The 71,697-nt window shown below is 45.5% G+C and overlaps 3 protein-coding genes, 1 long non-coding RNA gene and 1 pseudogene across 7 annotated transcripts; 1 reads left to right on the top strand and 4 right to left on the bottom strand.

The window, feature by feature from the left end:
* The first annotated feature begins 26,133 nt into the window (after positions 1–26,133).
* LOC123088009 (wall-associated receptor kinase 3) lies at positions 26,134–32,196 on the top strand. Of its 4 annotated transcripts, none has more exons than XM_044510139.1 (4): positions 26,134–26,331; positions 29,361–30,263; positions 30,352–30,522; positions 30,674–32,196. In XM_044510139.1, the coding sequence occupies exons 1-4, from the start codon at positions 26,310–26,312 to the stop codon at positions 31,864–31,866; spliced, it is 2,289 nt and encodes a 762-aa protein (XP_044366074.1). In that variant the 5' UTR covers positions 26,134–26,309; the 3' UTR covers positions 31,867–32,196. The 4 variants fall into 4 exon arrangements, with proteins under 4 accessions (XP_044366074.1, XP_044366072.1, XP_044366073.1 ...); XM_044510137.1 differs by lacking the exon at positions 26,134–26,331 and adding an exon at positions 27,306–28,114 and having other exon boundaries at positions 29,366–30,263; XM_044510138.1 differs by lacking the exon at positions 26,134–26,331 and adding an exon at positions 27,307–28,114 and having other exon boundaries at positions 29,405–30,263.
* Positions 32,197–32,960: 764 nt separating this feature from the next.
* Positions 32,961–35,154, bottom strand: LOC123088007 (probable receptor-like protein kinase At5g20050). The gene has a single exon (XM_044510135.1). The coding sequence runs from the start codon at positions 34,708–34,710 to the stop codon at positions 33,337–33,339; it is 1,374 nt and encodes a 457-aa protein (XP_044366070.1). The 5' UTR covers positions 34,711–35,154; the 3' UTR covers positions 32,961–33,336.
* Positions 35,155–35,296: 142 nt separating this feature from the next.
* LOC123088008 (putative cytochrome c oxidase subunit 5b-like) lies at positions 35,297–37,993 on the bottom strand. Its single transcript, XM_044510136.1, has 6 exons — positions 37,742–37,993; positions 37,563–37,648; positions 37,386–37,436; positions 36,030–36,096; positions 35,801–35,880; positions 35,297–35,675 (listed from the first exon to the last, which is right to left on the bottom strand). The coding sequence occupies exons 1-6, from the start codon at positions 37,866–37,868 to the stop codon at positions 35,607–35,609; spliced, it is 480 nt and encodes a 159-aa protein (XP_044366071.1). The 5' UTR covers positions 37,869–37,993; the 3' UTR covers positions 35,297–35,606.
* A 742-nt stretch (positions 37,994–38,735) lies between these two features.
* On the bottom strand, positions 38,736–48,741 carry LOC123084235 (sucrose transport protein SUT5-like; annotated as a pseudogene).
* A 13,845-nt stretch (positions 48,742–62,586) lies between these two features.
* Positions 62,587–64,315, bottom strand: LOC123083003 (uncharacterized). Its single transcript, XR_006439184.1, has 4 exons — positions 64,108–64,315; positions 63,916–64,002; positions 63,805–63,837; positions 62,587–63,567 (listed from the first exon to the last, which is right to left on the bottom strand). It is a non-coding gene; the product is annotated as an uncharacterized lncRNA (long non-coding RNA).
* Between the last annotated feature and the right edge of the window lie 7,382 nt (positions 64,316–71,697).

The raw sequence follows: 71,697 nt of genomic DNA, 5'->3' as shown, positions 1-71,697 counted from the left end.
CATGATTGCTTTGATTAGTATGCTTGAAGTGTTACTATTTCTTTTGTCAATATGAACTTTTATTTTGAATCATTTGGATCTGAACATTCATGCCACAATAAAGAGAAATACATTGAGAATTATGCTAGGTAGCATTCCACATCAGAAATTCTGTCTTTATCATTTACCTACGCGAGGACAAGCAGGAATTAAGCTTGGGGATGCTTGATACGTCTCCAACGTATCTATAATTTTTGATTGTTCCATGCTATTATATTACCTGTTTTGGATGTTTATGGGATTTATTTTACACATTTATATCATTTTTGGGACTAACCTACTAATCGGAGGCCCAGCCCGTATTGTTGTTTTTTGCTTATTTCAGTATTTTGAAGAAAAGGAATATCAAACGGAGTCCAAACGGAATGAAACCTTCAGGAGCGTGATTTTTGGAACAAACGTGATCCGGAGAACTTGGAGTGCAAGTCAAGAAGCAATCGAGGTCGCCAGGAGATAGGAGGGCGCGCCCACCCCTCCTGGGCGCGCCCCCTGTCTCCTGGGCCCCTCGAGCAGCCACCGATGTACTTCTTCCTCCTATATATACCTACGTACCCCGAAAACATCTAGGGAGCCACCGAAGAAATATTTCCGCCACCGTAACCTTCTATATCCGTGAGATCCCATCTTGGAGCCTTCGCCGGCGCACCGCCGGAGGGGGAATCAACCACGGAGGGCTTCTACATCAACACCATAGCCCTTCCGATGAGCTGTGAGTAGTTTACCACAGACCTTCGGGTCCATAGTTATTAGCTAGATGGCTTCTTCTCTCTTTTTGGATCTCAATACGATGTTCTCCCCCTCTCTTGTGGAGATCTATTCGATGTAAACTCTTTTTGCGGTGTGTTTGTCGAGATCCGATGAATTGTGGTTTATGATCAAGTTTATCTATATGAAATATTTGAATCTTCTCTGAATTCTTTTATGTATGATTGAGTTACCTTTGCAAGTCTCTTTGAATTATCAGTTTGGTTTGGCCTACTAGATTGATCTTTCTTGCCATGGGAGAAGTGCTTAGCTTTGGGTTCAATCTTTCGGTGTCCTTACCCAGTGACAGAAAGGGTTGCAAGGCACATATTGTATTGTTGCCATCGAGGATAAAAAGATGGGGTTTATATCATATTGCTTGATTTTATCCCTCTACATCATGTCATCTTTCTTAATGCGTTACTCTGTTCTTATGAACTTAATACTCTAGATGCATGCTGGATAGCGGTCGATGTGTGGAGTAATAGTAGTAGATGCAGGTAGGAGTCGGTCTACTTGTCACGGACGTGATGCCTATATACATGATCATGCCTAGATAATCTCATAAATTATTCGTTTTTCTATCAATTGCTCAACAGTAATTTGTTCACCCACCGTAATACTTATGCTATCTTGAGAGAAGCCTCTAGTGAAACCTATGGCCCCCGGGTCTATCTTTTATCATATAAGCTTTCAACCTACTTTTATTTGCATCTTTACTTTTTGCGTCTATATTATAAAATACCAAAAATATATTTATCTTATCATACTATCTCTATCAGATCTCACTTTCGCAAGTGGCCGTGAAGGGATTGACAACCCCTTTATTGTGTTGGTTGCGAGTTCTTTGTTTGTTTGTGTAGGTGCGTGGGACTTGTGAGGAGCTGTTGGGGAACGTTGCAGAAAATTAAAAATTTTCCTACGGTTTCACCAAGATCCATCTATGAGTTCATCTAAGCAACGAGTCAAGGGAGAGAGTTTGCATCTACATACCACATGTAGATCGCGTGCGGAAGCTTGCAAGGTGATGATGTAGTCGTACTCGACGTGATTCGAATCACCGATGACCAAGTGCTGAACGGACAGCACCTCCGCGTTCAACACACGTACGGGACGGGAGACGTCTCCTCCTTCTTGATCCAGCAAGGGGAAGGAGAGGTTGAGGAAGACAGCTCCACCGGCAGCACGACGGCGTGGTGATGATGGAGAGGCAGTACTCCGACAGGGCTTCGCCAAGCACACAACGGAGGAGGAGAGGTGTTGGGGAGGGGAGGGCTGCGCCTTGGAGGGTGGTGCGGCTGCCCTCCCCTCACCCCTCTATTTATAGGGGGAAGGGAGAAGGGGGCCGGCCCCCTAGAACCCATCTAGGGGGGGTGCGGCGGCCTAGGGGAGAGGGGAGAGGGTGGATTGCCCCCCAAGCCAAGGGGGGCGCCCCCTCTAGGGTTCCCCCTCAACCCTAGGCGCATGGGCCCAAGGGAGGGGGGTGCGGCCAGCCCACCAGGGGCTGGCTCCCTGCCCCACGCAACCCATGTGGCCCCCCGGGAGGGGTGGCCCCTCCCGGTGGACCCCCGAAACCCTTCCGGTGGCCCCGGTACAATACCGGTATGACCCCGAAACTTCCCGGTGTCCGTTTGACAACTTCCCATATATAAATCTTTACCTCTGGATCCTTCCGGATCTCCTCGTGACTTCCAGGATCCCATCCGGGACTCCGAACAACATTCGGTAGTCACATACTAGTCTTCCTAATAACCCTAGCGTCACCGAACCTTAAGTGTGTAGACCCTACGGGTTCGGGAGACATGCAGACATGACCGAGACGCTCTCAGTCAATAACCAACAGCGGGATCTGGATACCCATGATGGCTCCCACATGCTCCTCGATGTTGTCATCGGATGAACCACGATGTCGAGGATTCGATCAAACCCTGTATGCAATTCCCTTTGTCAATCGGTACGTTACTTGCCCGAGACTCGATCGTCGGTATCCCAATACCTTGTTCAGTCTCGTTACCGGCAAGTCACTTTACTCGTACCGTAATGCATGATCCCGTGTCCAACACCTTGGTCACATTGAGCTCATTATGATGATGCATTACCGAGTGGGCCCAGAGATACCTCTCCGTCATACGGAGTGACAAATCCCAGTCTCGATCCGTGTCAACCCAACAGATACTTTCGGAGATACCTGTAATGCACCTTTATAGTCACCCAGTTACGTTGTGACGTTTGATACACCCAAGGCACTCTTACGGTATCCGGGAGTTACACGATCTCATGGTCGAAGGAAGAGATACTTGACACTTGGCAAAGCTCTAGCAAAACGAACTACACGATCTTTTATGCTATGCTTAGGATTGGGTCTTGTCCATCACATCATTCTCCTAATGATGTGATCCCGTTATCAACGACATCCAATGTCCATAGTCAGGAAACCATGACTATCTGTTGATCACAACGAGCTGGTCAACTAGAGGCTTACCAGGGACATAGTGTGGTCTAAGTATTCACACGTGTATTACGATTTCCGGATAATACAGTTATAGCATGAATAAAAGACAATTATCATGAACAATGAAATATAATAATACTTTTATTATTGCCTCTAGGGCATATTTCCAACAGTCTCCCACTTGCACTAGAGTCACTAATCTAGTTACATTGTGATGAATCGAACACCCATAGAGTTCTGGTGTTGATCATGTTTTGCACGCGAGAGAGGTTTAGTCAGCGGATCTGCGACATTCAGATCCGTGTGCACTTTGCAAATCTCTATGTCTCCATCTTGAACATTTTCACGGATGGAGTTGAAACGACGCTTGATGTGCCTGGTCTTCTTGTGAAACCTGGGCTCCTTTGCGAGGGCAATAGCTCCAGTGTTGTCACAGAAGAGTTTGATCGGCCCCGACGCATTGGGTATGACTCCTAGGTCGGTGATGAACTCCTTCACCCAAATCGCTTCATGTGCTGCCTCCGAGGCTGCCATGTACTCCGCTTCACACGTAGATCCCGCCACGACGCTCTGCTTGCAGCTGCACCAGCTTACTGCTCCACCATTCAACATATACACGTATCCGGTTTGTGACTTAGAGTCATCCAGATCTGAGTCGAAGCTAGCGTCGACGTAACCCTTTACGACGAGCTCTTCGTCTCCTCCATAAACGAGAAACATGTCCTTTGTCCTTTTCAGGTACTTCAGGATATTCTTGACCGCTGTCCAGTGTTCCTTGCCGGGATTACTTTGGTATCTTGCTACCAAACTTACGGCAAGGTTTACATCGGGTCTGGTACACAGCATGGCATACATAATAGATCCTATGGCTGAAGCATAGGGGATGACACTCATCTCTTCTTTATCTTTTGCCGTGGTCGGTGACTGAGCCGAGCTCAATCTCACACCTTGTAACATAGGCAAGAACCCCTTCTTGGACTGATCCATTTTGAATCTCTTCAAAATCTTATCAAGGTATGTGCTTTGTGAAAGACCTATGAGGCGTCTCGATCTATCTCTATAGATCTTGATGCCTAATATATAAGCAGCTTCTCCAAGGTCCTTCATTGAAAAACACTTATTCAAGTAGGCCTTAATGCTGTCCAGAAATTCTATATTATTTCCCATCAAGAGTATGTCATCTACATATAATATGAGAAATGCTACAGAGCTCCCACTCACTTTCTTGTAAACGCAGGCTTCTCCATAAGTCTGCATAAACCCAAACGCTTTGATCATCTCATCAAAGCGAATGTTCCAACTCCGAGATGCTTGCACCAGTCCATAAATGGATCGCTGGAGCTTGCATACTTTGTTAGCGTTCCGAGGATCGACAAAACCTTCCGGCTGCATCATATACAGTTCTTCCTTAAGATGCCCGTTAAGGAATGCTGTTTTGACGTCCATCTGCCATATCTCATAATCATAGTATGCGGCAATTGCTAACATGATTCGGACGGACTTTAGCTTCGCTACGGGAGAGAATGTCTCGTCGTAGTCAATCCCTTGAACCTGTCGATAACCCTTAGCGACAAGTCGAGCTTTATAGATGGTAACATTACCATCCGCGTCCGTCTTCTTCTTAAAGATCCATTTGTTTTCTATCGCTCGCCGATCATCGGGCAAGTCTGTCAAAGTCCATACTTTGTTTTCATACATGGATTCTATCTCGGATTTCATGGCTTCAAGCCATTTGTTGGAATCCGGGCCCGCCATCGCTTCTTCATAGTTCGAAGGTTCATTGTTGTCTAACAACATGATTTCCAGGACAGGGTTGCCGTACCACTCTGGTGCGGAACGTGTCCTTGTGGACCTACGAAGTTCAGCAGTAACTTGATCCGAAGTACCTTGATCATTATCATGGTTTTCCTCTTCAGTTGGTGTGGGCATCACAGGAACGGTTTCCTGTGCTGCGCCACTTTCCCGCTCAAGAGGTAGTACTTCATCGAGTTCTACTTTCCTCCCACTTACTTCTTTCGAGAGAAACTCTTTTTCCAGAAAGCATCCGTTCTTGGCAACAAAGATCTTGCCTTCGGATCTTAAGTAGAAGGTATACCCTACAGTTTCCTTAGGGTATCCTATGAATACGCATTTTTCCGACTTGGGTTCGAGCTTTTCAGGTTGAAGTTTCTTGACATAAGCATCGCATCCCCAAACTTTTAGAAACGACAGCTTAGGTTTCTTTCCAAACCATAATTCATACGGTGTCGTCTCAACGGATTTAGACGGTGCCCTATTTAAAGTGAATGTAGCTGTCTCTAGAGCGTATCCCCAAAATGATAGCGGTAAATCGGTAAGAGACATCATAGACCGCACCATATCCAATAGAGTGCGATTACGACGTTCGGACACACCGTTTCGCTGAGGTGTTCCAGGCGGCGTGAGCTGTGAAACGATTCCACATTTCCTTAAGTGTGTACCAAATTCGTGACTTAAGTATTCTCCTCCACGATCTGATCGTAAGAATTTTATCTTTCGGTCACGTTGATTCTCTACCTCATTCTGAAATTCCTTGAACTTTTCAAAGGTCTCAGACTTGTGTTTCATTAAGTAGACATACCCATATCTACTCAAGTCATCTGTGAGAGTGAGAACATAACGATATCCTCCGCGAGCCTCAACGCTCATTGGACCGCACACATCGGTATGTATGATTTCCAACAAGTTGGTTGCTCGCTCCATTGTTCCGGAGAACGGAGTCTTGGTCATTTTGCCCAAGAGGCATGGTTCGCACGTGTCAAACGATTCATAATCAAGAGACTCTAAAAGTCCATCGGCATGGAGCTTCTTCATGCGCTTGACACCAATGTGACCAAGGCGGCAGTGCCACAAGTATGTGGGACTATCGTTATCAACTTTAAATCTTTTGGCATCTACACTATGAACATGTGTAATATTACGCTCGAGATTCATTAAGAATAAACCATTGACCATCGGAGCATGACCATAAAACATATCTCTCATATAAATCGAACAACCATTATTCTCAGACTTAAATGAGTAGCCATCTCGTATTAAACGAGATCCAGATACAATGTTCATGCTCAAACTTGGCACTAAATAACAATTATTAAGGTTCAAAACTAATCCCGTAGGTAAATGTAGAGGCAGCGTGCCGACGGCGATCACATCGACTCTGGAACCATTCCCGACGCGCATCGTCACCTCGTCCTTCGCCAGTCTCCGTTTATTCCGCAGCTCCTGCTGTGAGTTACAAATATGAGCAACGGCACCGGTATCAAATACCCAGGAGTTACTACGAGTACTGGTAAGGTACACATCAATCACATGTATATCAAATATACCTTTGGTGTTGCCGGCCTTCTTATCCGCTAAGTATTTGGGGCAGTTCCGCTTCCAGTGACCCTTCCCCTTGCAATAAAAGCACTCAGTCTCAGGCTTGGGTCCATTCTTTGACTTCTTCCCGGTAACTGGCTTACCAGGCGCGGCAACATCTTTGCCGTCCTTCTTGAAGTTCTTCTTACCCTTGCCCTTCTTGAACTTAGTGGTCTTATTGACCATCAACACTTGATGTTCTTTCTTGATTTCAGCCTCTGCTGACTTCAGCATCGAGAACACTTCAGGAATGGTCTTTTCCATCCCCTGCATGTTGTAGTTCATCACAAAGCTCTTGTAGCTTGGTGGGAGCGACTGGAGGATTCTGTCAATGACCGCCTCATCTGGGAGGTTAATGTTCAGCTGGGTCATACGGTTGTGCAACCCAGACATCTTCAGGATGTGCTCACTGACAGAACTGTTTTCCTCCATCTTACAACTGTAGAACTTGTCGGAGACATCATATCTCTCGACCCGGGCATGAGCTTGAAAAACTAGTTTCAGCTCTTCGAACATCTCATATGCTCCGTGATGCTCAAAACGCTTTTGGAGCCCCGGTTCTAAGCTGTAAAGCATGCCGCACTGAACGAGGGAGTAATCATCAGCACGAGACTGCCAAGCATTCATAATGTCTTGGTTCTCTGGGACGGGAGCGTCACCTAGCGGTCCTTCTAGGACATATTGTTTCCTGGCAGCTATGAGGATGATCCTCAGGTTCCGGACCCAGTCCGTATAGTTGCTGCCATCATCTTTCAGCTTGGTTTTCTCTAGGAACGCGTTGAAGTTCATGTTGACATTAGCGTTGGCCATTGATCTACAAGACATATTTGCAAAGGTTTTAGACTAAGTTCATGATAATAAAGTTCTAATCAAATTATGAACTCCCACTTAGATTAGACATCCCTTTAGTCATCTAAGTGTTACACGATCCGAGTCGACTAGCCCGTGTCCGATCATCACGTGAGACGGACTAGTCATCGTCGGTGAACATTCTCATGTTGATCGTATCTTCCATACGACTCGTGTTCGACCTTTCGGTCTCCGTGTTCCGAGGCCATGTCTGCACATGCTAGGCTCGTCAAGTTAACCCTAAGTGTTTTCGCTGTGTAAAACTGTCTTACACCCGTTGTATGTGAACGTAAGAATCCATCACACCCGATCATCACGTGGTGCTTAGAAGCGACGAACTGTAGCAACGGTGCACAGTTAGGGGAGAACACTTCTTGAAATTTTGTAAGGGATCATCTTATTTACTACCGTCGTCCTAAGTAAACAAGATGCATAAACATAATAAACATCACATGCAATTATATAGTTGTGACATGATATGGCCAATATCATATAGCTCCATTGATCTTCATCTTCGGGGCTCCATGATCATCTTGTCACCGGCTTGACACCATGATCTCCATCATGATCTCCATCGTGTCTTCATGAAGTTGTCACGCCAACGACTACTTCTACTTCTATGACTAACGTTTAGCAATAAAGTAAAGTAGTTTACATGGCGTTATTCAATGACACGCAGGTCATACAAAAAATAAAGACAACTCCTATGGCTCCTGCCGGTTGTCATACTCATCGACATGCAAGTCGTGAATCCTATTACAAAGAACATGATCTCATACATCACAATTCATCATTCATCACAACTTCTGGCCATATCACATCACATGATCAATCGCTGCAAAAACAAGTTAGACGTCCTCTAATTGTTGTTGCATCTTTTACGTGGCTGCAATTGGGTTCTAGCAAGAACGTTTTCTTACCTACGAATCACCACAACGTGATTTTGTCAACTTCTATTTACCCTTCATAAGGGCCCTGTTCATCGATTCCGCTCCAACTAAAGTGGGAGAGACAGACACCCGCCAGCCACCTTATGCAACTAGTGCATGTCAGTCGGTGGAACCGGTCTCACGTAAGCGTACGTGTAAGGTTGGTCCGGGCCGCTTCATCCCACAATACCGTTGAGCAAGAAAAGACTAGTAGAGGCAAGTAAGATGACAAAATCCACGCCCACAACAAAATTGTGTTCTACTCGTGCAAAGAGAACTACGCATAGACCTAGCTCATGATGCCACTGTTGGGGAACGTTGCAGAAAATTAAAATTTTTCCTACGGTTTCACCAAGATCCATCTATGAGTTCATCTAAGCAACGAGTCAAGGGAGAGAGTTTGCATCTACATACCACTTGTAGATCGCGTGCGGAAGCTTGCAAGGTGATGATGTAGTCGTACTCGACGTGATTCGAATCACCGATGACCAAGTGCTGAACGGACAGCACCTCCGCGTTCAACACACGTACGGGACGGGAGACGTCTCCTCCTTCTTGATCCAGCAAGGGGGAAGGAGAGGTTGAGGAAGACAGCTCCACCGGCAGCACGACGGCGTGGTGATGGTGGAGAGGCAGTACTCCGACAGGGCTTCGCCAAGCACACAACGGAGGAGGAGAGGTGTTGGGGAGGGGAGGGCTGCGCCTTGGAGGGTGGTGCGGCTGCCCTCCCCTCACCCCTCTATTTATAGGGGGAAGGGAGAAGGGGGCCGGCCCCCTAGAACCCATCTAGGGGGGGTGCGGCGGCCAAGGGGAGAGGGGAGAGGGTGGCTTGCCCCCCAAGCCAAGGGGGGCGCCCCCTCTAGGGTTCCCCCCTCAACCCTAGGCGCATGGGCCCAAGGGAGGGGGTGCGGCCAGCCCACCAGGGGCTGGCTCCCTGCCCCACGCAGCCCATGTGGCCCCCCGGGAGGGGTGGCCCCTCCCGGTGGACCCCCGGAACCCTTCCGGTGGCCCCGGTACAATACCGGTATGACCCCGAAACTTCCCGGTGTCCGTTTGACAACTTCCCATATATAAATCTTTACCTCCGGACCCTTCCGGAGCTCCTCGTGACGTCCAGGATCCCATCCGGGACTCCGAACAACATTCGGTAGTCACATACTAGTCTTCCTAATAACCCTAGCGTCACCGAACCTTAAGTGTGTAGACCCTACGGGTTCGGGAGACATGCAGACATGACCGAGACGCTCTCAGGTCAATAACCAACAGCGGGATCTGGATACCCATGATGGCTCCCACATGCTCCTCGATGTTGTCATCGGATGAACCACGATGTCGAGGATTCGATCAAACCCTGTATGCAATTCCCTTTGTCAATCGGTACGTTACTTGCCCGAGACTCGATCGTCGGTATCCCAATACCTTGTTCAGTCTCGTTACCGGCAAGTCACTTTACTCGTACCGTAATGCATGATCCCGTGTCCAACACCTTGGTCACATTGAGCTCATTATGATGATGCATTACCGAGTGGGCCCAGAGATACCTCTCCGTCATACGGAGTGACAAATCCCAGTCTCGATCCGTGTCAACCCAACAGATACTTTCGGAGATACCTGTAATGCACCTTTATAGTCACCCAGTTACGTTGTGACGTTTGATACACCCAAGGCACTCTTACGGTATCCGGGAGTTACACGATCTCATGGTCGAAGGAAGAGATACTTGACATTGGCAAAGCTCTAGCAAAACGAACTACACGATCTTTTATGCTATGCTTAGGATTGGGTCTTGTCCATCACATCATTCTCCTAATGATGTGATCCCGTTATCAACGACATCCAATGTCCATAGTCAGGAAACCATGACTATCTGTTGATCACAACGAGCTAGTCAACTAGAGGCTCACCAGGGACATATTGTGGTCTAAGTATTCACACGTGTATTACGATTTCCGGATAATACAGTTATAGCATGAATAAAAGACATTTATCATGAACATTGAAATATAATAATACTTTTATTATTGCCTCTAGGGCATATTTCCAACAGTCTCCCACTTGCACTAGAGTCACCAATCTAGTTACATTGTGATGAATCGAACACCCATAGAGTTCTGGTGTTGATCATGTTTTGCACGCGAGAGAGGTTTAGTCAGCGGATCTGCGACATTCAGATCCGTGTGCACTTTGCAAATCTCTATGTCTCCATCTTGAACATTTTCACGGATGGAGTTGAAACGACGCTTGATGTGCCTGGTCTTCTTGTGAAACCTGGGCTCCTTGGCGAGGGCAATAGCTCCAGTGTTGTCACAGAAGAGTTTGATCGGCCCCGACGCATTGGGTATGACTCCTAGGTCGGTGATGAACTCCTTCACCCAAATCGCTTCATGCGCTGCCTCCGAGGCTGCCATGTACTCCGCTTCACACGTAGATCCCGCCACGACGCTCTGCTTGCAGCTGCACCAGCTTACTGCTCCACCATTCAACATATACACGTATCCGGTTTGTGACTTAGAGTCATCCAGATCTGAGTCGAAGCTAGCGTCGACGTAACCCTTTACGACGAGCTCTTCGTCTCCTCCATAAACGAGAAACATGTCCTTCGTCCTTTTCAGGTACTTCAGGATATTCTTGACCGCTGTCCAGTGTTCCTTGCCGGGATTACTTTGGTATCTTGCTACCAAACTTACGGCAAGGTTTACATCGGGTCTGGTACACAGCATGGCATACATAATAGATCCTATGGCTGAAGCATAGGGGATGACACTCATCTCTTCTTTATCTTTTGCCGTGGTCGGTGACTGAGCCGAGCTCAGTCTCACACCTTGTAACATAGGCAAGAACCCCTTCTTGGACTGATCCATTTTGAACCTCTTCAAAATCTTATCAAGGTATGTGCTTTGTGAAAGACCTATGAGGCGTCTCGATCTATCTCTATAGATCTTGATGCCTAATATATAAGCAGCTTCTCCAAGGTCCTTCATTGAAAAACACTTATTCAAGTAGGCCTTAATGCTGTCCAGAAATTCTATATTATTTCCCATCAAGAGTATGTCATCTACATATAATATGAGAAATGCTACAGAGCTCCCACTCACTTTCTTGTAAACGCAGGCTTCTCCATAAGTCTGCATAAACCCAAACGCTTTGATCATCTCATCAAAGCGAATGTTCCAACTCCGAGATGCTTGCACCAGTCCATAAATGGATCGCTGGAGCTTGCATACTTTGTTAGCGTTCCGAGGATCGACAAAACCTTCCGGCTGCATCATATACAGTTCTTCCTTAAGATGCCCGTTAAGGAATGCCGTTTTGACGTCCATCTGCCATATCTCATAATCATAGTATGCGGCAATTGCTAACATGATTCGGACGGACTTCAGCTTCGCTACGGGAGAGAAAGTCTCGTCGTAGTCAATCCCTTGAACTTGTCGATAACCCTTAGCGACAAGTCGAGCCTTATAGATGGTAACATTACCATCCGCGTCCGTCTTCTTCTTAAAATCCATTTGTTTTCTATCGCTCGCCGATCATCGGGCAAGTCTGTCAAAGTCCATACTTTGTTTTCATACATGGATTCTATCTCGGATTTCATGGCTTCAAGCCATTTGTTGGAATCCGGGCCCGCCATCGCTTCTTCATAGTTCGAAGGTTCATTGTTGTCTAACAACATGATTTCCAGGACAGGGTTGCCGTACCACTCTGGTGCGGAACGTGTCCTTGTGGACCTACGAAGTTCAGCAGTAACTTGATCCGAAGTACCTTGATCATCATCATTGTTTTCCTCTTCAGTTGGTGTGGGCATCACAGGAACGGTTTCCTGCGCTGCGCCACTTTCCCGCTCAAGAGGTAGTACTTCATCGAGTTCTACTTTCCTCCCACTTACTTCTTTCGAGAGAAACTCTTTTTCCAGAAAGCATCCGTTCTTGGCAACAAAGATCTTGCCTTCGGATCTTAAGTAGAAGGTATACCCGACAGTTTCCTTAGGGTATCCTATGAATACGCATTTTTCCGACTTGGGTTCGAGCTTTTCAGGTTGAAGTTTCTTGACATAAGCATCGCATCCCCAAACTTTTAGAAACGACAGCTTAGGTTTCTTTCCAAACCATAATTCATACGGTGTCGTCTCAACGGATTTAGACGGTGCCCTATTTAAAGTGAATGTAGCTGTCTCTAGAGCGTATCCCCAAAATGATAGCGGTAAATCGGTAAGAGACATCATAGACCGCACCATATCCAATAGAGTGCGATTACGACGTTCGGACACACCGTTTCGCTGAGGTGTTCCAGGCGGCGTGAGTTGTGAAACGATTCCACATTTCCTTAAGTGTGTACCAAATTCGTGACTTAAGTATTCTCCTCCACGATCTGATCGTAAGAATTTTATCTTTCGGTCACGTTGATTCTCTACCTCATTCTGAAATTCCTTGAACTTTTCAAAGGTCTCAGACTTGTGTTTCATTAAGTAGACATACCCATATCTACTCAAGTCATCTGTGAGAGTGAGAACATAACGATATCCTCCGCGAGCCTCAACGCTCATTGGACCGCACACATCGGTATGTATGATTTCCAACAAGTTGGTTGCTCGCTCCATTGTTCCGGAGAACGGAGTCTTGGTCATTTTGCCCAAGAGGCATGGTTCGCACGTGTCAAACGATTCATAATCAAGAGACTCTAAAAGTCCATCGGCATGGAGCTTCTTCATGCGCTTGACACCAATGTGACCAAGGCGGCAGTGCCACAAGTATGTGGGACTATCGTTATCAACTTTAAATCTTTTGGCATCTACACTATGAACATGTGTAATATTACGCTCGAGATTCATTAAGAATAAACCATTGACCATCGGAGCATGACCATAAAACATATCTCTCATATAAATCGAACAACCATTATTCTCAGACTTAAATGAGTAGCCATCTCGTATTAAACGAGATCCAGATACAATGTTCATGCTCAAACTTGGCACTAAATAACAATTATTAAGGTTCAAAACTAATCCCGTAGGTAAATGTAGAGGCAGCGTGCCGACGGCGATCACATCGACTCTGGAACCATTCCCGACGCGCATCGTCACCTCGTCCTTCGCCAGTCTCCGTTTATTCCGCAGCTCCTGCTGTGAGTTACAAATATGAGCAACGGCACCGGTATCAAATACCCAGGAGTTACTACGAGTACTGGTAAGGTACACATCAATCACATGTATATCAAATATACCTTTGGTGTTGCCGGCCTTCTTATCCGCTAAGTATTTGGGGCAGTTCCGCTTCCAGTGACCCTTCCCCTTGCAATAAAAGCACTCAGTCTCAGGCTTGGGTCCATTCTTTGACTTCTTCCCGGTAACTGGCTTACCAGGCGCGGCAACATCTTTGCCGTCCTTCTTGAAGTTCTTCTTACCCTTGCCCTTCTTGAACTTAGTGGTCTTATTGACCATCAACACTTGATGTTCTTTCTTGATTTCAGCCTCTGCTGACTTCAGCATCGAGAACACTTCAGGAATGGTCTTTTCCATCCCCTGCATGTTGTAGTTCATCACAAAGCTCTTGTAGCTTGGTGGGAGCGACTGGAGGATTCTGTCAATGACCGCCTCATCTGGGAGGTTAATGTTCAGCTGGGTCATACGGTTGTGCAACCCAGACATCTTCAGGATGTGCTCACTGACAGAACTGTTTTCCTCCATCTTACAACTGTAGAACTTGTCGGAGACATCATATCTCTCGACCCGGGCATGAGCTTGAAAAACTAGTTTCAGCTCTTCGAACATCTCATATGCTCCGTGGTGCTCAAAACGCTTTTGGAGCCCCGGTTCTAAGCTGTAAAGCATGCCGCACTGAACGAGGGAGTAATCATCAGCACGAGACTGCCAAGCATTCATAATGTCTTGGTTCTCTGGGACGGGAGCGTCACCTAGCGGTCCTTCTAGGACATATTGTTTCCTGGCAGCTATGAGGATGATCCTCAGGTTCCGGACCCAGTCCGTATAGTTGCTGCCATCATCTTTCAGCTTGGTTTTCTCTAGGAACGCGTTGAAGTTCATGTTGACATTAGCGTTGGCCATTGATCTACAAGACATATTTGCAAAGGTTTTAGACTAAGTTCATGATAATAAAGTTCTAATCAAATTATGAACTCCCACTTAGATTAGACATCCCTCTAGTCATCTAAGTGTTACACGATCCGAGTCGACTAGCCCGTGTCCGATCATCACGTGAGACGGACTAGTCATCGTCGGTGAACATTCTCATGTTGATCGTATCTTCCATACGACTCGTGTTCGACCTTTCGGTCTCCGTGTTCCGAGGCCATGTCTGCACATGCTAGGCTCGTCAAGTTAACCCTAAGTGTTTTCGCTGTGTAAAACTGTCTTACACCCGTTGTATGTGAACGTAAGAATCCATCACACCCGATCATCACGTGGTGCTTAGAAGCGACGAACTGTAGCAACGGTGCACAGTTAGGGGAGAACACTTCTTGAAATTTTTGTAAGGGATCATCTTATTTACTACCGTCGTCCTAAGTAAACAAGATGCATAAACATAATAAACATCACATGCAATTATATAGTTGTGACATGATATGGCCAATATCATATAGCTCCATTGATCTTCATCTTCGGGGCTCCATGATCATCTTGTCACCGGCTTGACACCATGATCTCCATCATCATGATCTCCATCATCGTGTCTTCATGAAGTTGTCACGCCAACGACTACTTCTACTTCTATGACTAACGTTTAGCAATAAAGTAAAGTAGTTTACATGGCGTTATTCAATGACACGCAGGTCATACAAAAAATAAAGACAACTCCTATGGCTCCTGCCGGTTGTCATACTCATCGACATGCAAGTCGTGAATCCTATTACAAAGAACATGATCTCATACATCACAATTCATCATTCATCACAACTTCTGGCCATATCACATCACATGATCAATCGCTGCAAAAACAAGTTAGACGTCCTCTAATTGTTGTTGCATCTTTTACGTGGCTGCAATTGGGTTCTAGCAAGAACGTTTTCTTACCTACGAATCACCACAACGTGATTTTGTCAACTTCTATTTACCCTTCATAAGGGCCCTGTTCATCGATTCCGCTCCAACTAAAGTGGGAGAGACAGACACCCGCCAGCCACCTTATGCAACTAGTGCATGTCAGTCGGTGGAACCGGTCTCACGTAAGCGTACGTGTAAGGTTGGTCCGGGCCGCTTCATCCCACAATACCGTTGAGCAAGAAAAGACTAGTAGAGGCAAGTAAGATGACAAAATCCACGCCCACAACAAAATTGTGTTCTACTCGTGCAAAGAGAACTACGCATAGACCTAGCTCATGATGCCACTGTTGGGGAACGTTGCAGAAAATTAAAATTTTTCCTACGGTTTCACCAAGATCCATCTATGAGTTCATCTAAGCAACGAGTCAAGGGAGAGAGTTTGCATCTACATACCACTTGTAGATCGCGTGCGGAAGCTTGCAAGGTGATGATGTAGTCGTACTCGACGTGATTCGAATCACCGATGACCAAGTGCTGAACGGACAGCACCTCCGCGTTCAACACACGTACGGGACGGGAGACGTCTCCTCCTTCTTGATCCAGCAAGGGGGAAGGAGAGGTTGAGGAAGACAGCTCCACCGGCAGCACGACGGCGTGGTGATGGTGGAGAGGCAGTACTCCGACAGGGCTTCGCCAAGCACACAACGGAGGAGGAGAGGTGTTGGGGAGGGGAGGGCTGCGCCTTGGAGGGTGGTGCGGCTGCCCTCCCCTCACCCCTCTATTTATAGGGGGAAGGGAGAAGGGGGCCGGCCCCCTAGAACCCATCTAGGGGGGGTGCGGCGGCCAAGGGGAGAGGGGAGAGGGTGGCTTGCCCCCCAAGCCAAGGGGGCGCCCCCTCTAGGGTTCCCCCTCAACCCTAGGCGCATGGGCCCAAGGGAGGGGGTGCGGCCAGCCCACCAGGGGCTGGCTCCCTGCCCCACGCAGCCCATGTGGCCCCCCGGGAGGGGTGGCCCCTCCCGGTGGACCCCCGGAACCCTTCCGGTGGCCCCGGTACAATACCGGTATGACCCCGAAACTTCCCGGTGTCCGTTTGACAACTTCCCATATATAAATCTTTACCTCCGGACCCTTCCGGAGCTCCTCGTGACGTCCAGGATCCCATCCGGGACTCCGAACAACATTCGGTAGTCACATACTAGTCTTCCTAATAACCCTAGCGTCACCGAACCTTAAGTGTGTAGACCCTACGGGTTCGGGAGACATGCAGACATGACCGAGACGCTCTCAGGTCAATAACCAACAGCGGGATCTGGATACCCATGATGGCTCCCACATGCTCCTCGATGTTGTCATCGGATGAACCACGATGTCGAGGATTCGATCAAACCCTGTATGCAATTCCCTTTGTCAATCGGTACGTTACTTGCCCGAGACTCGATCGTCGGTATCCCAATACCTTGTTCAGTCTCGTTACCGGCAAGTCACTTTACTCGTACCGTAATGCATGATCCCGTGTCCAACACCTTGGTCACATTGAGCTCATTATGATGATGCATTACCGAGTGGGCCCAGAGATACCTCTCCGTCATACGGAGTGACAAATCCCAGTCTCGATCCGTGTCAACCCAACAGATACTTTCGGAGATACCTGTAATGCACCTTTATAGTCACCCAGTTACGTTGTGACGTTTGATACACCCAAGGCACTCTTACGGTATCCGGGAGTTACACGATCTCATGGTCGAAGGAAGAGATACTTGACATTGGCAAAGCTCTAGCAAAACGAACTACACGATCTTTTATGCTATGCTTAGGATTGGGTCTTGTCCATCACATCATTCTCCTAATGATGTGATCCCGTTATCAACGACATCCAATGTCCATAGTCAGGAAACCATGACTATCTGTTGATCACAACGAGCTAGTCAACTAGAGGCTCACCAGGGACATATTGTGGTCTAAGTATTCACACGTGTATTACGATTTCCGGATAATACAGTTATAGCATGAATAAAAGACAATTATCATGAACAATGAAATATAATAATACTTTTATTATTGCCTCTAGGGCATATTTCCAACAGGAGCCTCCTACTGGATTGATACCTTGGTTCTCAAAAACTGAGGGAAATACTTACGCTACTCTGCTGCATCACCCTTTCCTCTTCAAGGAAAACCAACGCAAGCTCAAGACATAGCACGCGCATGAAAAGAATAAAGCAGAACAATGCCATGGCTGTCAAACTTGGCATTAAGGGACTAAAATCAAGTCTGGATGCAATGCAATGCAAATGCTCTCCACCTACAGATTCATGCTCTGAATATGATCCTAATAGTGATTCTGAGCTAGAGGGAGACCTAAGACAATGTAGCTCCCTAGTGGAGGAGTCAGAGGCAGATGCCCTATCTTATTCACCCATCAAGGTGCTTGCTCTAACTTTCCAAGGTTACGTTGGTCGCACAATCTTGCAACTGATGCTTTGCATTGCTTCTACTTTGTTGAACTGCCATTAGCTTAGTTTACACATCGTGTATGTGAATATGCCCTGCCTATCCATTTTCAGTACATATTCCATCTATATCATACCATATTTATCCATTCAAATGTTGTTCTTGTGTATCAGACGTTCAAAAGGAAGAGGGTGATTGCTGATCGCAGAGGAGCACAAACAAAGTATTTGGAAAAGGTAGTGGCACCTGATAAATCAAATAGCCCATTAGGTGTAGTTGCAATATCACCTAACCCACAAAACACCCCAACTCTAGCAGACTCTAGCCCTACTACACTGGTCATTTCTGATGCCCCAACTCAGCAGACCCCAACTGCAGCAAATAGTATGATGATGCCAGTTGACATAGCACCAGCTCTACGACGCAAAACTCCGATTCCAGCAAAGAGTACACCAAATCCAGTTGCCAAATCCCTTTTCGAACCAGAGAGAGCCCCAATTGCAGCAAATAGGACCCCTGTTCCATGTCTTGCCGGTTTAGAAGATGAAGCTTATATTATTGTTAGGAACTTTGTGCGCATCTTTTCTTCATGGAAAGATTATACCGCAGACACAGAACAATTTCTAGTCTTCCTCCGTAACTTACGCGTAAGTAATGTACTAATGTTATTCATGGTCATTACTGCATATGTTTCTGCTGATAGAAGACACAAGATTTCATTCTTTTAAATAGGCAAGGACCAAACTGGATTGTGAAGATGAGCAAGGGTTGGTTGCGCTGTTCAAGCACTCGTTGATGAAGTATTGTTCCTACCTGAGGCAAGAGCACTTTGATGGCAAGCCTCTAAACAAAATTTCTGTAAAGTCTCTGGTGCTACATTTATCCGACAGTGACTGGAATAATCTTGTAACACATTGGTCTCGGCTGCAGCGGAAGGTATTGTCTATGATATCACATCACAATTTGAACTACATTTCTACATTTGCCTTAAGTCTCACTTAAAACTGTTAGCAGAAGAACATTCATTCTCAAGGGACCACAGAATCTCACAACTACACTGCACACTGGATTGCTCTTGTGAGTACCTCTTGCCCTGTATGACCATACTTACTTTCGTAGATGTTTGATTATGTATCATCACTGCACATGTTAGCCTTGTTATCGTCCATTTGGTGGACATTATAAGATCTGTATGGGCTCTTACATAAATTTAGAATCAACGCAATGCTTTGAAGAGGTTTAGCTCTGCAGTCCTCTTGTAAGGACTGAACATCTTCTATCACTGTACTTACATTAACAGCTACTTCCTCCTTCCCATAATATAAGAATGTTTTGTACAGTACACCAGTGTTCAAAACACTTGTATTATGGGAAGAGGGATTGGTTCATTGTGTAGCATTCTGCATTTTATCTCCCTCGCCCAACATTTACTAAAAAAGATCAGATCTATATTTAATCTTACCAAAAAGTAGAATACACAGACAATGCCAGTGCAGAAGTGTAGCCCATTGCTCTTGTCAATACATTTTGTCCTGTAACGCTTGTACTTCCAGGGATTGGTAGTTGATTATGTAGCATCAATCTGCATCTTATCTTCATTATCCTCTATCCCTTCCAATATTATCATATCTATAATTACTCTCTACAAAATGTAGAGTACATGCAATGCTTATGATGAAGATTATGTGCTAAAATTCTTGAGTTATCCTTTCCTGGACATGGAGAAGGGCATTATAAAGCCGGTGTTAACAGTTAATGTAAGTCAGTCCTTCTAAAGCCTTTATCCTCAACTGCTGTTTAATTTGCTCATACTCCCTATTGTTTACTACTATTTAGTTTGTTGTTTCTATCAAAATGCATGTTCGCAAGAACCGTAAGTTCTAAGTTTTACTTGTAAAACCAAATTCCTTATTCATACCATGCACATTACTCAATACTCCCTATATGTATGCTTGTTTTTGTGGATCTATAATCCAGTATGTGGTGAAGCAGCCCACGTTTGCACCTTGTCATCTCCTGTTTAATCTTACTGATGTGGCTGATGATATGAACAACATGCCATGCACATTAACCAAAATAGATACAATGATTGTCTTTTCCCTTCATCTATGCTTGTTATGTTGACATGGTAATCTAGTAGTGTGGTGAAGCTCCGTGCATTATGAACAATGCCAAATTATGTTATTGATATTTTGAACTTGCTCTTTATTTTCTAATTTGAAATTGGATGGTATTGACAGCACACTTATCATCTTTGTTTATACACGTGCAAAACATGTCATCTCTCTGCTTTGTTTCAGGGTGATATGCCTCTGATGGCATACACAAGTCTGCTGAAGGCTGTGAGACAAACCCAACATATATTGCAGCAAAGAAGGCAAAACTTCTTGAAGATAGCGAGACAACCCCAAAGTCTTGTCTTGATGCAGTGTTCAAGTTACTTGAGACTAGCAGTCAGACAAGCTCACAGAATTCGTTGTCTAAATCAGTTCGACTTCTTCAGTCCCAAGTTCTAGCAGAAAGGCATTCTGCAACTCAACTTCGACTTGAAGTCCTATCTCTAAGAAAGATTGCGGAGAACACCAACGAGAACCTCATCGCTAAACAGCTACACCTGGAAGCTATGACCGACATGCTAGGCCGGTCTCACAGCCTTGCTCAGCAGCTTGCGCAACAGTTCTCGCGCAAGGCTAACCTTTCTTAAATTGTCTTGGAAGTGGTCTCAGTTCAGTATTATTTTGGTACGTTGCAATGGTGCCCAGTTTTTGTAATATGCTTCTTCGTTGCGCTTTATGATCATTGGTGGAGAACTTCGATGCCCAGTGGATGTAATATACCGTAAATCCTTTATTGTATAGTGTAGGTTTATTCTTAGTTACTATGCCATAATTTCTTATTGTATAGAGTAGGTTTGTTCTTAATTCCTACTACTTACTGCCATCATTCGCTATCTGAAAAAAAATCTGATGTAGTCGACCGGGCCAAAACATTCGCCTCTAACGGGCCTAGTTTTTAGCGGTCCATAATTGGGCTGGCCTGCATTTTTCTTGGGCCCGAATGATAGAGCCTTCAAACTTTGCGCCAGGCCCACAACTTACTCCAGCCTATATTTTAGTTGGGCCTTTTGTGGACCCAGTGCTTAGTTTGGCCCAGGTAGCGTTGGGCCATTAACAGGCTGAATATTCTACTGGCCTGTTACGGCCCAGATGAAACCATGGGCCTTTAGCAGGCCGAAATGCATGTTGGGCCTCAATTTTCACTAGTCGTTGACGGGCCTTCAGCAGGCTGAATGTAGATCGGGCCTTTTTGGGCCCAGTTATATCAAGGGCCGTTACCAGGCCGAAACATATCTCGGGCCTTAGTTGGCCCACTGATATCATGGGCCTTTAAGAGGCCGAAAGCTTAGTACAGACATGAACGGGCCAAATTATATGACATGCCTTTAACAGGCCCAAAGTCACGTTGGGCTTAACTGTTGCCACCTTTATCATGGGTTGTTAGTGGGCCCGATGTCCCCTCGGACCATATATGGCCCATGGGCAGCACGGGCCATTCCCAGGCCAAAAGTCACACAGGGCTGAAATGGGCCCATGTCTACATCGGGCCTCTAACAGGCCGAAAGTCACTGGGCTGTAATTGGGCCCAAATATTTGGCGAACAATTAATGGGTCAGATCTGGCTTCGGGCCGTAAATGGGCCTTTATTAAATAGGTCATTATTGGGCTGGCCCACTAGTACCTGAGTAAGTACTACGGGCCTTTGACTGGGCCGACCTTTTTACCTATATGGGCTTCTGTTGGGCCCCGCCACGTGTCAACATATCATAGGCATGTCTCCTCCAATAGACGGGCGACTGGCCCACTGACGAGCTGACACGTGTTTCCTCCGGCCAATCTGAATTTTACACGTGGAAATTTCCCATTGGTCCGGGCTGTTAACGGGTTATCGGATCCAAAACTAGACCCGATAGCTTAACGGCATTCCGTTATGGTGGATGCCACGTGTCGGTCACCCTTGACGAAAGCACTTCTGTGACGCGCGATTTATCATCATGGAAGTGGACACTTCCGTGCTGATAATTTTGGTAATGTCACGGAACACTTCTACGACAGCACAGGTATGACTATCTTGATTCTGTCATAAAATCATCATGGATGTACATGCATGACAAAAAATGCGGCCTACTGTGACAAACACGTATCATCACAGAAGTGTATTTTTTGTAGTGTGAAGTTGTTCTTGTTAGGGAAGGACTTGGCTTTGTCTTTTCGGATGGGCTTGCCACCATTGTCTTCCCGCTTCTCGTAAGGGCACTCCACAACAAAATGGCTCACATTGCCACAATTGTAACATGTTCTCACACATTGCTTGCCCTTGAAGCCACCTGAGTTGTTCTTGTTGGAATTGGGCCTTGAGTTCTTCTTGCTCCAAAATTGCCTTGAAGCAAGAGCCATGTGCTCATGATAATCATATTTTGTATCTTCGGGGTTGCTCTCCTTATCCTCCTCTTCATTCTCTTCTTCTACACTATCCTTGGCCTTCAAGGCAAGGTTGGGCTTCTTTGCTCTTTGAGAACGTAACACCGCATTGTCGGCGGTCTTGTCCAAGATCCTCATGGCCAAAAACTCATCCAACACTTCACTTGAGGACAAGGTGTGGAAGTCCGGCCTTTGACGGATGACAGAGGACATGACCTTGTGGTAAGGCATCATGGACTTGAGGAATTTGATCTTGATCCAATTATCATCCGTATCCTTGCTCCCGTGATCTCGGAGAGAGACCGCGGGAGTGGTTAATCTCCGATAAAGCTCACGAGGTTCTTCATCTTCATTCATTGCAAACTCATCAGCTTCATCTTGCACCACTTCATAGTTGGAGCGTTGAATGCTTGAGCTTCCCTTGTAAAGAGAAACAACATGGTGCCAAGCTTACTTGGCCACGGTGAACGGACGGAGATGAGCAATGTCTTCAGATGGAACTGCGTCTTGGATGATGAAGAGGGCATTCTCATTGAATTGATGATCCGCGGCTTCTCTCGGGGTAAAGTTGCTTGGGTCATGCGGATAGAAACCTTGCTCAATAATTCTCCAAAGATTAGTATTAACATGGTTTAAATGACGTTTAAAGCGATAGACCCAAGAGTCAAAATCTTCATTTTTCATAATCTTAGGAGGAGAACCCGCATGATTTAAATGAGTGGAGGGAACCGGTCCTCCATAAGTAAGAGGTGGTTCAACATGGGCAAAGATGTCGCTACCATTTCTGCCACTAGATAAAGGAACTTTATCACTAGAAGCTTTCCCCTTACCGGAGTTGGCATCCGACACCTTGTTAGTGGCAGCGGCCACTTCCAAAGGTGCGGTGGAAAATTTAAGACCATCAAGGAACTCTTTGAACATGCCTTTGACTTCGGTCGTCATGGAGGTTTTCAATGTGTCCAAAGCCACATTGAATTCCTCACGTGAGACCGGGGATCCTCCATCGGCCGTAGACGAAGAAGGATTCACACCAGGGTGCTCCTCCTCATCGTCTATGGAGTCAACCATACTCTTAGGACGGTAAAGCCCTTAATTAAGAGACGAGGCTCTGATACCAATTGAAAGGATTGATATAGTTAACTAGAGGGGGGTGAATAGGCAACTAACAATTTTTAGCTTTTTTTACCACATTAAGCTTTGCATCAAAGTAGGTTGTCTAGATATGCAACTAGGTGAGCAACCTATAAGATGCAACAACAATAAGCACACAAGCAAGCAAGGGATATAATACAATATAGCTTGCACAAGTAAAGGTGAGAGATAACCAAAAGCGGAACCGATGGAGATGAGGAAGTGTTACCGGAGTTCCTTCCTTTTGAAGGCAAGTACGTCTCGGTTGGAGCGGTGTGGAGGCACAATGCTTCCCAAGAAGCCACTAGGGCCACCGTATTCTCCTCACACCCTCACACAATGCAAGATGCCGTGATTCCACTGTTGGTGCCCTTGGAGGCGGCGACCGAACCTTTACAAACAAGGTTGGGGCAATCTCCACAACTGAATTGGAGGCTCCAAAGGACACCACGAAGCTTCACCACAATGGACTATGGCTCTGCGGTGACCTCAACCGTCTAGGGTGCTCAAACACCCAAGAGTGACAAGATCCGCAAGGGATTAGTGGGAGGAATCAAATTTCTCTTGGTGGAAGTGTAGATCGAGGCCTTCTCAACCAATCCCTAGAGAACCAACATGTTTGATTGGCTAGGGAGAGAGATCGGGCGAAAATGGAGCTTAGAGCATCAATGGAGCTTAGAGATAGAAGAGGTAGTCAACTCGGAGAAGAAGACACCCCTTTTATAGTTAAGGGACAAATCCAACCATTATCCACCAACTCAGCCTGTGATACGCGGTACTACCACACCATACAAGCGGTACTACCGCGAGGGCCTGTGGTGCTACCGCGAAGAACTGTGGTACTACCGCTGGCACGGCAGGGGCTAAGACCAATCCTGATGAGCTAAGGCAGGGAGCGGTAGAACCGCTGGCGCGGTACTACCGTGCCCCCTTGCGGTACTACCGCAAGGCAGGAATAGTCTAGGCTGAGAAGGCACGGACATATAAAAATACATCTGTGACTACTTCCGCTGAGTTTTGATCTATGCAAACATCCGACATGGTACTACCGCAAGCCTAGAGCGGTACTACCGTATAGGGCGCGGATGTAAAAAATTACATCCGCCCCTACATCCGCTCATGTTGCTGTGCCTGGCCAGAGCCCACGGTACTACCACACCCATGGAGCGGTACTACCGCGTAGGGCGCGGATGTAAAAAATTACATCCGCCCTACAACCGCTCGAGTAGTTGTGCCTGGCCTGAGGCCATGGTACTTACCGCTCCCAAGGAGCAGTACTACCGTGAGCACCTACGGTACTACCGCGCTGGTGGCCGGTACTACCGCAAGGGCCTGCGGTAGTACTGCTCCGATGAGCAGTACTATCGTCTGCCTCAGTTCAGCAACACTAGGAGTCCTTCATTTTGCAGAGACACGGAGAGACGAAGGATGCTCCAAAGAGCCAAAGGAAAGGTGGTGCAAAAAGAAACAGACGTGTACGTGTTGATTCTACCCTAACCTTTCCGCGGACCCACTCTTAATAGTACGCTTTCCTACGACTCAAATACACCTAGAAGAAACGTAAAGAAACGCCGTCTTCAATAGTCTTCGAGGGGCATCGAATCGTCTTGTGTCTAAACATAAGATATCTGAAATGCTCAACGCACACGATTAGTCCGCAAAAACATTGTCATTAATCACCAAAACCACATAGGGTGAAATATGCCCTTACACTATTGACTAGCCCGGCCTCTGCTTACACAAGATACCAAAGGCGTGGGTTACAAGACTCCTAATCGGCTAAGTCGATGAAGAGGAATCCTCCCCGGATAAGGAGTCCTTGTCTTAAACGGCAATGCCTCCAGAGTCTTCTTTGTTGAGCGTCATGAGCCGTTCGAAGTGGCCCAGAACGGAACCAACTAGGGGTCCTCAGCACGACCCACATGGTGGGAGGCCCCTTAGCCGGGACACCGTCCGTAGCCCTTGAACCGATACTGAAGCTAGCAGCACATCATACGTCTGAGCTCCAGGTTCAAAAGCATCCGAGGTGATGTAAACCACCCCGGTCTTGGGAAATATTGAATGAGCCAAGCCGAGCTGCGTGGGCAATATTTCCCCCGCAGCCAGCCGGCTCCCATGTCGGATTGCTTCTAAAGTGGTGCATACCACCTCGAATTTGAGTTGTTGATGAAGAATTGAAGATGGCCGGCCTATGCCAAAAAAAAAAAATCTGCCACACCAATTTCTTGCGATTTTTTTTTCGATTGGTGCAATATATTCGTTGCCAAGCCATATAATCAGTAGCCCTAAAGGTGAATATCGGCCCAAAATCCGATATGCACTCTAGAGCTTAGCAAAAAGTACTACTTCATTCGTTCGGAATTACTTGTCGTAGAAATGGATGTATCTAGACATTTTTTAGTTTTAGATACATCCATTTCTGTGACAAGTAATTCGAAAGGGAGGGAGTACTTAGTAATGCTACATTCTGCCGTAACTGAGGTGCGGCTCGACAGGGGCCCGTGTGGCCAATGATCCTGTGGAGCGGGTCAATAGGCAGCCAGCCAGCTAGAAGGAGCGGGTCTCCTCGACCTCGACCCGGGCCTGCAGAACCAGGTTTTGAGCCTGCTGAAGGTTACCGTCGAGGCATTGATTGAGCTTAAATGGCACGATGGCAACCTGTCGCCTGAAAAAGCATCGCTAATCATACTAGTGGTTCAAAACAGCAGTGAGGCGATGGCCTGCTTGCAGTTCAGTTCAGCCAGCTCCCCCTAATTCCTCCCCCTCCTCTTGGTTCATCTCGTCGTGTATCTCTCGCGCGCGCGACGGCCTCGGCGCAGGCACCGGCGGCGGCAGGGAGGATCAGCCGGCGGCCGGCGGCTCCGATCATGGTCTGGTCGCTGACTGCGGGTGAGAAGAAACTCTTTTTTGGTTTGTTCTTGCTTACAGTCCCCTCTATGCATGTACAGTTTCCCTTTTCAAAAGTTTTGCGATGGTGTTTTCTTCGGCCTCGGATTTTCATTAGCCAACAAGCAACGATGACTCGTACATGCATGAAACCTTGTGTGAACATTTTTTTTTCTTCTTCTTTCCTAACTTGCCTTATGCAGGGGTGGTTCCAAGGGGTGCCATCATCATCTTCTTTTTTCTTTTGCGGGGAGGGTGTCATGATCCTTAACTAATTGCGACTTGGTCTAAATAATTCTTCTGATGGGTGTAGATGTGATACTATTTGAGCAACATAGCAAAGTACTCCTAGAAGGGGAAATGCTAACTGCGAAAATCTATTCTTATAAACCTAGCGATATTTCTACCTTAAAAGTGTCAACAATAATTGAAAACACACACACACACACACACACACACAAAGTTGAAACTTAACCATATAATAGTTGTGGCCATTTTCCACCTGTGTGAACATAATAACATTCCAATTTAAGCTTCAAAACTTGTGTTTTAGAACCCGCAAAAAAAAACTTGTGTTTTAGCTTTCTCATTTTCTAGTCTTCACTCGGGTCTCATAATGATCTATTTTATCAAAATTCGCACGAGTTTTTTTCTATCAAATACTAGTTACTTTCTCAGTTGCACGGATTTACAAATTACTTTGCCCGAAAGTGGAGCGAAGCCCCAACCAAACCTCGTGAAGGTCGCAGCCTTGCCAACTAGAGGGTGAGCCATGACCTCGCCGGAGGTGGGTAGGATTACACAGCGCTCAAGCTCTCCTTCAAGAAAAAAAGAAGGCAACGCTCGAGCTCGAGACAGCCTACAACGGCATCCCCGGTGAGAGCCAGGTAGGGGGACTCGCTGGACGTGAGGTAGGGGGTAGGCTGGGGGAGGAGGGGTTGAAATCGTGGGTTGGGTGAGGAAGACGAACCATGTCGCTTGGATGAAAAGAAGAACAAGACGAACATAAGGTGTTGGATTTAAATCGAATAGTTGAGAGGGAGGAAGCGTAAATCGACTAAAATGAAAACAATGTTTAATTGCATGACCCATAGGTACTCCCTTGTTTTCTTATAACAATACAATACAATTTTCACAGCGCGAACGCGCGCGCGCACACACACACACAAAAGAAAACAATACGGTGTTCGCTATGTTTCACATGGGTCCATGTGGGTCGGCACATCACAACTTGCCTAAAACGGTCGTGCCATGCAGGCCGAAGGCTTGGGCTCGGGTATGGGCTTGGCACGTGAAGTAAAAGGGTGGCCCGTCATGACACGTCTGTGTGCCGGCCCGTCGTGTTAGAAAGGCGCAAAGAGCAGTAAAAATGTCAAAATATAACACAAAAAGGCTTAAAATTTTAGCTTAAAAGGCCCTTTCTTAGGCAAGCTTAAAAGGCCGTACCGGGCCGGTTAGGCTTGGCCCGGCCCATATGTCCCAATTCCCCGACCTGAGCCCCCTTTTTGCTAAAGAAAAAAGAGCGAAGTGACTCCCGGCCGCCATTGTCGCCTCGCCGGCGACATGCCTCTTGCCGCTGATGCAGATGCCTGCTCCATCTGCGCACCACCACCAGTACGGAACCTCCGCTTCCGGCGATTTCGCGCGGCCGGAGGTCTGTCCCCTCCTACCGGCGCCGGCGCCAGCGCCGCCACTTCAGATCCGGGTATCTGACGCTACCCGCCTGCCCCGCAGCCGTGTTCGGCTGTTGCGCCATGCTGCGCTCGGCGCTACCAGGCCCTGTAAGGTACGGCGAACCCTAGTCGCAGGGCGCAGTGATTTGTCTATCTGGGCTGACGCGTATGGTGCGACTGGTCATGGGGGCATTTTTTCCCCTGTTGCTGGAGAGTTTGTCCTGTACCGTTGATGAAATGCAAACTCGAAGCCCTAGGAGATTAGGATGAACTAGGAGTCGAAGAAGACCTGTGTATCTCGTTCAATTCGAGATTGCTCACGCTTCTTTCCTGGATCAGGAATGTAAGCAAGCACCCAACATAGATAGTTTGTTGTTTCTTGCATCGCTGAAACTAGGAAACATTCAGTTGCATCGTAGAGGGGATTTTCAGTTTACTGCCTTGCATGTGAAATCAGGGGGGAAACGGGCTGGAGGTTTCACTGTGATGGCATGTAGGAATCAAACTCATGGAGTGGCGGCGTGGAAGAAATATGCTGTTTTCCAATGGCAAATGACAGAAATACATTTTACTACATAGAAGATGATTTCTCACAATTCTTTGTTTCAACATGTAAAATAGAATTAACATGATAAGCAGAAGCAGCCATCGGACAACAGGGGAAAGAAATATCCAGTATAAATCACTAACAACGCTGTGTCGTAGTGGGCAAGAATGTGGTGGTGCTACCCCTAGGCATCCAATGTATCATTTTAGCTTTATACGCATAGAGCCACAAACAGGTGACTAATATATTTATTAAAATTATATTCTGTCCATATTCATTGTGTACTCAAGTTTGTAACATCGCACCTAATAAGCAACTGATAGAGATATTCCATCTGAAAAAAGTTCTGGAATGAGAACAAAAGTCAAATGGAGTCTGCAGTAAATACTGAATGGCGGCTTCTTTTTTATCTACACCCAGCATAGATGCATAATTTGTCATGTTTTTGAGTCTTTCTTTCTTCGTACCTGAGCTTCTGTTCTTTTGTGGTTAATATGGACCTGAAATCAGAGAAAACCATAGATAGATAGATATTCAAAGTTCATGTTTTACTTTCGAGCATGGGCTAGCCTTTGCTCTCTAAATCTGATTCCAAGATTGTTCGGTCAAAGTGTTTGTAATAGTGCACTAAACTCTTAACTAGCTACTGATATATTTCAAACAATCGGGGGTTATAGGGGGGTCTCCCCTATTAATTCTGTTTGGAGGAATGACCAAACACCATATTCTAGAAGAAAGCAAATATTTGTAATTTATTTTATTTTATGCGGGGCCAAATGACTCGTATCAATTACTTGGTCGTTACCTTACAGGACAGAAGCTCTTACTACTTTTCACCGCCACCCTAAACCTGCAGCATAGTACTATCGCTTATGGGTCTGAGTCCTCTGGGAGCATCCGCATGGCGCGGCCTGACTGCCCAGACAAGTGTGGTAACGTCAGCATCCCGTACCCGTTCGGCACCGAGAAAGGCTGCTTCCAAGGACCCTTTAGTGTCACATGCAATGCCAGTGGGCCATATCTAGCTTCAACCAGAGTTAGGATACTGGACATCAATCTTACCATGGGTGAGATTCGTGTTCTGAACCCACGTATAGCATGGGAATGCAACTACACAGACGGCACCAATAGCAACGGTTCGGATGGGTTAAGACTTGATCCTTTTCATAAGCTTTCCAACACCAAGAACAAGTTGATATCGATCGGTTGTGCTACACTTGGATTTATCGGAGGAATGACCAAGGGCGAGAACCAGATTTCGTTCCCCATTGTTAACTCATGCTTTTCATTCTGCACTGACGCAAGTAGCATGAATGGTAGCACAGAGTGCGGTGGCATGGGTTGCTGCCAAATCCCCTTTCCAGGAAACATCAGCTCCTTCCGCACCGGATCTAGACCATTGACAATATACGACTCTAGCACCCAGCCTTTCCGCCCGTGCAGCTACACATTCGTTGCTGAGGAGGACTGGTTCAAGTTCAATCATTCATATATCATGTCTACAAATTTCGCAACTAAATATACAGATGGGGTCCCTTTGGTACTAGATTGGGTTGTTGGTAATAAAAGTTGTTCGGAAGCCACCAAGATGGGATCACAGTATGCATGCCAAGCCATGAACAGTGAATGCATCGATGTCTCCAATGGCCCTGGTTACCGCTGCAACTGCTCTCAAGGTTATGAGGGCAATCCCTACCTACAAGGAGGGTGCCAAGGTACGTATATGCATCTTGCAGACTCAACCTACTCTCTTTCTATCAGTTGATCCATGTTGGCATTCTCCTCACTTCCTTGAAATGACAGATATCAATGAGTGCGAACCTCCAAACCAGTCCTTCTACCCTTGCAAAGGTAATTGCAGAAATACCGACGGAAACTACGTCTGTCTCTGCCCATCAGGATTCAGGAGCGATGATCCCAATAGCATACCCTGCGTTCCAGCTGACCCAAAGAAAGCGCTGAAGGTTGTTTTAGGTAATGAGGTTGTTACTTGTTAGTAATCAAAATATTCTGCACCGATTATACAACTCCAAGTACACTTTGTATGCATGTTGCACTGGTTTTTAGGCAAACGTGGACAGTGCTGCTAGTTGAACTGATGGTAATTAACTATCATGATTTTCAGGCATATTCTTCTGTGTTGTCTTCCTCATGGTTTGTATCTTTGCTCTACGGGCTGAGTATCAGAAAAGGAAGCTTGCCAAAGAGAAGGACAAATTCTTTGATCAGAATGGTGGTCAGATATTATATCGCCAAATTATGTCAAAAGAAGTCGACACATTGAAGATATTTACACAAGAAGATCTGAAGAAGGCTACAAACAATTTTGACAAGAGCAAAGAACTGGGCAGGGGTGGTCATGGCACTGTCTACAAGGGCATTCTGAAGGATGACAGGGTAGTGGCCGTCAAACGCTCAAAGATAATGAACGTGGCCGAAACTGATGAATTTGTGCAGGAGATTATTATACTTTCACAGACCAACCACCGGAATGTGGTCAGGCTTCTAGGGTGCTGCTTAGAGGTGGAAGTCCCCATACTGGTCTATGAATTCATCCCAAATGGCACTCTATTTGAGTTCATCCATCGTAGCTACGGGAGTCCACCGCCCTCGCTGGACACCCGTCTCAGGGTCGCTCAAGAATCCGCCGAAGCACTGGCATATTTGCATCTGTCCATGAACCACCCTATAGTGCACGGGGATGTCAAGTCTATGAACATTCTCTTGGACGACAACTACATGGCGAAGGTGACTGACTTTGGGGCGTCAAGGATGCTCCCCAAGGACGCGGCCCAGTTCATGACGATGGTGCAGGGCACCCTGGGTTACCTGGACCCCGAGTACCTGCAAGAGCGACAGCTCACGGAGAAGAGTGATGTCTACAGTTTCGGGGTCGTGCTGCTGGAGCTGATCACAGGGAAGACGGCGATCTATAACGATGGGCCCAATGAAGGCAAGAGCCTCGTGCGGTCCTTCCTGCTCGCGATGAAGGAGGACAGCCTAGAGGACATCCTGGACCCGAGCATCGTGCGCGCAGGGACGGCGACGCTGCTGGGGGAAGTGGCCGCGCTGGGGAGGATGTGCTTGGGTCCCATGGGTGAAGAGAGGCCATCCATGACCGAGGTGGCCGACAGGCTGAAGGCTCTGCGAAGCACCTGGAGGGAAGAGCTGGTGCTGGACCGTGCCGTGACGGAAAATATGGTCGTGCACATGCCACCTGCGGCAGCTCCGATGCCTTTGGATCTCGCGTCATCGTCCTCGGGAGCCCCCTCGACGGTGCCGTACATGTCCGGAATGGGCATGGAGTCTCTCAGATGATGGTTTGATTTGAACCTTCCTTGGGAGTGGTAGTGACAGGAGGAAGTGTGTGCCGGTGTGCGTTAAGAGGCTTAGAGCGTCCAAGATTTATCCACTGTCCAGCAGAAATGTACAGGTAGTTCTACTGTATTATAGGTATCTAAGTAGATGTTGGAGTCTGCAGTGTGAGTGTGAAGGGACACAAAATTCAGTTCCCTTACTTCCAATATTCAGTATGCGAGTCCAGTGTTAGTACTAAGGGAAAATTCAGTATGAGAATCCAGTTCAGTGTGAAGGGAAAATTCAGTTCCCAGCAACGGATCGATCATCGATCTAACTGGGCCGTACCAACTATTATTTGAAAAAAAAAATCTTAAAATATATATATATATATATATATATATATATATATATATATATATATATATATTCGGATCTACTCCCTCTGTTCGTAAATATAAATCTTTTTAGAGATTTCATACATACGGAGTAAAATGAATCAACCTACACTCTAAAATATGTCTATATACAACCGTATGTAGTTTGTAGTGAAATTTCTAAAAAGACTTATATTTAGGAATGGAGGGAGTATTAACCAAACAAGTAGGACAAACAACTCTGGAAAAATAAAGAAATTACATTGAAACCCCCGAGGGCCTACAATCTTATTTCTCTTGAAAGCGTTGATAAGGTGTTGCTCGATTTAGAGATAAGCGTTGATAAGGTGTTGTTGATGGTGGACGAGAAGTCATCAAGGCTATGGTCCTGCCAAACCATCGTCCTGGAGAAGTTGTTATAGTCGGAAAAGCCACGTATTCAAGAGTTAGATCTTAATTTTCACATGCCTCACCTCGATACTGGAGAATGCACCGACATGACAAAGATGAGGCATGAGAATCCAATTGCAAAGGTAAGCCATCGCCACTGCCACATCGGCACACCCTGCAAACTCTAGCCTCATCGCCGACAATTGATGATAGGAATCTATGGCCTCGAATCATGGACACTACCGCACACAACACCATCCGTCCCACATACAATTAGGAGACAGAGGGGGTAGAATTTGAAACGAATATGTTAGGGTCAAGACCGAAATTTCGACAAACAATTAGGAATGATTTTATAATAAATTATAAATTACCTTTTGTCCAACCTCCACAACACAATCAAACCGGCATGCTAACCGGAATTGTGCCACCGGCTACCCTCTCCTCGCCGCCGGCCGCCTCCTCATCGCCTACCCTAATAAACCCTAATTTTGTTCCTCGCCCTCTAGCTTCATCCTCCCGGCTCCCGAGGTTGAATAGTCACCGCTTCGGTACAAGCAGCATGCCACGTGGCCACTCGACAAATTTTATTCTTTGACACGTGGACCGCCTCCGTGGCGAGCTGATTGACTAATCACAGTCTAACCCCCATGCCACGTCAGCACAAGTCACCTACAAATACAGTTAAGGCGAAGAGCTGACTCGACTGTGCAGACGAGGAGCGCTATCTCCCTGACAGGTAGGACATGGCGAACGAGTCGTACTTGCTCAGCACCGACGCCGACGAGGCGGCCCTCCCGGCCGGGCCCGCCGACGGCAGCCGGAACGGCCCGCCGCCCCGAGCGCGGGCGTGGCCGAGCGCCAGAAGGTCCTCCATGATTGTGTCGGACGGCGGCGGCGCCTCCACCTCCCCGGCGACCCTCCCCTCCAGCATCTCCAGCACGCGCGCCATGCTCGGCCGCGCCCCGGCCTTCTCCTGCGCGCACCACAGCGCCACGTGCACCGCGCGCCGCACCGCCGCCTGCTCCGCGTCCCCGACGCCGGAGGAGAGCCTCCGGTCCACGACCTCCATCACGCGCCCCGCCCGCGTCATCTCGGCGGCGATCTTGGGCAGGTACGACCACCCGCCGTCCTCCTCCGGCCGCACGCAGCGGCGGCCGGCGACCAGCTCCAGCAGCACCATGCCGTAGCTGTAGACGTCGGACTTCTCCGTGACGCCGGCGCCGAGGAGCCACTCGGGCGCGAGGTAGCCCGCGGTGCCGCGCACCGCCGTGACCACCCGGCTCTGGTCCTTGCCGGCCAGCTTGGAGAGGCCGAAGTCGGAGAGGACGCCCCGGAAGCCGTCGTCGAGGAGGATGTTCTCCGGCTTCACGTCCAGGTGCAGCACCTTGGAGCGGCAGTCGTGGTGCAGGTAGGCGAGCGCCTTGGCGACGTCGACGGCGACCTGGTAGCGGCGCGGCCACGGCAGGCAGCCGCGCGGGCGGGCGGCGGCGGCGGCGTCATCGGCGGGGGTGGGGGCGGGGAAGATCCAGCGGTCGAGGGAGCCGTGGTCCATGTACTCGTAGACGAGGAAGCGCGGGGAGCCGAGGCAGAAGCCGAGGAGGCGGGCCAGGTTGACGTGCTGCGCGCCGGCGATGGCGGCCACCTCCGCCCGGAACTCCTTGTCGGCGCGTCCGGCGGCGGCGCGGCCGTCGTCGGCGATCCGCTTGACGGCGACGGGGGTGCCGTCGTCGAGGACGCCGCGGAAGACGGTGCCCGAGGCGCCCCGCCCGGCCACGCACCGGAAGTCGTCCGTGGCCGCCGCCAGCGCGTGCAGCGAGAACTTGCGCGGCAGCCCGGCCACCTTGCGGAAGTAGCTGTACTCGGCCCGCAGCTCCTCGCCGTCGTCCAGCGCCCGCCGCGCTGCCATGCGGTCCGCCCGCCCCGCCGTGCAGTGGAGCATGACCAGCAGCGTCAGGACCGTCGCCGCCAGGACGGCGGCCGTGGAGAGGTAGAAGGGCCTCGACAGACGCAGGCAGAGGTAGAGGGCCACCTCGGCGGCGACGAGCACCGTGCTGGCCACCGCGACGGCGAGGACCTTTGCCTTTCTGCTCCCCATCCGTGGTACCAGACCATCTTCTGAGCTCTTTACCTCGTCCTACTCCCAGTTTTGACTTGCTGAATGTTGATCCTTGCAAATCATAAAAGATGACAACGACATTCTCAACTTGAAATTTTTGAGCTTTCCTCTGGTCTCCCTTGAGTCGTAAATTTCAAATAGGATAGGCAACAGGCGAGGAAATGTTCAAACCAAGAACCGATTTGGCGCGACAAGCGACACAAATGGCATCGCGCCACGGGGAATTTCATCGAGAATTTCATTCGCACTTTCAATTGTTAAGTTGATTAAGTAGATGAGCAAAGAGGGATTCAACGCCTTTCAGTGACATCAGTGGATAGTGTGGTTGGTGAAGCCTGCACTTTAGACAAATCCAAGGTTTGAATGTTTCAGCAAACAACTAAATGTTACTACAAAGAAACTAGAGCTTGATTGACAGTTTCCTCAAGGTCTATTTACCGTCATCAAAACTCGACGACAAACAACGGATCAAGATCGTCAAAGCGAAAACGATGCTCCCATAACAAATTACCCACCAGCAAAACAGTTGATGTGGCCACTGAACACGGAGCCATCCACGCAAAGATGCAATTAAAACCTTATTGACTGGATGAAAGGCAAGTCGAAAACGAAAGAGACGTCACTGTTTGTTTAATGAATCACATTATTCGTGTGCGGCAATTCTCCAAAAAGAAAAGAAAAACTATGTTTCCAGGGCCCTTTGCTGCTCCGATTTCCCAGTCATGACAACTGAGAACAGCAAACTGGTTGGCATGGGTATTAAACTCTATGGGCACGCAGAAAAGCTGGTGTTTTTCACAGCTTCAAAGCATCTCAGCAACAAAAATAATTGGCACCGGTCCACTGTTTCATCAGTAGACATGCCCTCTTCGATCTTAATGGTGGTGGTGGTCGTCGTCGTCATCATGTCCGTCGGGGTTTCCTCCGTTCCCAATAACCTCAAGCTGCGGAAATAAAGTTGGAATTTCAATGCTCAGAAAACATGGAGGCAACACATGATTTAGTATCTTGTTCAAAAAAAGTTCACACAAGGAAAAGCAAATTATGTCAACAGAAGACAGCAACATACCTTGAAATACTGAGTGCAGACTGGGCATTCATGCGGCTCGCCTTTCTTCAACCAAAACCACACAACATCATGCTCATCCTCTGAAAAGGAGCAAAATAGTGGAATTTGGAATTTGAGTTAATTAGATTCATGATGGGTTGATAATCATTTCTAGATAAGATGCAGGAGAAGACTGAAGTTTCGCAGCCTCTGTTAGTGGAGACAGAATTATGGATTCAAGTTAATATACCTCCTTCACCACCAGGGCAACCAACAATCCTCTTGTCAAAGTGTGACTGAATGATAGCTGGCTCTTCCTATGAATGAGGATGTGGACACATATTCATTCAGTTAGACCATACGAGTAGAAAAAACAACTAAAGTGCACAATGATACACAAGGTACAGTTGAGCCAACAAAACACTCTGCAAAGTGATTTGTCAAAAGAACAAAACAGAATGCCATGCCTATTTGTGAACTCACAACCATATTACATAACAGCTGTTGCAAGTCAAATGGATAAGTTATGAGAAAATAGGCCGGGCAAATCAGTGAGGTAAAACAGAAAGGGGTCATTGCAGCAAACAAGAATACACAGGGACAGCTACGCAATTCACCATTCTAACTGAGAATAGTCTGTTCTTGATACATGAGGACAATATACTTTACTAGAGATGCATTAGGCTGGAAGATAAGAAACGTAAATTCAACTTCAAAATAAGAGTTACAACCATTGAGCATGTCAATTCACAAATCATAACAAACAGATCCAACACCATCCGTTCAACTAAAATGCTCCACAGCAGCTAAGATCACATTGATAAGGAACAGACTCACAGAATAAAACAAGCAGGATTTTTCAAACAAAATATATCTTCCATGAAACAAAGTGTTCAGTGTTCACATGATATTACAAACCAAGGGGAAAAAACAGATTAATAAGCTAAAAGGAATAGAAAACAGAGCAATGAAAAAGCAAATTCTAGATGCCTGCAAGTAAGTATAAGTTCAAGAGGTGGGTCCGAGTCAGAACAAGTGGTTGGAAATTCAGAAAGTTAACCCTTGCAACAACCCCTGAATTGTCTTTTAACATGCTAAAATCCAAAGACAGCTGATACATATTATCACAACCCAGAAGATGCTAATTGCCAAGGTCTGATATTATCACAACCCAGAAGATGACAAGTGCACAAAATGTTCAAGCAATGACTATGTCGTAAGAATGTTAAAATCAGCCTCATTTTTGCAATGACTATTATCACAACCCAGAAGAAGACAAATTTGCTTGCAACATACAGCCTCATTTTTTACCAACACGACTTCCAAAAGTTATGAAGACAAACATGATTGTGTACGCTGGACTGAATCTATCAGAATAACGTATCGTGCTGCCTTACAACTAGAGCAATGCCATTGGTCTCACCAATACCTAACTTATGTTCAGCAAACCACTCTCTGACTATTACTAGTAGATCAAGGCAATAACGGCAAGCCTAAGGACCACACATCACCATTTCAGTGCAGACAAACAACCTATTAGACAATCCAATCGCGCACGGATCAAATGACCATTGCAGATGGCACCAAAAATTGGGAAAGCGCTGACCTTGGTGCCGAATGGGCCGACGGGGGCGTCCATGTCAAACCGCTTCTTTCCCTGCAGACGAAATCCAACGAGGGTCAAGAACGAACCGGCAAGGAAAATGAAACCGTGAGAAGAAGAAGAGACGAGGCCTAAGGCGGCCACGACGGAGGAGGGAGGCGGGCGGGCGGGCGGGCGGACCTGGAGCTCGGCCTCGATCTCCTCGCGCTCGTGCCCCGTGGCGATCGGCATCACGTCCTCCACCCGCATCCTCGCCTGCCCCGCATCTGCGGAAAACGCGCGGACCGCCGCTGTCAAATCGGGACCGAGAGACGGACGGGGACGGGGACGGGGGACGGCGGCGAGGGGCGACTGCTTACCGAGGGTGGAGAAGAAGGCGGGCGCGCGGCGGAGGGCGCCCGCGGCGGATCCCGAGATCGCCGGAGCGCGGCGCGCGGCGAGGGCCGAGCGGCGGGCGAGGAGGAGTGCGGCGGCGCGCTTCCACATGGCGGGCGGCGGCGGCGGGCGGACGAGGGGGCGATGGGGAGGAGACGGGTCGGGGTCGGGGTGGTTCGAATGGCTCGCTCTCTGCCGATGGGTCTTATGGAACGGAGGCCTTTTCCACTTGGTGTTTCTTTTCTAGGCAACCGATAGTGGAAAATATAGAATAATTCCGTCGAAATGATGAAAAATCTCTCCTCTCTCTTTTCCATTTCGATTTTTGTTGGCAACCCCGTTTCCTCGGCTGATTTTCGACGTCTGGTCCGTCCCTCCTCCTAGAGCGTGTTTGGTTGCATAAACTGGATATGATTAAGAGTTACCAACTACACATGATGCATATGATTATAATAGAGTGTCTCGGTGACCGGGATGTACGATGGCCGTGTCCGACGCATGCTTGTGTGTAACACATGTTTTTTGAAAGGGTGTAACATAATATTGTATTATAATTATTAGTCATGCATTCACATGCTTAAATATGGTGTTCATCTTATAGTTCGAGACAAGTTTACTCAACTCTCGTACCTGTTTCAAAACCACCCACCTGATGTTCTCCGAGTGCGTCATTTTGCAAAATGTGCTTTTCTGTTTACATTTCCATGTTTTTCAAACATTTCATGCAAAAAAGAGTTTAACCAGATACTAACGCTAGGTTCTTAATTGCACCGCAAGGTTTGAATTATTCTCCCGCAAATACGGGTCCTGTACATTTGCGTGTTCATGGACCAAACATGCCATTCCTTTTCTCTGCAGCCTAATAAATTGTTAGGAATCACATACTCCGGGAGGATTATAATGTGTAGTGGGAGAAGCTCAAGTATGGGGTACTTAAAAATAGCTTGGACTAAGCAAATTAACCTCGAAAGTTCTATAATAACTAGGATAATACTAATAATTCGTCTGAGAACATGTGTGGATACAAAATTCCGTACAAGAGTATCAAATATCGAAACCGCCTGTAATATTCTCCGCTCGACCATATATACGAGAAAGCATAAATTGGCTACTCTTAGCGTGAACATTCCACAATAATGTCATGGTTAGTATGAACATTCCACAATACCATGGTAACATCATTTCATAAGTACTTGTCGAAGGACGAAACCAACTTTGATCAATATATAATAATGCTAACTCACAACGCTAGAGAAAAACAGTCTCGACTTTTAAGGGTTTCATAGAGGCACACATAGTTCCAACTTCAGAGCTACTCAAATGAAGCATATCAGAAGCTCTGTGCCATGATCTGTGCCGCATGAGAGAATCATCTGCACGGACAACATTTTGACATTAAGAGAGCCTTCCATTGTTCCAAATTTCAAGGTACACAATAAATTGTAGATCTTACTTTCCCGTTTCAAAATACCTGGCATTTTTCACCTTGAACAGTCAAATTCAGTTATATTTTATCAATTATTTCCTTCTTGTTTTTCAGTTTGGGTGTATTTAGGTGGTAATGTTAGATTTTTTTATTACAAACATTATTATAAAACTAAATTTCCATAATATTTATAGATGTGTTAGTAAAAAAGTGAAGTGTAACTTTAGGACATGCACAAAAAAACTGCCAAATATTTTGAAATGTAGGTAGTTTCTTGTCCCTCAGATCTATGTTGAGTACAAAGTGACGATTTCCATTATTCAGATATAAGACTTGTAAGCCTTACAGTAGATGAAAAGATATGTAACCAGATGTAAGATCTTACCGCCAAGTCTGCAGCTCCTACACGGCAGCCCATCAGCGTCTTATGGCCAAGGAAAGGCCTGGTTGAAATGTGAGGGGGCAAATAAGTTTACATTCAAATCAAGCTCGAAAAACAAACACCAAGTTTAAACAGTAGCCTTATCATTTAACCAAAATAGTAAGAATGTAAAGACTCACATTGCAAATATAATGACATTTTGTGGCTTTAGTATCATTTAGCCTAAGTAGTAATATGTAAGACTTTAGTGAGATATGGTAAGAATACATGACTCACGAGGTTGGTGAGTCGGTCGGTGATAGACAGATATCTTTTCCATCGCTATGCCATTAGCCACGAAGAACTGTTCTAACACAGGAACTCTTTCATCATCCATGGGACATTTTATATTGACCATTGTAAGGTTTTTGCAAGCAAATGATGTACCCTCGGGTTTGATATCGTCATCTATTTCCTCATGTTCCTTGTCGCAGAACAAAGTGAATATCATGAAATGTCCAAACTAATTTATCACAGCTCAAAATATAAGCAGTATAAGAATGTTTATACCGTTTTGAGTTTAAGAAAAAGCCTCTCGAGATTTGGAGCATGCTGCAGGAACAAAACTAATGGATGCAAGTCAGCAGCCATACACCATTCACCAAGGGATAACACCTTCAGGTTGCTAAAAACTGGGCACATCTCCAATTCCCTATTCAGAATCACCTTCATACGGAACACAAGTGAATTTGTTCAGTTCGGTCCAAACAAAAGAATAATAACAGAGTGAACCTACATGCAATTAGACATTTGTAAGTGCATGTTTGTTTCTGATTAAGTTGTGTAAGAGGATGTTGCCGTTAGACTGTAGACATGCTAACAAGGATACAACATTGCAAAAGAAAAGGGATTAAAAAAATGCTCCCGGCAAACTACTCAAATTCTATGTGCTTTGCTTACAGTTTTATTGCAATAAAGGTAGAAATTATTTCCCATAACTCATCAGGTCACTTGTTGTGATTGTGAGTATTAGAGTGCAAAAAATACACAAAATGTGCACATAGCACATTGGATGTCCAGTAAAAAAAAGTGGGGGGTTCGTTAAGTAAATATTTTTTCTGCAAAGAAAATAACTGAAAAATCTATATTAGTTGAACAAATATAACATTGCTGAAATAGAGATATCAGCAACAGATTCGTATATATACCTCTTCGGCATCAGCTATCAGCTCCAAACTTGTAGCATTCGACAGGCTGCGGATAACATTTTGGCCACCTAAAACTTTGTCACCATAGAACTCATCACTTGTACTCAAGTCGCTATCAGCGTCGCTGTCATCATTTGAGTCACTGTCACACTCAAACACCTCTGGATCGGGCTCTGCATACCTCTCTTCAAACTCATCATGCAAGAAAGAGTCATTAAGCATGATTGTGGCTGTGGCCAGGGAAGCCATGTCTTGGAACGAGGGGGCGTGGTGGTATGGATTGACACAGCGCAGCGATATGAGGTTGGGAGCAGCAACGGTGAGGTCCCTGATGATCCTGCACTCGACCATGGTGAAAGTGATAAGCGAGGCAGATGATATGTGGGGGCCATCCAGGGAGCAGTCTTTGAGCTCCAGGACTTGCAGAGAAGGGCACTGAGAGGAGAGCTGCCTCAGCGTCTTGTCGTACAGCATTGTGCCCGACAGATGCAGGTGTTTGAGGTGGCAGGAGACGAGGGGCACGTTGTCGAGGTCGGAGAGGTCGTCGTCCCTTGGGTGGTGGCTGAGCTGGATGAACCGGGCCCTGCGGTTTATGGCAGCGCGGATCCACATTTCGACGTCCTCGGAGGAGTAGTCCTCCCCGTCGTCGTCGTACCGGGGACTGTAGGGCATGTGTGGAGCGTCCTGGCGTGGGGGGCTGGACAGGACCCGGAGGGCGTCCAGCGGCGCGGACGCCTCCCGCAGGAGCAAGAAGTGGTTGGCGAAGCTGGCGAGACGCGTGGGGAGGCGCCGGTGCCGGGCCTTGCAGCAGACCCGGAGGTCGACGCAGGGCGCGGAGGCCCAGAGGCCGCGCCGCTGCGCGAGAGCACGCAGGTGCGCGCCACCTCCCACGCCCTGAGGAACGACATGACCTTGTGGAGGAGGTCGTCCGGGAGGGCGCTGAGGCGGTCGAGGGAGACGGCCTCGGCTTTGGGTTTCTTCCTCGGGGGCATTTCGTCGAACAGCTTGCCTGCTTCAGATGGTTGCTCCGAGTTTGCTACCCAGTAGGAAGAAATTCAAATTCCTTGGAAGTTTGCATTGCATTGCAGATTGCAGGGGAAGAAGGGAAGGCGAAGGGGGGATGGATGGATCGGTGGACCTGCCTGCGCAAGGATCGATCGGTGGAAGTTGGGGGTGAGTTCTTGCCACTTGAATCAAATACAATCCCGCCGACAGCGGCTACATTCGGTGCAAATTGTTGCTCCAGGAGTAGAATGGTAGGCGGGAGTGGATGAATTATGAGCCACGAACAAACCTCGACGGTGATCTCGCCCAGAGCCCAGCCGAATCGGGTAGGGTAAAAGGGTTGGCGGCGGCGGTTTGCGCAGATGCTGTGGAGGAATGCCTCGATCTGGGACACGATGATGCCTCCTGCCTGGTTCATCTCTCTCGCTCCGTGTCCATGTGTTTGGGCTTTTCCCGGCAGTTCCTCCTCCTGTTCGGCGCGCATGTCCAAGTACGGGCCGGCCCAGTCTGGTTTCTAGAACCTTCCCTGAACAGGGTCCTTTGTTTTTATTCTGATTTTTATTCTTTCATATTTATTTTTAGTTTCTGCTTTATTTTATTTATTTATTCCATTTTGGTTTTTTCCCTTTCTTTTTTCAGGTTTTTTTACTTTCTTTTTAATTTTAGTTTATCGTTTTCCTTTTTTTTATTTTACTTTTTTGGCAACATCTTTTTCAAATTTGCAAACTTTTTTTGATATCATGGATTTTTTTAAAAAAAATAGTGAATATTTTTTGAATTTCCGTACTGTTTATGAAACCTTGAAAAACTTTAAATTCGCGAATCTATTTTAGTTTTGCGATTTTCATAAAAAAAATGAACATTTTTCTGAAGCTTGTGAACATTTTTATTTGAATCGGTGAACAGTTTTTTGTTTAGCGAACATTTTTTTAATTTATAAACATTTTTCTAACTCGGCAAACATTTCTTGAATTGATGAACATTTTTTGAAATGCATGAAGATTTTGAATCTGAAAACCCTTGAGGAATCGATGAACTTTTTTATAATTCATGATCATTAATATTTTTTTATTTTAAAAAAATCATGATCATTTTTTAATTCAGTATTTTTTTTGTCCAAATTCACAATTTTTTTACAATTTGCAAACATTTTTTTAAAATCTATGAACATTTTATGATTTATGGAGCAGTTGACCAAGGCCCGCTCCACTCTCTTCCCCCACACCCACCCACCGACCATCAGTTGTCTACAATGTATGTTGATACTCTGTCTGCTTTTAGTTACAAATGTGAGTCCAGTTAAAAAAATGAAAAATTAGAAATTTTGATTAACTATAGAAAAATAATATAAACACATATAATATATCCAGGCTGATTAACGCTATCAGGTTGAACGATGCAATAGAGATGGTCGAATGGTGGCGGGGAAGTTTCAATGTGGCATTTGCCTTCCCGCCACAACATTTTTTGGTTTTGGGTGCAGGATAGGGCGCAGCCACCTTGGTGCCCCAGATATATATCACTTGCATTTTTTAATTAGGGGGTGCCCCAAATATATATCACTTGCACCAAATTTTTAATTAGGGGGTGCCCCAAATATATATCACTTGCACTAATTTTTTAATTAGGGGGTGCCCCAAAAAATTGCATCACCAATATAGGGATTGGCAATCTGCCGGAACAATGTTTTTTTGTAAAAGTCCTAAAAATCAGATTTTGGGGCAGCTACCCTATTCCGGGAGTGTTGGAGATGCTCTAAGTACAAGGCCTGAGATACAAAGAGTTCATGTCTCAATGGTGATATGCAGTATATCCGCATTGCTTAACAATTGGACGTGTGATGAAGTTGGATACGAACCAACAAAATTTATGGTATCTATGCAGTATATATTTGTAGGCCCGTGGGTTTCCTACGGCAGCGAGGTTAAAATAGGACAAAATGAATTCCGATGGTGTTGTCTCGATGCTTGGTAGATTAAAAGATGTAGTGCAAACTCTTATTTGTAAGCACGTATAAATATATATGGAGTGCATGCCTATGTATGATTGATGAGCTAGATGCTTTATTTATGTGTTGCCTTGTGTTATGACTACTACATAATCGTCACACCCATTTTCTGAGTAGAAATTTACTCTTTAAGTCTAAAAATTCAACTCCAAGCCCTTGCCTCCTGCGACCTCCGAGTTAGGGTTTCCCTGCCTCTCGACCGGCCTCCGCCTCGTCTCCTATGGTCCTTGGATCATGGAGACGCATTGGATCCCGACCCTTGCCGACGGGAGGGCTCCGTTTTTGAATATTTTTTTGGAGTATTGTTAGGGTTTGTGCCATGCTCAGGAAGACCAGGCGGAGGCGACTTCTTGAAGATGGAATAAGTCCTCCCCGCCTAACCCCCATCCCGGTGATGTTTCTAGCGTTGTCGGAGGGTGTGTGAAGGTGTGTCTCTGGTGGATCTCGTGGGATCCGGTCAGCGTTCATCTTCGGTGGGTCCGTTTGGATCCGGTCTTCGTTACTGGATGTGTCTACAGGATGTATCCTTCCGATCTAGACGTCTCTTCATCGGCGGCGGTTGTTGTTCTGGTGCGTTGGTCCTATGAGGCCTTAGCACGACGACTTTTCGACTGTCTATTACAACAATGTTTGCTCTGCTCCGATGAGGGAGGGGCGATGACGGCGGCGCGCCTTCGGCTCGCTCCAGTGCTTGTAGTCGTCGCTAGATGGTCTACGGACCTGGATGTAATTCTTAATTCTGACGTTCTTTATACTACCTTGACAGTTGATGAATAGATTGGAAGTTTCTCGGAAGTTTCTCGCAAAAAGGAAAAAAATTCAACTCCAAGCCCCCCTTGATCTTTAGAATGACAAATTATGTTCTGCTTAGTTAGTGTATACTTCCTTTTGTGGCCGTCACTTTGCCAATAAAAAAATGTGACATATCGAAGTCTTATCTCTTTCTGGCCCCTTTTGATATATCGAAAAAAGATAACATGAACATAGGTAGGCTAGTTAATACTGACTTTATAAGAATAAGTTGATCCCTGTAAGATAACAATTTCCATATCCAGCTACTTAGCTTTTTCTCAAACGATCCCCAGCAAGTTTTATTCATCATTTTTTTAATTTACAAAAGTATATAGCAATTCCTAGATATTTGAAAGGTAATGACCCGAATTCACACCCCCGAACAGCTGAATGTACTCATCATCCACAGCCTTAGCTTTGCCAAAACAAAAGAGTTCACTCTTACGAAAATTTATCTTTATACCGGAAAGTTGCTTAAAAGATGCATAAAGATTAGTTTCATCTTGTAGAGCTTTTTCTAAATTGTGTTTCATGAAAATAATAGCGTCATCAGCATATTGGAGCATCGAAACTCCACCATCGTAACACCAAAGGGCTGAATCAAAGGCACTGCATAAACCTCCCTAGATAAAAAGTTTCTGCATCACAGTTATCTTACAAAGATTTCTCCAATCCATTAATTTGGTCATTACAAACATGCATCCTTCATATTCAGTTTGACCAATCTTCCCTGCTCAATAACAGTCTTTTGAGTCCCCTGCCGTCCTTGGTATCTGGAAGCGCAAGCACCACCAGGACAGCGCATATGAGGGCGACGACACCACCGAAGCCAAAGGCCGGCGCGTTGCCCTTGTTGAAGGCCCCGTCTATCGGACCGGCAGTGAGGCCAACTAGCAGCTGGTAAAGAGCAGCAATGGCAAGAAAGTTATTTCTGTTCCAAGACAGATTGATCTGCAAAAACAGCTAGCAGGAATACTCACTTGCGATAGGGATATGACAATGGTGATCGCACCAACCGTGACTCCTGGTCAAAATTAAACAATAAAGTCGGGTTAATTATTTCTTGGGAGCAATTTAGAGGGGCAGTGAGAACGCAAAGATGTTTACAAATCACAAAGAAAGCCCAAACCTTGGCCACCACCCTCTCCCGCCGCGAGCTCAGCGGCGACGGCCCATGGAACACTATTCAACACAGCCTGTGGGATCCCGATGAGCGCAAACATGGTGAGCGCGAGGGCGTTGAGACTGTTGTCGGGGCCGGCGACGGTGAGGCTGGTGCTCAGAGACGGGTTGTACCCATTTGTCGAGACGACGCCGACGGCAACCATCCCTGCCATGATGAGGAACACTGAGAAGAGACTGATGGACCAGATGACCTTGGACGTCAGCTTGCGGCATAGCTTGGGGATGAGGAAGGAGGTGGCCCCGAGCGAGGCCGAGCAGAGGAGGAGCCCGATGGCTCCTTCGCGGACACCGGCATTGTATTTGTCGTCAGCCACCCCGTTCGGGTTGCCGTGGTAGATCTCGCGGCCCATCCAGTCCGTGTTGTACTGCAGGAACGGGAACCAGGAGAGCTGCAACCAAATGCCAGTTCACAAGAAGGGTCCATGTTAGAACACCTAGTAAGGCCTTGTTTGGTTCATAAGTTTTAGGATTTTTTTTAGTCCCAACTTATAAGTCCCAAGTCCCTAAAAAGTTCCTACATGTTTGGTTCCTGGGACTTATAAGTCCCTATAAGACCATATTACAACTATAAGTCTTTATAAGTCCCTCCTTGAGAGTCTTATTTCATAAGTCCCAAATGCCCACTTTAAGTTCCTATAAGTCCCTCCTGTTTGGTTTAGATGGGACTTATAGAGACTTTTTTAAGTCCCTAAGCCAATAAGTCCCTGAAAACAAACACCCTCTAACTTCGGCGTGAGCATGCTTTACACTCGCCTAATATATAATATAGGTAATAGCTCTGGTCTGTGGAGTCTGGACGTACCCATGTGAAGGCTGTTAAAGCGAGCACTCTGAACATGGCGGGACTCATGTTCTTCAAGCTCGCGAAGAGGTCGATGAATGCATTGAGGCCCCCGCAAGTTTGAGTGGAGGCGGCACCGCCAACGCCGTCATTATCGAGGGACTGCTCATCAGCGAGGAGCATGGTCACTACTGTGCTGATGACGATGATCACCTGATCGATCATGTACAAATGTATATGATCACAAATTTGTCAATATCGGGTCATGAAATGGATGCATGCAAAATTACTGGGCTGACGGTGACTTTACGGACGGACTCACCACAGCAGTCAAGAAAGCACCCTTAAGATCTGCGCAAGCGTCGCAGCACGCGCTAGTTTTGAGAGAGGGGAACCACCTTACATACATACGACGGCCGGATTCACATCAGTAAGGACCAAAAGAAGGACATGGTCTTCAGATCTAAAGAAGAAGGCTAGAATGTACCGGTGCCATGTTCCGTAGGCAACAACCGCGTGGCCGAGGATGCTGCCGATGGCCATCCACACGGAGAAGATCGCCTGGCCCACACTGGGGCCATGACTCGCAGCTGCAGTGGGTGCAACACAATGGATACGTCGATTAGTTATTTCAGCAGGAAACAAGTGCTGCGACACAATTGATGATGAAAGGATGGATGGAGCTCACCGGATAGGTTGGACATCATTGCTCGAACCGACGCCTGTGCGGTATGGATGACGCAGTCCAGCAACAAGATGCCGACGACGTACACCGCCGTGGCAGCCCAACGAGGGCCAGTGTAGATGCTGAAGAAGAACAATGCACAACATCAACGGCGGAGCTATGTGTTGTGCTGGGGGCAATGGCCCCCCCACCCCAAGCTTTGAACCAACTTGTGAAGGAAAAAAAAGGAGGACTTAGATGAAAACATTTTCAGCTTTTGACCCCTCCAAACACTCTTATTTTGTCATTGGCCCCCCAACAGAATCCGTCTAGCTCCGCCACTGACACACATTGTTTTCGTTCATCAGAGTGTCATATCTTAATGTTTCAGCGTATTGTATATATCAACAAAATCCGAATGCACGGATCACATTCTACGGTGGATCTCGTGCATGGTAGGAAGATCACTCTATTAAACCAACCAAAAATGTATTGGTACATACCTGCAGTTCTCTTTGGTGTCGCCGAGGTATCGGCCGATGTCCGCAGAGAAACCGATGAGCATGCCCTGTTCAAGTCAGATTTTCTGGGTACCAAAAAATTGCCAGTACAAAGGAAATAAGAACATGAGTTTTGATGAGCTTACAGAGATGCATATGATGAGGCATTCTAGGATGATGAAGGGCCTCCTGCGTCCCATCCTCATGGTTCATCGGTCGCTGTAGTAGCCCACGATGGGGTTTACCTAGGGAAAAAAAATAGCACAGTGTTATGATCTATTGACGACGATCTCATGTCTTTCTTATGAAATGCGTTTATAATTAACTGGGTTCACATCCCAGGGAAGGAAAAATGGAAGAAATTATTGATATGGGAAATGTTGCGCCATTTTGTTTGGTGTTGGTGTGCTAGTTGAGATTAGTTAAGACTATGATACGGTAAAAATCTAAAGGAGATTATTTTGCTCACGCACAGGCGCTAGATAAGCTTGAGCAATCACAAGTTCAGTGTCCCTGGTTCTTCTCCGATAAGATGATAAGACGATGGAAATTCAAGATAAGATGAGATCGATCACATGAAAACACTCACCAGAAATCCAGCGATGGGTCCGCCAATCCAAATCATGGAAGCATACTTGTGCGGAATCCCAAGATTCTACAGCCAAAGAGGCAAATCAACAGCATAAGTATATACTCCTTTCGTCCCAAAATTCTTGTCTTAGATTTGTCTAAATATGGATGTATCAAGTCACGTTTTGGTATTAGATACATCCGTATCTAGACAAACATTAAGACAAAATTTTTGGGACGGAGGGAGTATGTGCTAACATCAGATTATAGTATTATGAAATTTGACTTTGTCCGTTTAGTTTCGAAAAGATGATAGTATCAAACGCACCTGGGAGTAGGGCGAGAGGAGGGACATTTCTAGAGCGGAGATGTACTGGATGCCGCCGGAGACCATGCACACGAGGAACAGCCTGAGGGCGGCCGTCAGGTTCTTCCGGCGCGCGCCGCCGTTGCAGGGGCCGCCGCTCTCGCCTGGCGGCGCCATCTGCTGCTTCAGGAGTGTCTTTTTCTTTTGACACTAGGGTTGCAAGTTGCTGATGCCACCGGCTTGCCTATTTATATTTATTTCCTGGGCCAAATGTTAACGGTTTCTTCTCCACAAGAAAAAAAATGAGCCCTCTGGTATGGCATGGTGGGCCTTTTCTACCACCCATTAGCTAATCCATTGCTTTGGCTCAAAAAAAAAAAAACTAATCCATTGCTCCTCGTCCTCCCCGCCAGGAAGTTCAAAAATGTTCATGGATTTGAAAAAAATTCAAAACTTCGAAAACAAGTCTGTGGAATTTGGCGAATCAAAAAATTTGGTGAATTCATAAGGGTTTGCGATTAAAAAAATCATGAATTCAGGAAAACTTCACGCATTTTTTTCCCAAGTTTCAAAAATCTTCGCAGATTCAAAAAATATTCTTGAATTAGAAAATTCTAATGAATTTAAAAATATTTACAAACTTAGAAAACCTTCACGAATTTTCAATGCTCCCCGCCCATTAGGTAATCATTTGCTCCTTGTCCTCCCCGCAAGGAAAGTTAAAATATTGCCTAAAAAACAGGAGAGTTAATAATATGTTGGAAAAAAGTTTATGAGTTCAGAACATATTTGTGGAATTCAAAAATGTTCTAAAATTGAAAAAATGTTTGTAATTAAAAACGTATGAAATTGGAAAAAACTTCCCGATTTTTTAATGTTTGCAAATTCAACAAATTGTAAATGAATTTAAAATGTTTGCAATAATAAAAAAGTTCATGAATTAAAAATATATTTGTGAAATTATAAAAAGTTGACGAGTTCCTGAATTTTAAAAGGTTTCTCAAAAATGAAAAATGTTTCTGAATCCAATGCATATTCATGGATTTGAAAAAATGTCATGAATTTAAATAAAGTTCACAAATTAAAAGATAGAACAGTAAAAGGAAAAGACATTTAAAAAGTAAATGAGTTTTTTTAAATATAATAAGAAGAAAATGTAGAATATGAAATGATATTTTTGTTGAAAAAATGGTTCCTGAAATAGAAAAACTTCTTCGAACCTCCCAAAATAAAACCAGCAAGCCACCTCCAGCGCCATGTGGGCGATTCGCACTTAGCGCTCGGTAAGGACGATACATAACACTCGCGGTTGTACATGGCACACACTAGTGGCCTTCTTCATATAAACTGCATGTGATTTTTTTTTTGTTTGGAAACTTCCGGTCACTTTTCTATTTTTTTCCCTCTGTTGATTTTTCCATGGTTCTTTCTTCAATGCATAGACGGTTGCAAGTCGTGTTGTGGATGAGATCTCTTGCAAAGGTGGTGGATGCCTCTTTTTGCTGGACTTGTGTTGCTTCCGGTGGTTTTGCGCCTCCTCGCTCTTGTGTCCTTCTCAAACTATATTCCATGATTTTCGGTCTCTACGTATTCGTCTGGAACCCATCCTCTAGCTCTAGTCATCGTTTTGTTTTTTGTGTTTATATATGGTTTTCATTTGTTTTTTTAATTAACCAAGAATTGTATTGTTTTGGGATCGAACTTCCCTCATTAACTGGATCAACTCTTCTTTTCTCAATGCAACTGCAGAAGTCCCCACCCTCTGACAAGGTTTCATAAAAAAAAATATGGCTTCCCTAGTTGATACCAAAAACCTTTTTCTTCCCTATGTTACACCTAGTCTAACTTATGTGCCCTTTATGACACTGTCATCCACTCGTATCATTTCATTCTTTTCTCACCGCAGGCCTAGCGAATGCGGTAGTGACTGCACAAGAGGTAGAGGGGGTATGGAGGGTGATGGTGACGTAGATGGTGAAGGTGATGCAGAGGGCGGCCATGGAGGGGATGTGGAGTGAGCGACTGGGAGCACCACAGCGATAGAGGACGATGGTGCGGCTGCTGATGGGTTTGGCTTGGTTGTTGTGGAGGGCTTCGCGTCAAGCATGGATACGGCAAAATGGTGGCGACTCGATTGCAAATGGCCGAGCGACTTGATGTGCCGAGCTCAGGCTCGTGTGCGCCGGTGGAGGGTGGCAGTATAACTGCACATGGCTTGGGCCAGTCATTGCGACATGCTTTGGCACTTGGCATAACTGAGTGCTCGGCCTCCAATGTGGTTCCAAGGTTAGTGCGTGACTGGGCGCAGAGGCTATATCTCGCTTATAGCGAATCTTCATTCGGTCTCGCCTGAAGTATCTACAATTGGCAGTCCTAAAAGAAATACACTAGAAAACAACATATGGTTCTTTTGGTTTGGAAACATCCATTCATTTTTTTTTCTTTTGGTTTTTCCATGGTTCTTTCTTCAATGCATAGATGGTTGCAAGACGTGTCCTGGATGAGATCTCTTGCAAAGGTGGTGGAGGCCTCTTTTTGCTGGACTTATGTTGCGTCTGGTGGTTATGGGCCTCGGCGCTCTTGTGTTCTTCTCAAAATATATTCCATGATTTTCCGTTTCTACGTGTTCATCTAGATCCCATGCTCTAGCTCTAGTCATCGTTTTGTTTTTTGTGTTTATATATCACTATTAGGAAAAAGCTTATAGACAGACGCTTACTAGTAGCGCGGGTTTATAACCCTCGCTACTGCTACTTACTAGTAGCGCGGGTTTTTACCCCTCGCTACTACTAAGTTGATAGTAATAACGCGGGTTTTTACCCCTCGCTACTACTAAACGGTCTCTACCGTGCCTCCCGGGACATGCCATAGTAGTAGCGAGGGGTATAAACCCGCGCTACTACTAAGTTGATAGTAGTAGCGATGGCTATAAACCCACACTGCTACTAACTACATGGTTTTTGAAGAGCCCTGAAATCCCCATCTCCTTCCCCAAATCCTTCCTCTCACCCGTCACTCTCCCCCCCTCTCCCCATAGGCTCTCACATGGACCTCCTACGCATGCGCGCCTCCTCCTCCATGGCGCCAAAAGAGGCCGCCGCCTTGCACCGCCGGCGTCCCGGAGCCGCCGGTCTTGCGCGCATCTCCATGCCACCACGCCGGAGCACCTCACCACCGGTGACCAATCCCGTTGCTACCTCCATCTCCTTCCTCTCTCCCTCGTTCTTCTTTTTCTCTCTCTCTCCCTCCGGTTTGACTCACCCTCCCATGTCCTTTCCCGTGCATGTCGTCATCATGGACGACCAGGAGCTCGCTGCCTTGCTCGTCCATGGATCCGGGCCCTCTGCAGCAGCCGGCGCTGGATCTGGTCTGCCGCTACCCTTCTGCAGCTCCGGCGACCCCTACCGTCGCTAGATCGAACCATTGCTGCCATTGACAACACGCACGGGATCGAGAATATTTTTTGTTTTCGAAATTAATAGTAGTAGCACGAGTGGCACCCGCGCTACTACTCTATAAGTTAGCTGTAGTGCCGTAGTAGTAGCGTGGGCGCCCGCGCTACTACTAGCTATTTAACCCGCGCTACTACTAGGCTTTTCTCTAGTAGTGTATGGTTTTCATTTGTTTTTTCTTAATTAACTAAGAATTGTATTGTTTTGGATCGAACTTCCCTCATTAACTGGGTAACCTCTTCTCTTCTCAATGCAACTGCCAAACTCCCCACCCTTTGGCTTTCATAAAAATATATGGCTTCCCGAGTTGATGCGAAAAACCTTTTTCTTCCCTATCTTACACCTAGTCTAACTTACGTGCCCTTTATGACACTGTGGTCCACTTGTCTCAATCCATTTGTTTCTCACCGCAGGCCTAGCGAATGTGGCAGTGACCGGACAAGAGGTAGAGGGGGTATGGAGGGCGATGGTGACTTAGAGGGTGAAGGTGATGCAGAGGGCGGCCAAGGAGGGTGTGTAGAACGAGCGATTGGGAGCACAACAGCGATAGAAGACGGTGGTGCGGCTGCTGATGGCTTTGGATAGGTTGCTGTGGAGGGCTTCACATCTGGCGCGGATACAACAAAATGTTGGCGACTCGATTGCAAATGGCCAAGCAATTCATTGTTCCGGGCTCAGGCTCGTGTGCGGCTGTGGTGGAGGGTGGCAATATAACTGCACATGGCTTGGGCCAGGCATTGCGGCATGCTTTGGCAATGGGCATAACTAGGTGCTCGGCCTCCGACGTGGTTGCAAGGTTAGTGCGTGACTGGGCATAGAGGCTGTATCTCGCTTATAGCGAGTCTTCCTTTGGTCTCGCCTGAAGTATCTACAATTACGGGTCCTAAAAGAAATACACTAGAGAATTGCATATGTTTTTTTTAGTTTGGAAACTTCCATTCGGTTTTCTATTAGTCTTTCCGTGGTTCTTTCTTCAATGCATAGACAGGTTGCAAGTCGTGTCGTGGATGAGATCTCTTGCAAAGGTGGCGGCGACCTCTTTTTGCTGGACTTAAGCCGTGTTCGGTGGTTTTGGCCTCGGCGCTCTTGTGTCCTTCTCAAACTATATTCCATGATTTTCCTTCTCTACGTGTTTGTCTAGATCCCATCCTCTAGCTCTGGTCATCATTTTGTTTTTTTGTGTTTATATATGGTTTTCGTTTGTTTTTTCTTAGTTAACCAAGAATTGTATTATTTTGGATCAAACTTCCCTCATTAATTGGATCAACTCTTATATTCTCAATGCAATTTTGAAACTCCCCACCCTGTGACAATGTTTCATAAAAATATGGCTTCCCTAGTTGATACGAAAAACATTTTTCTTCCCTAACTTACACCTAGTCTAACTTATGTGCCCTTTATGACACTGTCGTCAACTCGTCTCAGTTCATTTTTTTCTCACCGTCGGCCTAGCAAATGCGGTAGCGACTACACAAGAGGTAGAGGGGGCATGGAGGGAGATGATGATGCAGGCCTAGCGTATTCGGTTTGTGTGCCACTACCTTGTTAAAGTGATAAGTCTCCAACGTATCTATAATTTTTTATTGTTCCATGCTATTATATTATCTATCTTGGATGTTTTATATGCATTATGGTAATATTTTATACACGAGACTTGGAGAGGAGGCCAGAAGACCTACGAGGCGGACACAAGCCATAGGGGCACGCCCTAGGGGGGCGTCCCGAGGGCTTGTGGGCCCCTCGGAGGCCGTCTAACCCTAATCTTTGCTCCATAAATACCCAAATATTCCCCGTACATCAGAAGTGTCCACAAAAATTACTTTTCCGCCGTCGCAAGCTTCCGTGCTCGTGAGATCCCACCTTGGGGCCTTTTTTGGCACTCTACCGGAGGGGGATTCGTTCACGGAGGGCCTCTACACCAACCTTGCTGCCCTTCCGATGATGTGTGAGTTGTTTACCACAGACCTACGGGTCCATAGCTAGTAGCTAGATGGCTTCTTCTCTCTCTTTGATCTTCAATACCATGTTCTCCTCGATGTTCTTGGAGTTTTATCCGATGTAATCTTCTTTTAAGGTGCGTTTGTTGAGATTGATGAATAGTGGATTTATGATCAGATTATCTATGAGTAGTATTTGAGTCTTTTCTGAACTCTTTTATGCATGATTATGATAGCTTTGTATTTCTCTCCGATCTATCGATTTGGTTTGGCCAACTAGATTGGTTTTTCTTGCAATGGGAGAGGTGCTTTGTGATGGGTTCAATTTTGCGGTGTCCTCACCTAGTGACAGAATGGGTAGCGAGGCACGTATTTTATTGTTGCCATTAAGGATAAAAATATGGGGTTTATATCATATTGCTTGAGTTTATCCCTCTACATCATGTCATTTTGCTTAAGGCATTACTCTGTTCTTTTGAACTTAATACTCTAGATCCAGGAAGGAGTCGGTCGATGCATGGAGTAATAGTAGTAGATGTAGGCAGGAGTCAGTCTACTTGTCACGGATGTGATGCCTATATTCATGATCGTTGCCTTGGATATCATCATAACTATGTGCTTTTCTATCAATTGCTCAATAGTAATTTGTTCATCCATCATATGTTTCTTTCAAGAAAGAAGCCTCTAGTGAAACCTATGCCCCCCAGGTCTATTTTCCATCATATTATTTTCAGATCTACAAAACTAAAAACCCAAAAATACCTTGCTACAATTTATTGACCTTTAATTTATTTTGAATTTTATTTATCTTTTATATCTATCTCTATTAGATCTCACTCTTGCAAGTGACCGTGAAGGGTTTGACAACCCCGTTTTCGCGTTGTGTGCAAGTGTCTGTTAGTTTGTGCTGGTGCATCTATTGGGGACTTGCTTGTACCTCCTACTGGATAGATACCTTGGTTCTTAACTGAGGGATATACTTATCTCTACTTTTCTGCATCACCCTTTCCTCTTCAAGGAAAATAACAACGCAAGCTCAAGAAGTAGTAGGAAGAATTTCTGGCGCCGTTGTCGGGGAGGTTCTACAACAAGCCTACCAAGTACCTATCATAAACTCCCATCTCTTGCATTGCATTATTTGCCATTTGCCTCTCGTTTTTCTCTCCCCACTTCTAAAACGGTTTGAGAAAATCACAAAAATATTTCCCTTTTTATTCGCCTTCTTTCATTTGTCTTTTCGTTTGCCTTTTGTTTGCTTGTGTGCTAGATTGCTTGCTTTGTCATGATGTCTCAAGAAAATACCAAGTTGTGTGAGTAATGATTTTATTAGTACTCCGATTGCTCCCACCACTAGTGCGGAATCTTATGAAATTAATGTCGCTTTGTTGAATCTTGTTATGAAAGAACAATTTTCTGGTAGTCCTAATGAAGATGTTGCATCCCATCTAAATACTTTCCTTAAATTGTGTGCTATGCAAAAGAAAAAAATGTGGATAATGATATTATTAAATTGAAGCTATTTCTGTTCTCACTATGAGATCGTGCTAAAACTTGGTTTTCATCTTTGCCTAAAAATAGTATTGATAAATGGAACAAGTGTAAAGATGCTTTTATTTCCAAGTATTTTCCTCCCAGTAAGATATCTCCCTTAGGAACGATATGATGAATTTTAAGCAACTTGATCATGAACATGTTGAACAATCTTGGGAGAAGATGAAATTAATGATAAGAAATTGCCCTACTCATGGTTTAGGTTTATGGATGAGCATACAATTTTTTTATGCGGGATTGAATTTTGCATCTAGAGATCTTTTAAATTCCGCCGCGGGAGGTACTTTTGTGGAAATCACATTAGGAGAGGCTACCAAACTCCTAGATAATATTATGGAAAATTACTCTCAATGGCATACCAAAAGATCTTCCACTATAAAAAAGTGCATGCCATTAAAGAAATTAATACTTTGAGGGGAAAATGGATGAACTTATAAAATTGATTGCTAGTAAGAGTGCTCCTATTCATGCTAATGATATGCCTTTGTCTACTTTGATTGAGAATAATAATGAATCTATGGATGTGAATTTTTTTGGCAGGAATAATTTTGGAAATATCACGTATAGAGGCAATTTTAATCCTAGGCCGTTTCCTAGTGATTCCTCTAATAATTATGGTAATTCCTACAACAATTCTTATGAAATTATAATAAGATACATTCTGATCTTGAGAGTAATATTAAAGGTTTTATAAATTCTCAAAAGATTTTCAATGCTATTTTAGAGGAAAAATTGCTTAAGATTGATGATTTGGCTAGAAACATTGATAAGATTTCTCTTGAGATTGATTCTTTGAAGATGATATGTATGCCACCCAAGCATGATATTAATGAATCTCTAAAAGCTATTAGAATTTCTATGAATGAAAGTAAAGAAAGAACCGCTAGGATGTGTGCTAAGAGAGATTGGTTTGTAAAAGTATGTTCTTCTAGTTTTTATAATAATATTGATGAAGATCTTTAAGTGATTGGTGTGACTCCTATTGAATCTTTATTTGCCAATATAAAACTTGATTAATATGGGACTGGAGATGAGTCAACTTTAGCTAGAAAGTGTCCCAATAATCTGGAGTTTAAAGATCTCAGTGAAAAATTTGATAAAAGTGGGATTGGAGAGGTCAAGACTTTAAGTAGCGATGAACCCACTCTTTTGGATTTCAAGGACTTTAAATATTATAATTGCTCTTTGATTGATTGTATTTCCTTGTTCCAATCCATGCTTAATTCACCTCATGCTTATAATCAAAATAAGGCTTTTACTAAATATATCGTTGATGCTATGATAAAATATTTTGAAGAAAAACTTGAGATGGAAGTTTCTATCCCTAGAAAGCTTTATGATGAGTGGGAACCTACTATAAAGATTAAGATTAAAGATTATGAGTGTTATGATTTATGTGATTTTGGTGCTAGTGTTTCAACTATTCCAAAAACTTTGTGCGATGTGTTAGGTTTCGATGAATTTGATGATTGTTCTTTAAATTTGAATCTCGCGGATTCCTCTATTAAGAAACCCATTGGAAGTATTCACGATGTTCTTATTGTTGCAAATAGGAATTATGTGCCTATAGATTTCATTGTGCTTGATATAGATTGCAATCCTACATGCCCTTTTATTCTTGGTAGACCTTTCCTTAGAATGGTTGGTGCAATTATTGATATGAAAGAAGGGAACATGAGATTTAAATTTCCATTAAGGAAGGGCATGCAACACTTTCCAAGAAATAAAATTAAGTTGCCATATGAATCTATTATGAGGGCTACTTATGGATTAAATACCAAAGATGACAATACCTAGATCTATTGCAATATGCCTAGCTAGGGGCGTTAAACAATAGCACTTGTTGGGAGGCAACCCAATTTTATTTTTGTGTTTTTTGTTTTTGTTTCCGTTTTCAATAAATACACAATATTACTTCTATAGTAATTGTGTTCTAGTGTTTTAATTAGTGTTTGGGCCAAGTAAGATCTTTGGGATGGTCTATGGTGATAGTTGATTTGATCTTGCCGAAAAACAGAAACTTTTGCGCTAATTGCCAGAATTTTAGAAAATCACAGAAGCGTGATTTTGATCTGAATTTTTTATACAAGATTTATATACAAATTGCCTAAGTTGTCCTAGTTTTTCAGAATTTTTATAGTTACATAAGTATACTAAAATTTTCAGATTACTACAAAATATTCTGTTTTTGATAGATTTTGTTTTCTATGTGTTATTTGCTTATTTTGATGAATCTATGGGTATGTGTTGGGGAACGTTGCATGGAAAACAAACAATTTTCTACACACAAGCAAGATCTATCCATGGAGATGCATAGCTATGAGAGGGAGAGAGCATCTTCATACCCTTGAAGATCGCTAAGCGGAAGTGTTTATCAACGCGGTTGATGTAGTCATACACCTTCATGATTCGTCCCGATCAAGTACCAAACATTCGGCACCTCCACTTTCAGCATACGTTCAACTCGATGACGTCCTCGCCTTCTCGATCCAGCAAGAGAGGAAAAGTAGTAGATGAGTTTCGGCAGCACGACGGCATGGTGACGGTGATGGCGAAGAACAATCTCCATAGGGGTTCGCTAAGCACAACAAAAACTATGACAAAGGATAAACTAGATGGGACGGGGTTGTCGGCACACGGCTTGGTGAATCTTGATGTGTTCCATGTGCTAGCCCTACCCCTCTATTTATATGTTGAGCCCTAGGGTTGAAACTTGGAGAAAGAGCCTCCTCAAAGTCGGTTTTGCCCGCAAAGAAGAGTCCTTCTCGGACTTCCAGGACCAGATGCCACAGTCCTTGGCATCTGGCCCAGACGCCACGGGCCTCAACATCTGGCCCAAGGCCAGACGCCAGTGTCTCCGGAGTTTGGTCTCTAACCTCTGGAAAACATCCTTTTGCACCGACCTAAAGCCCCATGGGCCTTACCCCTTGGCCTAACCATATCATCCTATATATATATATATATATATATATATATATATATATATATATATATATATATGTATATATATATACCTTCAGACCATTCCGGAGCTCCTCGTCATGTCCGGGACTCATCTGGGACTCTGAACAACATTCAGTCACCAACTCATATAATACTGTATCATCAATGAGCGTTAAGTGTGCGGATCCTATGGGTTCGAGAATAATGTAGACATGACCGAGACGCTTCTCCGGTGAATAACCAGTAGCTGGACCTGGATGCCCATATTGGTTCCTACATATTCCACGAATATCTTTATTGGTCGAACCTTTATGACAACATATGTAGCTCCCTTTATCTGTCGATATGTTACTTACCCGAGATTCAATCGTCGGTATCTCCATACCTAGTTCAATCTCGTTACCAGCAAGTCCCTTTACTCGTTGTGTAATACATCATCCTATAACTAACTCCTTAGTCACTCTTCTTGCAAGCTTCTTCTGATGATGTATTACCGAGAGGCCCCAGAGATACCTCTCCGTCATACGGAGTGACAAATCCTAGTCTCGATCCATGCCAACTCAACAGGCACCTTCGGAGATACTTGTAGAGCACCTTCATGATCACCCAGTTATGTTTTGACGTTTGATGGAACACAAGGCATTCCTCTGGAGTCCAGGAGTTGCATGATCTCATGATCGAAGAAACATGTATTTGGCATTTAAGGAAGAAGTAGCAATAAATTGAACGATCATGTGCTATGCTAACGGTTGGGTCTTGTCCATCTCATGATTCTCCTAATGATGTGATCCCATTATCAAATGACAACTCATGTTTATGGTTATGAAACCTTAACCATCTTTTGATCAACGAACTAGTCTAGTAGAGGCTCACTAGGGACATGATACTTGTCTATGTATCCACACATGTATATGAGTTTCCAATGAATACAATTCTAGCATGGATAATAGACGTTTATCATGAACAGGGAAATACGATAATAACCAATTTATTATTGCCTGTAGGGCATTGATAACCCACAAGTATAGGGGGATCAATTATAGCCTCTTTCGATAAGTAAGAGTGTCGAACCCAACGAGGAGCTAAAGGTAGAACAAATATTTCCTCAAGTTCTATCGACCACCGATACAACTCTACGCGTGCTTAACATTCGCTTAACCTAGAACAAGTATAAAACTAGAAGTACTTTGTAGGAGTAATGGGATAGATTTGCAAGAATATAAAGAGCACGTAAATATATACTAGGGGTTGTTTAGATAAAGAAGCAATAAAGTTAGTATAGCGAGTGTGAAAAAGTGGTGGTAGGAGTTGTGAAATTGTCCCTAAGCAATTGACTACTTTACTAGACTGATAGCAAGTTTTATGTGGGGGAGGCCACTGCTAGCATGTCATCCCTGACTTGGAATTCTATGCACTTATGATTGGAACTATTAGCAAGCATCCGCAACTACTAACGTTTATTAAGTTAAAACCCAACCATAGCATTAAGATATATTGGTGCCCCTTCAATCCCGTATGCACCAATTTCTATGCTAGGTTGAAGCTTTTGTCACTCTTGCCCTCCAATACATAGTCTTATCAACATACAACAAACCCTATGGTGTGATCCACACGCACGCTCATATGATGGGCACCAAAGGACATCAACATAACCACAAGCAAATTAAACCAATCATAGCAATTCACCAATTACCGATAGGACAACGAAAATCCACTCAGACATCATAGGATGGCAATACATCATTGGATAATAATATGAAGCATAAAGCACCATGTTCAAGTAGAGGGTACAACAGGTTACGGGAGAGTGGACCGCTGTAGATAGATGGGGGAAGGTGATGAAGATGTTGGTGAAGATGACGGAGGTGTTGGTGTAGATTGAGGTGACGATGATAGCCCCGGCGGTGTTCCGGCGCCAACGGAAGCGAGGGGGAGAGAGCCCCCCTCCTTCTTCTTCTTCCTTGACCTTCCCCCTAGATGGGAGAAGGATTTCCCCTCTGGTCCATGGCCTCCATGGCGGTGGAGGGGCGAGAGCCCCTCCGAGATTGGATCTATCTCTCTGTCTCTCTCTGTTTCTACACTTCAGATTCTGGCCTTTCACCGTTTCTTATATTCCTGAAGATCCGTAACTCCGATTGGGCTGAAATTTGGACACGATTTTTATCCGGATATTGTCTTTCTTGCGACGAAAGAAGGGCTCTAACCGCTTTACGGAGTGGCCACGAGGGCCCAGGGCGCGCCTGACCCCATGGGGCGCGCTCCTCACCCTCGCGGCCCCCTCGGGTATCGTCTCTTGTTGATTTCACTTCCCAAAATTCATAAATATTCCAAAAATAATCTCTGTCAGTTTTTATCCTGTTTGGACTCCGTTTGATATGGATTTTTTGTGAAACAAAAAATATGCAACAAACATGAACTAGCACTGGGCACTGGATCAATATGTTAGTCCCAAAAATAGTATAAAAAGTTGCCAAAAGTATGTAAAAGTTGTAGTCCCTCCGTCTGGAAATACTTGTCATTGAAATGGATGTATCTAGATGTATTTTAGTTCTAGATACATTTATTTTCATCCATTTTGATGACAAGTAATTCCGGATGGAGGAAGTAGAATATTGGCATGGAACAATTAAAATTTATATATACAACGTGGACGTATCAGGCATATTTACAACAGTCACCCACTTGCACTAGAGTCAATAATCTAGTTCACATCGCCATGTGATTAACGCCGAAAGAGTTCAGTAGAGTCAATAATCTAGTTCTTATTGCCATGTGATTAACACCCAAAGAGTTCACTAGAGTCAATAATATAGTTTACATCGCCATGTGATTAACACTAAAAGAGTTCTAAGGTGTGATCATGTTTTGCGTGTGAGAGAGGTTTTTAGTAAACGGGTCTGCAACATTCAGATTTGTGTGTACTTTGCAAATCCTTATGCCATACTGTAGATGCTGCTATCACGTTTTACTTGGAGCTATTCCAAATGACTGCTCCATTATAAGTATCCGGTTTGCTACACAGAGTTATCCAGATCGGTGTAAAAGCTTGCATCGACGTAACCCTTTACGACGAACTCTTTATCACCTCCATAATCAAGAAACCTTTCCTTAGTCCTCTAGTTACTACTAGCGGGTAGTGCGCGGCGCCACGCCGCGCCACATGTATTGATGAGCTATTTAGTTTTCGGTAATATTTGGTATGGTGTAGTTCATACAAGGAAAGGGTATATCTAGTTGGTACATTCATAAATCATCTACATCATACAAGGAAAGGGTACATCTAGTTGGTACATTCATGAATGATCTACAACGCATAGTGATACTGGGTACTGGATCCAAAATTGTGAAACTATTGTTCTCTTCTTAGACCTGAGATGTTGATCCTCCTGTTGATTTCGTCTATGTGATATAGTGGTAGAGAGATGCAGCTAGTTCTTCTGCTCTTGTTCTTGGTGGTTTGTTTCCTGTGGAGAGAATGTTGAAGTTTTTGCTGGATGCACGTCCTGGCTTTCGATGGTGACAAACTGTTTTGAGTATCCTTGTTCGCCTTGACCTCTCTTGCTGAAGGCTTGCTTTTTGTTGTTTTTCTATTTCTATTATTATTCCTTGGTCTTGATTTATTCTTGTGCGGCTGAGCAACTCTTGTGCATTGCCTTCAAAGCGTTGTAGTTGATCATCCATGACTATGTTGTGAAGAGCGCGGAGATGGGGGGGGGGGGGGGGGGGAGCAATTTGGGCGGCTTTCTCTTTTGCTTCCTTGGGCGCCTTTTTCTTTTGCTACCTCTTCTGTTGGGGCTACCTTGGTGCTGGTAGCCCGCGAAACACACATACTTGCGGTTGTGTTTCTCTTTGTGCTAAGGGAACACTCATCTTTGATCCAGGCTCCAATGTAGCCTCTGGGGTAGCTATCACAGCCCTCCTCCGTCCTCGTAGATCATCAAGCGGGCCTTAATGTCACAGCCCTCCTCGTACGAAGCTGTCATGATGAAGGCCCGCTTGATGATGTACGGTAGGGATGGGAACTGTGATTGCTTCGTGCAAGTATGATTTATTCATAGTCGCGAAACTATTAGCATTACAGGACGTGTTGTTGGGTAGTATTCACCCTAATGCTCCGGTGTTGCTGTGTACGCGTCCATGGTTGTTTTCCTCACTGTTTTGGTTTGCTTTTCTTGTTCTAAGTGCACTACTTCTGCTGTATTTGCGCGCTTTTGTGAAAGCGTACATCTAGCAGGTAGTGCGCGGCAGCCCGCCGTGCCATGTCGATCTGTGCGTGTGGTGTTCTCTTGAGTTTTGTGCGAGTAGATATTTTGATAATAGTAGAGTTTAACATGATGCCAACATGGATCAGTGTGTGGTGATCTGTAGGTGAGTGTTATGTTTTTGTTGATATTTTTATAGAGAGTTTTTGCCGGCAGGAGTAATACATCTTTAGGACACAAGACAAGATAGTAGGTCGAACTACATGTGAAAACTTCATCGTGACGTAGTTTGGAGGCTGGTTCCGTTTGGTGATATTTCCTAGATGGTGGCCGAGTGGCAAAACGTTGAAGAATTGCAGACAAATTTTCCGCAGAACTCTTGTGCGCCTTGTTCTTTCTCTTTGGAGGGCGATAGCCTGTTGCTTGGTTACTTGGGAGATGTCGGGGCTGTTTGGATTGTGACTATGCTTGCCATATATTGCCACATTATTTTTGCCACACTTGCCTAACTTGAGTTGCTTAAATTGTTTGCCACACTTTGGCTTGCCTAAGGGAATCTTGCCACACTTTTTGTGCCTATGACACGTGGGGTTCACTTCTCATAAAAAAAATCTTGCCTTAGGTGTGGCTAGAACCAAACACACACCTAACTTGGTCAAATTTGCCTAAGGTGAGGTGTGGCAAAGTGTGGCAAGATGTGGCTAGAAACCAAACAGCCCCGTCGTTCTTGTGCGCCCAATCTTACACCGCCGACCAACTCCTGGACATCGTGTTGAGCGTCATGAACTGTTACAGTCGTAGACGTTGAAGGGTGGCTTGGTCGGCGCCTTCTTCGAAGGTACGTACCGTTGGGGATGGGTTTCCTCGATAAGTGTAGAACCATGGATTGCTCATCTTGATCCATATGCATAGTAGTTGCTGGCACAAACAAATTAGTAAATATAAGCGAGCATATAGATTGAACAAGAGACGAAAATAGAAGCAAATGACACCAAAAAGAAAGCACATCAGATGAATTAGGGCCCCATGAATGACCAGACTGTTGTCAAACTGAAGAGAAACACGAACATCAGAAGCACAGGTCCACCAAACCATCAGAAGGGGAAACCAAAGGCGTAAATGAAAAATCGTCAACAGTAGAGCCACCCAACTCACCCTCACAGCCGGTCAAATCAGGAGGCGAACTACCTGTAAAAAAGAAAGGAACAAAATAAGAAACCAAACAAAAAAGTCATCACATTTTAAATGGAAATAACCCATACTCACCACGAAAGGAACCAACTGGTCGCTTTCCACGCCAAATTTCTTGCCAGCGTCGCCGCGCTTAATCTGGAGGCAAACTCAATAAAGAAACTACAAGACCATCACAGAAGGAAACAACAAAGAATTACCAATGAGAAACCATACTAAGACACCACCAATGAAGCATTTTTTTTCCAGAAAATCAGGACAGCATACCAGAAGCAACAGATACATCGGCCAACGAACCAGCAGTAGAGCGACCAGGAGTCCACACAAAACAAGATAGCAGGCCTACGCATAGAAGTTGGAACCGTCAGCAGAAGATCCACGAGGCCGATGCATAGAACCCGCAGCATATAAGACCGACGAAGAAGCGACGCCTCCAGAGTCCTACGTCCAGAACAACCACGGCCAGTTCGACCAGCTGATGAACAAACCCAATGGGGCCAACCAAAGCACACACAAAAACAGTAAAACAACAAGTATATATAAGTCAGCATGTACGGATTCGCTTCAGAACTGCACGTCAAAGCGGAAACTACCTCAAAAAGAAACAGGCGGCAGCCGCTGAAGCCCTATACATTTGCAAGATAGAGGGACTCACCAGTGGCGACCGAACCCAATGCGTTCGGGTAGCACAAGGGGAGATGCAGCCGGGTGTCCGGGCATGGTTTGAAAGATGAACTGCAGTCTGCTGATAAACCGCGGCGAACTGCCGGTGCTGCTGCAGCTGCGCATCAATCAGAAGCTGGGCTGAGCCGGCCCCATGGAGGACGTTTGCGTTGGCTGGGAAGCCTCGCTCTCCGCCGTGCTTCAGTAGGCGCAGCTCGGCATCGACCTCTCCCTCAACGCACCCTACATGGCCTCGTTGAACGTCGAGTGACTCTGGAGCTTTCCGTGGCTAAGTTTGGTATGTCGAGTCCTAACCTTGCCAAGAGGAAGGGGGAGGAGTTGCGGCGGCAGGGCCGCAGGGTTTGGTGACGGCAGCGAGATGGCACGAACTATATATAGCAAGAGGGAACCAGATATTTTTTCTCCTGGGAGAGACCACCAGACCGATCTAGAAAACTCATCCAAAGCGGCAACTGCCCAAGAAGAAACACGTGGCGAGCACAACAGAAAAAAGAAACGAATAAATCGATCTAGAACTCCCGGCGAACGATGCAACTAATCAACACGTGTGAAACCCTAGCCTGTAAAAAAACATACATGAATGACCCCAGCACACGCGGCACATTCACAGCAACCATAACACGAGTACGTGGCACATCCGTGATCTGATCCAGTCAAAGCGGCGGAGTACACAACAAGGCTTGACCAGTAAAAAAACTGCGTACAAAAACAACCCATTCACACGCGTCATTTTCGCAGGTGCTGTAAAAAAAAGTCCCAAAAAACCAGAAAAACCGAACTCTTACAGGCCTAGACTTTTTAGTATGGATAATTTTGACTGCTGTCCAGTGATCCACTCCTGGATCACTGTTGTACCTCCCTACCAAACTTATGGCGAGGCACACATCAGGTCCGGTACACAGCATGACATACATTATAGAACCTATAGCTGAGTCATAGGGACAGACTTTCATTCTCTCTCTATCTTCTGCCATGGTCGAGCTTTGAGTCTTACTCAATTTCACACCTTGCAACACAGGCAAGAACCCCTTCTTGGACTGATCCATTTTAACTTCTTCAAAATCTTATCAAGGTATCTGCTTTGTGAAAGTCCTATTAAGCGTCTTGATCTATCCCTATAAATCTTGATGCCTAATATATAAGCAGCTTCACCGAGGTCTTTCATTGAAAAATTCTTATTCAACTATCCTTTTATGCTATCTAGAAATTCTATATCATTTTCCATCAGCAATATGTCATTCACATATAATATTAGAAATGCTACTGAGCTCCCACTCACTTTCTTGTAAATACAGGCTCCACCATAAGTCCGTATAAAACCAAATGCTTTGATCACCTCATCAAAGCGTTTATTCCAACTCCGAGATGCTTGCACCAGTCCATAGATGGATCGCTGGAGCTTGCACAATTTGTTAGCACCTTTAGGATCAACAAAACCTTCCGGTTGCATCATATACAATTCTTCTTCAAGAAATCCATTAAGGAATGCAATTTTGACGTCCATTTGCCAGATTTCATAATCATAAAATGCGGCAATTGCTAACATGATCCGGATAGACTTAAGCATCGCTATAATTGAGAAAGTCTTATCGTAGTCAACTCCATGAACTTGTCAAAAACCTTTCGCGACAAGTCGAGCTTTGTAGACAGTAACATTACCATCAGCGTCAGTCTTCTTCTTGAAAATGCATTTATTCTCTATGGCTTGCCGATAATTGGGCAAGTCCACCAAAGTCCACACCTTGTTCTCATACATGGATCCTATCTCAGATTTCATGGCCTCAAGCCATTTATCAGAATCTGGGCTCATCATAGCTTCTTCATAGTTCGTACGTTCGCCATGGTCTAATAACATAACCTCCAGGACAGGATTACCGTACCACTCTGGTGCAGAACGTGTTCTGGTAGACCTACAAGGTCCAGTAGTAACTTGATCTGAAGTTTCATGATAATCATCATTAGCTTCCTCTCCAGTTGGTGTAGGCATCACGGGAACTGTTTTCTATGATGTGCTACTTTCTAATAAGAGAGAAGGTACAATTACCTCATCAAGTTCTACTTTCCTCCCACTCAATTCTTTCGAGAGAAACTCCTTCTCTAGAAATGATCCATTCTTGCCAACAAAGATCTTGCGTTCGGGTCTGTGGTAGAAGGTGTACCCAATAGTTTCCTTAGAGTATGCTATGAAGACGCACTTCTCCGATTTGGGTTCAAGCTTATGAGGCTGAAGCCTTTTGACATAAGTGTCACATCCCCAAACTTTACGAAATGACAGCTTACGTTTCTTGCCAAACCATAGTTCATACGGTGTCATCTCAGCGGATTTATACGGTGCCCTATTTAACGTGAATGCGGCTGTCTCTAATGCATAACCCCAAAATGATAGTGGTAAATCAGTAAGAGACATCATAGAGCACACCATATCTAATAAAGTACAATTACGATGTTCGGACACACCATTACGCTGTGGTGGTCCAGGTGGCGTGAGTTGTGAAACAATTCCACATTGTTTTAAATGAAGGTCAAACTCGTAACTCAAATATTCGCCTCTGCGATCAGATCATAGAAACTTTATTTTCTTGTTATGATGATTCTCCACTTCACTCTGAAATTCTTTGAACTTTTCAAATGTTTTAGACTTGTGTTTCGTCAAGTAGATATATCCATACCTACTAAAATCATCTATGAATGTCAGAAAATAACGATACCTGTCGCGTGCCTCAACACTCATCGGACCGCATACATCATGTATTATTTCCAATAAATCATTAGCACGCTTCATTGTTCTAGAGAACGGAGTTTTGATCATCTTGCCCATGAGGCATGGTTTGCAAGTATCAAATGATTCATAATCGAGTGATTCCAAAAGTCCATCCTCATGGAGTTTCTTTATGCGCTTTACACCAATATGACCTAAACGGTAGTGCCACAAGTATGTTGCACTATCATTATCAACTTTGCATATTTTGGCATCAATATTATGAATATGTGTATCACTACGATCAAGATTCAACAAGAATAGACCATTCATCAAGGGTGCATGAGCATAAAAGATATTACTCATATAAATAGAACAATTGTTATTCTCTGATTTAAATGAATAACCGTCTCACAATAAACAAGATCCAGATATAATGTTCATGCTCAATGCTGGCACCAAATAACAATTATTGTAGTCTAAAACTAATCCCGAAGGTAGATGTAGAGGTAGCGTGCCGACAATGATCACATCGACCTTGGAACCATTCCCGATGCGCATCGTCACCTCGTCCTTAGCCAATCTTCACTTATTCCGTAGCTCCTGTTTCGAGTTACAAATATGAGCAACCTAACCAGTATCAAATACCCAGGTGCTACTATGAGCATTAGTAAGGTACACATCAATACCATGTATATCAAAATATACCTTTGTTCACTTTGCCATCCTGAACCGCCAAATATTGGGGCAGTTCGACTTCCAGTAACCATTCCCTTTGCAGTAGAAGCACACAGTTTTAGGCTTGGGTCCAGCTTTGGGCTTCTTCACCGGAGTGGCAACTTGCTTGCCATTCTTCTTGAAGTTCCCTTTCTTACCCTTCCCCTTTTTCTTGAAATGAGTGGTCTTGTTAACCATCAACACTTGATGATCCTTCTTGATTTCTACCTCCACGGCCTTAAGCATTGCGAAGAGCTCAGGAATCATTTTCGTCATCCCTTGCATATTATAGTTCACCACGAAGCCTTTGTAGCTTGGTGGCAGTGATTGAAGAACTCTGTCAATAACACTATCAATAGGAAGATCAACTCCCAGCTAAGTCAATTGGTTATGATACCCAGACATTTTGAGTATGTGTTCACTGACAGAACTATTCTCCTCCGTCTTGCAGCTATAGAACTTGTTGGAGACTTCATATCTCTCAACCTGGGCATTTTCTTGAAATATTAACTAGATGGCTTCCTCTCTCTCTCTCTCTCTATCTCTCTCTCTCTTGATTATCAATACAATGATCTCTTGGAGATCCATATGATGCAAGTCTTTTTCCAGTGTGTTTGTTGGGATCCGATGAACTTTGAGTTTATGATCAGATCTATGTTTTTATCCATGAAAGTTATTTGAGTCTTCTTTGATCTCTTATATGCATGATTGATTATAGCCTCATATTTCTTCTCTGATATTTGGGTTTTGTTTGGCCAACTTGATCTATTTATCTTGCAATGGGTGTCGGTGTCAAAACCGGCGAATCTCGGGTAGGGGGTCCCGATCTGTGCGTCTAAGGCTGATGGTAACAGGAGGCAAGGGACACGATGTTTTACTCAGGTTCGGGCCCTCTCGATGGAGGTAAAACCCTACTTCCTGCTTAATTGATATTGATGATATGAGTGTTACAAGAGTTGATCTACCACGAGATCGTAGAGGCTAAACCCTAGAAGCTAGCCTATGATGATTATGATTCTGTCTCTAAGGACTAAACCCTCGGTTTATATAGATACCGGAGGGGGATAGGGTTTACATGAGTCGGTTACAAAGAAGGAAATATAATATCCGGATCGCCAAGCTTGTCTTCCACGCAAAGGAGAGTCCCATCCGTACACGGGGCAAAGTCTTGAGTCTTGCATCTTCATGGTCCAACAGTTCGGCCAAAGTATATAGTCCGGCTGTCCGGATACCCCCTAATCCAGGACTCCCTCAGTAGCCCCTGAACCAGGCTTCAATGATGTTGAGTCTGGCGCGCAGTTTTGTCTTCGGCATTGCAAGGCGGGTTCCATCTCCGAATACTCCAAAGTAGATCGATGATTGTGTCTGGCTTTGCGAGATAATTTCCGCACACCTCTGTAGAGAGCATAACACTTCATAAATCTGATCTGCTGGCAATTTTTGTACGGTGTGCTCTTACGCCATGGTCTAGTCCAACACGAACCGGTTTTTCTTGGCCTGCCTCGATACACGTTGCGAGGCAGTTTTATTGGCACATACTGCCAAAGCAGAGATCATGCTCCCCTTATCGCGAGATTTTCCATCAATATGGGAGCGTGCAACCCCATGACGCCTGTTGGCACGACTCCATGTTTTCAGGCAAGTCCCGAGCGGTTACGCTAAGGATGCTTGATATTAACCCCCTTTATAAAGGGGCCAAGGCCTATCCCTCTTTTCCACCACCCTTGCGCCTTTTCGCATCTCGAGTTCTAACACCCGAAACCCAAGCTTTCCACCATGTCCGGATCCAACCCTCAAGGCCGGTGGGTGGCCTCCTCAGTCACAGAGGAGGACATTGCGAAGCTTAGGGAGGTCGGATATCTGACCGCTGACATCAAGCACAGGCTTCCTGCTCCAAGGCATGTCATCCCTACTCCCGAGCCCAACGAGAGCGTCGTATTTGTTTCTCACTTCCTCCGCGGCTTGGGCTTCACCCTTGATCCCTTTGTGAGAGGGCTCATGTTCTATTATGGGTTAGATTTTCACGATCTAGCTCCGGACGCTATCCTCCATATCTCGTCGTTCATCGTTGTGTGCGAAGCTTTTCTCCATGTCACTCCACACTTCGGCTTATGGCTCAAGACCTTCAATGTGAAGCCGAAGATGACTGAGGGGCAACATGCAGAGTGCGCAGGTGCTGTGATAAGCAGGAACGCCGGCACCACATGGCCACAGGGCTCCTTACCAGAGATGTACGATCTATGGCAGTGGAGGTGGTTTTACGTCACGACTCCTAGAGGCACAAAGTGGGTGGCTCCCCCCGACTTCCGTTCGGGCCCTCCTTCTCAACTCGCGTCATGGACCGATACAAGACGGGATTGGGGATCTGCTAGTGATGTACCAACATTGCAGAGCCGTATCCGGGAGCTTCTTGAGAGGGATATTAACCTCGTCAGCATAATTCAGGTAATGCTAATCCGACGGATGTTGCCATGCAAACGCTAGCCTCTCCGGATGTGGGAGTTCAATCCGGAGGGTCCGTGGATTATTCTGCACTTCTTCGGCCTGACGCTCGAGGGGATGTGTGAATTATTCTTCGGACCACAAGTAAAGTGTCTGGATACCACCGAGGATGTGGGCCTGAGCTGCAATCGCCCAGATACCCAAGTAAGTAACCCAGAAACCGAACACTTTGTCTATTTTTGTCATAGTCATTATTCTGAAAATCCTCCATGGCCAGGAATGGCTCAGCAAGGCGGAGAGAATCAGGTGTCCGGTGCCACTTCCCGAAGGCTTGCCAAGTCCTGCTATAGCCAAGATGCTTGGCCGCGTGCTAAGTAAAGTGCCCTCAGGGAAAGACGAAGGGAAGAACAGAGAAGCAGAACTTCACACATTGCGCATCCAAACCGGGGGAATTGCTACCTCCCCAAAGGAGGATAGTCGGGGAGGGGAATCTAAGGCCTCCTCCCCTCGCGGGAAGAAGAGGGCCGCCTCCGAAGACTTGGAGATGGAGGTGCCCAGACAAGGGAAGAAAGCTTCACCAGGGGGCCCTACCCTGAAGGGCGTCCTCACCGCGCCATGCCCGCCAACGGGCCAGACCTCAGCCGAGCTGTAAGTTAATCGTAAATACGAAGGTACTACTTCCTTCTCCGAGAACAATAACCAGGATCCATTTGCAGTCCAGCTAACAGCTCTTCTCGACAGAGTTCGTCTTCGGGGGATCTCCTTCCCGAGATGATAGAGAGTGAGACCCCACCAACCTCTCCGCCTCATGAGGCGGGCGACCCTGAGGTGTCGTCACGGAGGAGTCCAGAACTGCCGAAGCTAGAAGCTAATACTTCGGCCGCCCTAAGCCCGGAGCGTTCAACTCCCACGGGGGGCGATAAGAAGGGTTCGGCACAATTCGGCGATCGGCCGGACACACTGACGGGCCTTCTGGAGCGAGCTGATCTCTCGGAGGAGCACCGTTCATTAATGAGCATGGTGCTCGAGAAGATTTCATCTGCCACAAGCGGGTTGAATGAAGTCTTTACGAGCATGCTCAGAGGCTTTGAGGTATGTAATGAAAAATACATAATTTTTGGCTGTGACACACGCGCTAGGTGTGCTCCATGTGGATAGTAGCCCCTGAGACTCTGGTTGTCCGCCCTAGGCGGCAAACGGAGGATCATATTGTGTAAGTAATGATCGTGCTGTATTTATGCGCATGTGTCTAAGGATCCGGCAGCCGACCGGTCCATTGAAGTTGCCGAACTAAGGAGGCAGATTGGAGCTATTGA

Source organism: Triticum aestivum, chromosome 4A (assembly GCF_018294505.1).
Source record: "Triticum aestivum cultivar Chinese Spring chromosome 4A, IWGSC CS RefSeq v2.1, whole genome shotgun sequence".
NCBI classification, from domain to species: domain Eukaryota; kingdom Viridiplantae; phylum Streptophyta; class Magnoliopsida; order Poales; family Poaceae; genus Triticum; species Triticum aestivum.
The sequence above is the reverse complement of the archived record's forward strand: the minus strand, read 5'-3'. Positions and strand labels throughout refer to the sequence as shown.

Bases quoted from the DNA above. Each gene is read 5' to 3' on its own strand.
- LOC123088009 (XM_044510137.1), top strand. From the start codon at position 27,908: ATGCAGATGCCTGCTCCATCTGCGCACCACCACCAGTACGGAACCTCC. The intron at 28,115-29,365 runs GTACGGCGAACC...CTTACAGGACAG, and splicing joins GCGCTACCAGGCCCTGTAAG to AAGCTCTTACTACTTTTCAC. The intron at 30,264-30,351 runs GTACGTATATGC...TTGAAATGACAG, and splicing joins CCTACAAGGAGGGTGCCAAG to ATATCAATGAGTGCGAACCT.
- LOC123088007 (XM_044510135.1), bottom strand. From the start codon at position 34,710: ATGGGGAGCAGAAAGGCAAAGGTCCTCGCCGTCGCGGTGGCCAGCACG.
- LOC123088008 (XM_044510136.1), bottom strand. From the start codon at position 37,868: ATGTGGAAGCGCGCCGCCGCACTCCTCCTCGCCCGCCGCTCGGCCCTC. The intron at 37,437-37,562 runs GTCCGCCCGCCC...TTTCGTCTGCAG, and splicing joins AGATCGAGGCCGAGCTCCAG to GGAAAGAAGCGGTTTGACAT. The intron at 36,097-37,385 runs GTCAGCGCTTTC...CCTCATTCATAG, and splicing joins TCGGCCCATTCGGCACCAAG to GAAGAGCCAGCTATCATTCA.